At 45.9% G+C, this 71,206-nt stretch overlaps 2 protein-coding genes and 1 pseudogene across 2 annotated transcripts in view; 1 reads left to right on the plus strand and 2 right to left on the minus strand.

Moving 5' to 3' along the window:
- Nucleotides 1–17,280: 17,280 nt before the first annotated feature.
- On the plus strand, nt 17,281–37,353 carry FBXO7 (F-box protein 7). The gene is made up of 9 exons (XM_020982452.2): nt 17,281–17,402; nt 21,133–21,415; nt 25,066–25,293; nt 26,858–26,999; nt 28,420–28,503; nt 31,609–31,704; nt 33,321–33,497; nt 35,887–35,924; nt 36,583–37,353. Exons 1-9 carry the CDS (start codon nt 17,281–17,283, stop codon nt 36,946–36,948), a joined length of 1,536 nt encoding a protein of 511 aa, XP_020838111.1. The 3' UTR covers nt 36,949–37,353.
- Nucleotides 37,354–45,662: 8,309 nt separating this feature from the next.
- On the minus strand, nt 45,663–51,086 carry LOC110205611 (synapsin-3-like; annotated as a pseudogene).
- A 7,308-nt stretch (nt 51,087–58,394) lies between these two features.
- Nucleotides 58,395–71,206, minus strand: part of SYN3 (synapsin III) — a 376,352-nt gene continuing 363,540 nt past the window's right edge. Inside the window, 3 exon segments of the mRNA XM_078150457.1 lie at nt 58,395–58,439; nt 60,227–60,329; nt 64,026–64,100. Of these exon segments, the coding sequence (XP_078006583.1) occupies nt 58,395–58,439; nt 60,227–60,329; nt 64,026–64,100 (223 nt within the window).

Raw genomic sequence — 71,206 nt, forward strand, 5'->3', positions numbered from 1 at the left:
TCCCTAGTCCAGATGTGTATTATTTTACTGTCTCCTGGACCAATGTAACAGTCTTCCTGCCTCAGATCTTTCCCCACCCCCCATCTATCCTTCATGCAGCTGACCTTCCCAAAGCACATCTCCCCTTATAAGCCAGTTCCCTTTCCTGAGAAGCTTTGGTGACTCTCCATTTTCTTGGGGATAAAAACAGGAACATTTAAAGCCTTTGAAAATCTTTTTCCAGCCCATCTTTCCAGGCTGATCATCTGTCATTCTTTCTCCTATAAACATACTATATCCCTCCCAGTAGAATGGAACTTTCTTGAGGGCAGAGATTAGGTTATTTTTGTCTTTGTATCTCTAGTGCACTGGCACACAGTTGGTGCTTAATCAATGCTTATGGATTACATGATTAATCACCTAAAATATACATCTCAAACATCTTTTGGGCTCTGGACAGAATTAGCCTTGGAACATGAAACATGATGTCTAGGTCTTATCTGCAGGGGATGTGAACACAGATGCCACTATCTATTTATTTATTGATAAGGGATGGAACCTCTCTAGAATTTTTAATAAGGACTTCCTGTAACAACATTCCTCAGGGATGAGTTCTCTGGGCTTGTCAATTATTGTGTAACTACCCCACTGTAGTGTTTCTTTAATTCCACTCGAGATAGGTGAGTATTTGATTCCATTGGGCATCTTCATTATAATATTCTGAGTCAGCATGATAAGCACAGGGTGCTTGGTTTTGTCAATTCCACTCAGTCTAATCCAATAAGTATTTATTATGCACACACTATGTAACAGCATAGAAGGGGAAAATGGACAAAAAATGGGATTTATCCCAGACTACTTCCAAGAGATGGCTGTAGCTCCAAGGACAGAGGTATAATTAACGTCAAGCAACAAGCATTTATTAAATGGCTTATTTATTACATTAATCTGTTACAGAATAGACACTGGGTAAGGTGCCCTTTTTGTGCCTCAGTTTCCTTGCGTGTAAAATGGTAATTAATAAAGCACCCACCTCCCAACATTGTTGTGAGGATCAAATAAGACAATCTATTTGCAAGTCTTTTTTTTTTTGTCTAGGCAATGGGGTTAAATGACTTGCCCAAGGTCACACAGCTAGTAAGTGTCAAGTGTCTGAGGCTGGATTTGAACTCAGGTCCTCCTGCTTCCAGAGCCGGTGCTCTATCCACTGTACCACCCTATGTGCCCCCCTTTTTTTTGCAAGTCTTAAAGCACTATATAAATTCTACTTTTAATAAATTGATCAATTCACAAAGAATCATAGAATTGGAGATTTGGAAAGGATGTCAGCAGCCATCTAATTCAGCCCATGTATTAGAGGAATCCTCTCTAAGAAGAAATTGGGCAAACTTTTGACAATGTTTTAGATTCACTAGCAGGTTGAGAGGGAAATTTAGCAGCAAGGGAAGTTTTCACCCAAGGGAGGCAGGTTTGGTGGAGCGTTTGGTGATCAATCTTTGCTAATACAAGCTAGAAAGTAAGGTTAATGATTTCATGCACTAATCGTTGACAATGCATTAGTCCCAGTAAGCAGGTACGTCTTTAATTAACACATCAAAACAACAGCGTAAATACGATAATAATCGTTTATGAAATTTTAAAAGATGCTCCAAAGAAGCAGGGTAGGTAGGCCTCTATCACACTAGCCCTGAGAATAGTAAGATTTCCCTATGTGGAAGACAATTGCTTGCCATGATGTGTTGATGTGAAATGAGCAGCAGCTTGGAATTTGGAGACACATTTGAGTTCTGGCTCTGGCTCTAACTTGCTTCATGATCTTGGGCAAGTCATTCGGTATCACTGTGCCTCAGTTTCCTTACATTTAAAATGGGAATAATAATGATAACACTCTTATTTCATATCTTATCATGTTGCTATGATGAATTTCCTCCACAGCCCCAAAGCATTATTGAATAATGGGCTTAGACTATTTTCTTTGGGAGAATTTTTTGTTTTGGATATTCCTATCTCACTCAGACTAGAAGTACAACAGTTGCTTATGGGCACAATCCCAATACTGATCAACAAGGAAGTTTTAAGCTGCTTTGTTTCTCAGACCTGGAGCCTTTGTTAGAGCGTTTTCATCCGCTGCATCCTGGGCCATGGCCACTCATCTTGACTTGTGTCTTGCCGCTGGACTTTGATGACTCTGGGAGAGAGAACGAGACCCAGAACTTTGCGCAGTTCTGCCTCACTTACGTCCAATTCACCCGTGATGTCACTGGTCCTCTTTGAAAATGAAGGACAAACAGATGGAGCAATTTCAGCCAATGCCTTGCGTGGGAATTGCTTGAGAAGAGAGTTGGGCTGGAAGGAAGCATCTATTTCCCCTGCCTTGGCCGGAGGAAGACCTTTCAGGTTTTGAAAGAAGGGGGAAGACTTGAATTTCAGATGGTGGCAGGTCAAAGCATCCCAGAATGGCAGTGGCTGACGAGTCTGTATCAGCGGCAGAGAACAAACCAGATACACTGAGGTCTTTGGATTGTAAAAGGCGGTGATCCTCAGAGGCCAGCAAAGAGCTTTGTTTCTGGGGCACTTGATGAGGACTTCTGGAACGGAGAAAAGGACCCAGCGAACCAGGGGCTGTGTTACCTCTTTGCCACCTGTGCTCCCTGGGCCTGAGCCCACTTTCTTCTGAACTCTATATATACTCATAGGAGAGAATATTCTAGAGTTTTGGGGGAAATGTACTTTGGTCCTTGTGACACCTCAGGAAATATCCCTTTGTGAAAGCTAATTGATGCTCACTGATTATTTAGAAGCTGTTAGCAGGTTAAGTGATATTGGGAAGCACATCGGTAGGGTTCATGAGTGACAGTGCTAGAAAACCCTAAAACTCCTCATTGTTGGCCCTAGAGCCCTGAGGGGAGCAATGACCAGCCACTCTCTGGGGACTACTCTCTCCTCCTCCTCCTCCTGTTGCTGCTGTTAATGCTGTTGCTGTTATTACTACTGCTAAGACTACTACTCTCTACTAGTGAGAGTGAGGAATTGAGAGAGAACTCAGAATCGAAACTCCAAATTACACTCCAGCTCTCATCTGGTTATCACCTGTGCCTAAACGTCCCTGAAGCCCTATCAATGGGCTCCTTCCTTAACAGACTGCTGGGTGGCACAACGGATGGAGCACTGGTCCTGGAGGGAGGAAGACTCGATTTTTAAAATCCTGCCTCAGACACTGCCTAGCTCTGTGATCCTGGGGAAGTCACTTTACCTCTGCCTGCCTCAGTTTCTTCAATTGTATAATGGGGATAATCATAGCACCTACCTCCCAGGGTTGTCGTGAGGATCAAATGAGATGATATTTGTAAAAGCACTTAGCGCAGTGCCTGGCATATAGTAGGGGCTATATAAATGTATATTTCCTTCTTCTCCCCTTCCCTTTCTCACCTCTGGTTTTTAGAATCCTTACTTTCCTTTGAGATTAAATTCATGATACTTTCTACAGGAAATCTTTCCTGACCATTTAGATGCTAATGCTTTCATACAAAATGTCTTTATATTTATTTTATGTACACATTTATATATTATAGATACTTAAAGGTCTCCCCCATAGATGGTAAGCTCCTTGCGGGCAGAGACGATTTAACTCTCATCTTTGTATCTTCTGGTGCTAAGCACTGGTACGTACTAGGTGCTTAACAGATCTTTATTGATTGAGGTTCATTCTACCTTTGTCCAAGATGCTATGATGATCTTAAGGGGGGGTGGTCTGGGGTAAAGCCAGGCAAGTCTAGTCAACAAGCATTGATTAAGCCTTTGACTGTGTGCCAGGCACTATGCTAAGCACTGAGGATAAATATCCAAACAAAAAGAAAGACAGCCTCCTCCTTAAGGAATGTGTATTCTAATGGGGGAAGACAACACAAAAATGGAGCTAAAAAAGAGAGGCAAGAGGCACTTTCATGGGCAGGGAAACATGCCGAGAGGGGAGTGAAACATGCCTGACCTGGGCCTGTCACCAAAACGGAGGCCCTAGTAGGAACTCACCAACAGGAGGAGAGGGGCTAACATGGCAGGGGGATATTCCTAGGGAGAAGGACCCAGGTGCTGGGGAAGCTACTGGGGGAGGTATTTTGACACCAGATGGCCCCTTCTGGGCATCCCAGCTCCTCACTGCAGGGAGATGGAGGCCAGTCATCACTTCTACCACTTGCTGCCTTCATGAGTTGTATTCAGTGCCATGGATCATCCCCTCCAATGGAGTGTGAGCTCCAAAGTGTAGAGACTGAATTTCTTTTATATTTGTATCCCCAGCACTCAAAACAGTCCTTTGCCTATAATAAGGGCTTAACAAATGATCATTCACTCATTCACCCATCCATCCATTCATCTATCCATCCATCCACTTACTGACTTAATTTATTTACTTATTTATTCATTCATCCATTTCTTTCTTCCTATCTTCCTTCCTTTCTTTCATCCTTCCTTTTTTCCTTCCTTCCTGCCTTCCTTTCTTCCCATCTTCCTTCCTTCCTTCCTTCCTTCCTTCCTTCCTTCCTTCCTTCCTTCCTTCCTTCCTTCTTTCTTTCTTCCTTCCTTCCTTCTTTCTTTCTTTCTTTCTTTCTTTCTTTCTTTCTTTCTTTCTTTCTTTCTTTCTTTCTTTCTTTCTTTCTTTCTTTCTTTCTTTCTTTCTTTCTTTCTTTCTTTCTTTCTTTCTTTCTTTCTTTCTTTCTTTCTTTCTTTCTTTCCCCCATAGTGGCATAGGCTCATCCCATCCCATCCGAAAGCACAGGGCTGGGCAACTGCCCTGATTTGCTTTCTTAGGACCTGTTTTGCTGGGAATAAATAAAGGGAAGAATCTCTCAGAGCTCTTACCCATTGTGCCTATAATTCTGAACTTCCCTCACTATTTTCTCAGTTTCTCCTCAGCTTCTTCCAATTGGGTGGTGAGAAGAACATTGACTTAGTGCAGTGGGAGGTGGGGAGGTAGACACTGAACTTAATCATAGGAGCCGAGTTCAAATTCTGGTTCTGCTTAAGTGATGTTGGGTAAGTCACTTAACTTCCCTTTGCTTCAGTTTCCTTTTCTATAGAATGACAGTGCTGGATTATAGGACCATAAGGTCAAAATCTATGATGAGCAAGTGGTTATTCAATCTCTCATTGAAAGGGTTGGCTTTAGAGTCAAACGTGCAAGGTTCAAATTCTGTCTTTTCTAGTTATGAAGTACGTAAGTGAGGGCAAGTGAGGAGGGGTTCCCTCCCTGGTTCTTTGTGAACACCTATGTAAAATAAGAAGGCTTGATTAGATGTCCTCTGAAGTCCTGGCTCTGATCTCTCACCAACAGCCTAGACTCTACTGACCACTGGGGAAGACTCGCTTCATGTGAGACTCCAAAGAAACAGCAGGATCACCTTCCCCTCTCTGTCCCTGCTCCAGGACAGACCACACTCCCTTTGGAGCTGCCTAACTCCAGAAACAAATGCTTCTTCCACCAGGAAGCACTTCTTTGTGCCCTATTTCCACCCACTTCATCCTCCCTCTTCCTTGTGAGGGAGGGACTCACAAAATCTCCATTTGGAAAAAGTCTAGCCTGTCTTCGGTCACCTCAAGGGTTGCCACAAATTTATGAAGGCATTATTAACACAAATTAATTGGAATGGGTGGCAGCCTCATGCAATGTGTAGGCACTATCAAAGGGAAGGAGGTGCATTCCTTCTATTGAGAGGAAGGAAGGGCACTTCCTTGGTAGACTTGGTAAAACCTCAGGTGTTTGATGCTTAAGACATTCACAGAAATTTTCACCTAGATTTAGACTAGTTTGTTCACAATGGCAACTCTTGATTTTGAAGGTGAAAAAATCACTGAGGTGATCCTTAGACATGAAAATGTAGAAATGAAAACTGGCTTCCATGTACATACATATCATATCTTCATATAATTTCCATCTTATTTTCATCCTTGGTTTGAATCTTGCAGGCAGATCTCTCCACCCAGGGAAGATGAGACATGCTAAGAGAGAAAGTGAAGACTGGATGATGAATATTTATGAGTATACACCCTATCCTGCCCGCTGCTGAGTTGGGCATCATCCTACCCGTGCAAGATTGGTGTAGTTGCAAAGGCTGAATTTCTCTTGGTCCCCTCAGTATTAAACCTCATGGTCCCTACCATCTAGGGGCCAGGCTAACACTTTCTGTATAGATACACCCTTTTCAGAATCCCTAGGACAGACAAGGCCAAGGACTCACACTAACCTGTTCTGCCATATAGAACAGGTTTGTACATGTCCTCTTGTACTATTCTTGTAAGGGTGAGTGTGTCCTTGTAACTGATATATTTGCTCAGGCCTGAAATTATATTACCTAAGTAGGAGGCTGTCCTTGTTCCCTGAAACCTCAAATTTTGCTAACACACTGCTACCTACTTATTATACAGCCATGGACAATTTATTTCTATGAATCTTTGTTTCCTCATTTATAAATGGAGGGGGTTGGAATAAGTGATTTCCAAGATCCTTAGAGTGATTTAGAGTAGGCCATAGAATTTCTGAGTTTTGAGGGAACTCAGAGATCATCTAATCCAGGAGTGGGAAACCTATGGCCCACTTGAGGCCACGTGTGGCCTTCTAGGTCCTTGGGTGCAGCCTTTTGACTGAGTCCAAGTTTTACAGAACAAAGCCTTTTATTAAGTGGATTTGTTCTGTGAAGTTTGGATTCATTTAAAGGGATGCACTTGAGGACCTAGAGGCCCACATGTGGCCTCAAGGCTGCAGTTTCCCCACCACTGGTAATCCAATCTAAACCTGAACAGAAATCTGATTATAACATCTTTGACAAATGGTCATCCAATCTTCATTTAAATAATAATAGCTAATATTTATAAAGCACCTTAAGATTTTCAAAGCTACGTATGTATTATATCTCTTGTTTGATTCTCACAATGACCCTGTGAGGTAGGTGCTATTATTACCCCCATTTTGCAAATGAGGAAACTGAGGCAGGCAGAGGTAAAGTGACTTGCCCAGGGTCATGTAAGTAGTATCTGAAGTAGGATTTGAACTTGGCTCCTCCTGACTCCATTGTACCACCTATCTTCCTGAGACCTCCATTAATAGGCAACTCACTACATTCTAAGACACACTGTTCTAACTATGTTTAACTCTAACCATGGGGAAACTTTTCCTTAAATGGAGCTGAAATCTACCACTTTGCAACTCATTACTCTGGTTGTACCCTCAGGAAGACAGCTATTACATGATGAAAGGATAGTGAAATGAAGATTCTTCAACCTAGAGAAGAGAAAGCTAAGGGGAATAAAATGAGGAAATGGATCAACTTCAACATGGAGGAAAGGAACAAACATTTATTAACCATCCTCCTCACAACAACTCTGGGAAGTAGCTGCTGTTATGCACAGAGAGGTGAAGTGACTTATTCAGGGTCACACGGTAAGTATCACAGTCAGATCTGAACTTAGGGTTTTTTGACTCTAGGCCCACTAAGCCACCCATTTGCCTTTCTAGGCGGTAACACCAAAGAAAAGGAAGAATTTCTTGAAGTCACCCATCTCTATGCCTAGGAACACTTGATCTGGATAAGATAAATCTAATTAGTCTCTTCATTGTGTATGTGTTTAGGGAGGGAAAGGGGGAAGAAGGAGAAGATTGAGGGAGATTTTCAATGTCCTAAAGTGTGACATTTAGAACTGAACACAGTATTCTAGATGTGGCCTAGGAAATCCTTTAGATCAGGGGCTCCTAACCTGGGACCTGTGGATAGATCTCAGGTGGCAAATGAAGCTGGCTGGGAAAACAATGCCATCTTTCTCTTCACTCATCTTGGGTTTCCTTTGCAATCTTATGGATTTTGTTTTACGTATTTAAAGACATTGTTTTGAGAAGGGTTCTATAAGTTTCAGCAGATTGACAAAAAGGGGAGCCATGTCATATAAAAATGGCAAAAAACCCCAACTGAAAGTGCTCTGGCTTGTGCTGTGATTACAGTGAGCCAGGGATCACCGAAAGCCACATCCATTCCAAAAATCCACCTAAGGAAAATAAAAGTGATGAAGAATGATTTATCATACAGACTGTGCACAGTATGATGGGCAGTCCATTGAATTAGTCCTTAGGTTCATTCATCTTACACTGCAGAGAGTTGATGAACCAGGCCCAGAAGTGAACAGGCTGAAGAGAAGCGGGTGAGCTACAACGGGGAAATTACATAATACTTTCAAATATCATAAGAGCTATATGGCAAAGAGGGATTAGATTTGTTCACTTGGGCCCCAGAACTAGAAACATGGGTAGAAATTACAAAACAAATTTTGGTTTAATGTCAGGAAAAAACCCAACTTCTTAATTAATCAATCAACAAACATTTGTAAGTTTCTACTGTGTGACAGGTACTGTTCCAGTTGCCATAGGCATCCGATTGTGCTGTTTGTCCTTCATTCTCGAAGAGGACCAATGATATCAGGAGGGTGATGACTTGCAAGTGAATTGGATTTAAGTGAGGGAGGTCTGTGCAAAGTCATCAGCCTCAATCTCTCCTCCAGAATCGTCTGTGTCTAGTGGCAAGACATACGTCAGAACAACTGGCAACGACCCAGCATGCAGTGGGAAACCCTGGCCTTTTTAAGCTAAGGTCTTACCCAGGTCTCAATGTAAAGAATGAAACAATCCCTACTCTCAAGGAGCTTATATTCCTACCAACGAGAGCTGTCCCAAAGTGGAATGGAATTCCTAGGGAGGTAGAGGGCTCTCTCTCACTGTTGGTTTTCAAGCAAAGAATATGTGATCACCACATATCAGGGAATTCTTGTCCCAGGTGGTCTATAAGATCCCTTTCAATTCTAGGATTCTGAGTTGGAACTTGTCAGTATGAAGACCAAGGTGTCGCCTTCATGGACAACTCTATCCCATGATGGCCTTTCTCTCCTTAGAATCCCTGTAGTATTTGCTCTTATATTCTTGGAGTTTTCTTTGGATTTCTTCTTAAAAATGAATTTATTAATTAATCTTTATTATGAATTTATCAATCATAAAGGCACATGAACATTTCAGTACAGAAGTAAGAACAGAAACATTTTAATATCTAAACAGGGAACAAAAAAAGAGGCTGGCATATGACCCAGTCAACTTCTGTTAGGAATTTTCCTGGAAATGACATTTTTTTTTATTCCTTTAGACTTATGAGTATTCCTGGAAAGAATCATTAATTTATGATATTAATTTAGAATTCAGCCCTTCAAGAGACTTCAGAAGGCTCCTGACCAACTTCTGAAGCCCCCATTTTAGCTTGTGGTATCCTTTGTAGGGTATTTCAAGTTCATGTTGGGCTGAACGGCCTTCGAGGCTCTCAAAGACTTTTTTGTCTCAACACCAGCAAGATAATGTCACAAACAGTGACTCTCAGTCCTCTGAGAAATGCTCTGAAGCTCTAAGAAAAGAGCCAGGCCTACGACTCATCCAGCCTTCGGGGTGAAGAGTAAGGCTCTTATGTGGTACACAAATCAGGCGGTTCTGAAACTGGGATGAGTGGAGCAGTGATAACACGGGTGCGTGTGAAGGTTTCTGTTTTATTTCTTGAAATAAACTGGACCTGACTGGGCTGGTCCCCCTAGTGCCAAAGTGGAATGACACGAGATACTTGTAATCCCTCTATGACAGTTAACAAGAGGGCTACTTACAGGGAAGGATGTTCAGAGCAAGGAGAAGGGATGTTTACCCAGGATAAAGTGTGGACACCCTTAAGCTGGGCTTCACAGTCTTGCTGCTACTCTATGGACCAAATGAAGGATCTGGGAGAGTCTCCCAGTCCCCCTTGTCCTGCCCCTTCTGTACCCCACTTACCATTAGCTTTAACCAGTCAATGCTCAAGGACAGTTTCAATATCATTGGAGGAAAAATTGCTCCTTTCTGTTCTTCAAAAATGGTGACTTCATTTGTGTTGGGTGATCTCTTCACCCACAATGCCCTCTGTGATCCTGTAGATGGCCCTGAAGAATGACTGTGGTCAGAAAACTCATCACTCAGCAAATCAACCTGATGATTATACGATTCTAGATCCAGAGTGAAAAGGGACCACAGAGACCAAGTTCAACCTCATCATTTTACAGATGAGAAAACTGAGGCAGGTCATAGGACTATAGATCAACTGGATGGGTGCTCAGAGGCCATTACACCTCTCATTTTATAGATAAGGAATCTAAGGCCCAGAAGGATGAAGTGACTCTCCTAGGGTGACAACTATCAGAGAGAAGATTTGAACTCATGGCCGCTGACTGCAGAGCCGGTGTTCTAGGTCAGTACTTGGACAACAGACGTATAATTCATCACTGGGTTTGTACTCAGAATCTTTTCATTTGCTAGAAGTTGCCATTGCTTCTGTCCCAATGGTAGATCCTTCAAGGCCCCAGGGTTCATGTCCATGTCATAATGCAACATTAGGGGAAGACTGTAATTATGGATAATACATGGGATTATATGATAAGTGAATGGAGAGGCAGAATGGAATAATAGATAGACTGCTGGCCCTGGAGTCAAGGAAGACCTGAGTTCAAATCTGACCTGAGACACTTACCAGCCATGCAACCCTGGGTAAGTCATTTCTCTGTGCCTTGGTTTTCTCATCTGTAAAATGAGGGGGTTTGATGAGATGCCCTTTAAAGTAAGCTCCAAACAGAGCTGTATGAGAAATTCAGAAAGGAAGAGATCAATAAAGATTGGAGGAATCACTGGAGACTTTTATAGCTGCAGTGATGCAGCGTCTAAGCTTGACTTGGAAGAAAAGAAGGATTTCAACAGGCCTAGATGTGCAGGATGAGAAGCAGTGTGCACCTGGACAAGATTGGGAATGGGAGGTTCTGTGCTAAGCACTTTATACACATTACCTCATTTGGTCTTCACAACTGTGGGAGGGAGGCGCTGTTATTATCCCCAATTTACAATGGGGGAAACTGAGGCAGACAGGTTAAATGACTGTTCCAGGGACACATAGCCAGAAAGTGTCAGAGGCTGGATTTGAACTCAGGTCTTGCTGATCCTAGTCCTAGCACTATAATCCCACATTAGCCATGTCCAAAGAGGTATGACTCTTTCTGCACCTGGTGTCCATCACCTCCATCAGGAGATAAGTGGCACATTTCATCATCTCTCCCCTAGAATCAAGGTTTGGCAATGGAATTGATCAAATCATTCAGAGTTGTTTATTTTACAATGTCGTTGTTTTTGTGTAAAATGGCCTCCTGGTTCTGCTCACTTCACTTGGCATCAGGTTATATAAGTCTTCCTTAGTTTCTCTGAAACCATCCCCTGCTTCATTTCTTAGAGCACAGGAGTATTTCCTCTCATTCACATGCTACCTTTTGTTCTCCAAATAATGAGGGTCCTGTTAGGTTCTGGTTCTTTGCCCCTAAAACGAGGGCTGCTATAAGTGGCCAATCTCTCACTTTCCTCTTTGGAATCTCTTCCTTCTTAATTTTCCTCCTGGATGACTTTTCCCCTCTTGCTTAGGATCCTTGACTCAATTTCATAAGCAAAACAGGAGAGAGGGTCTTCTGTAAGCCCTTTCCTGTTTTCCTAAAACAGGCAGATCATCTTGCATTTAACATACACGTAATTGCTAAATGCCCCCAGCAAGAAGACAAATTTGACATTGTCTTATAGGGACATGGACTTAGGAATGAAAAGGGCCCTAGAGATCGTCAAATCCCATCCCATCCCTTCATTTCATTTTATTTTATTATTAACAGTTGTCAAACTGTTACATACAGCATTTTTTCCTTTTTAAATATATGTTAAATCCAATCTATTACTTTCAGAGCTGATTTGCTCATCTAAACGCCTTATTTTACAGATGGGGAAACCGAGGCCCAGAGAAGGGAAGCAGTTTACCCAAGGTGATGCAGACAGCATTAAGTTGGAGTGACTAAGCTGACATTAGAACCCAGGCCCTCCAACTCTAAATCCATCATTGTACCATTTTGGAATAGTTTTATTCTTCATTTCTATATTTCCTGGCTCTCAAATGAAGTCATAATCCTCAGAAACCAGCTCTGATTTCCCCTTATAACTTCCTATTAGCTGCACTTTGGAATACAGTCTGACTTAGAGCCAGGAAGACCTGGGTTCAAATCCGGAATGAGTCAGAAAGCTCTGACTTCAAATTTGACCTCAGACATTCATAGTCTGTGTGATCTTGGGCAAGTCATTTCACTTCTGTCTGCCTCAGTTTCCTTATTGGTAAAATGGGGATAATCATAGCACCTACCTCCCAGTGTTGCTGTGAGGATCAAATGAGATCTTTGTAAAGCACTTTGCAGACCTTCAAACATTATGCACAGGCTAGCTATTATTATTTCTCCTTTTTCCCCACTTAATGGTATTTTATTTTTTCCAATTACACGTAGTTTTCAACATTCACTTCCATAAGGTCTTGAGTTTCAAATTTTTTTCTCCCTCTGTCCCTCTCCTGTCCCCTCCTCAAGACAGCATGCAATCTGATATAGGATATACATGTACAATTATATTAAGCATGTTTCCACATTAGACATGTTGTGAAAGGAGAATCAGAATGAAAGAGAAAAACTCTTATTTTTTCTAAGTGGCACAGTAGATAGAAGATAGAATGAGACAGTATTCTGAAAGCACCATGGAAATGATGGCTAGTATTCCCTCTTGGTACAGAGGACAGTCTGAGCAAATTCAGTAACCTAGACAGGAAGGAATTTGTGCCCAAGAAATGCTCTTCCCTTCAACTGCATCCTTTTAAAAGTGTGCAAGGAGGCTGCAGGGATTTCTTACCGGGCTTTGAAGTATGGGTGGTATGGGAAGGATGGAATTTATCTTTCATCCTACCTTAAATCAAGTTAGTGTCTAATGTGCACGGGTTAATGAGTATCCTGTTCTCCAATGGGATCTCCTCACTCTTCTTTAAGTCAGCCTACTCTGTAGCTGGAGGAAAAGAAGCCTTTGATGCAAACTTAATGGAACACTGTTCCTGCTGGAAACAGAGTGAAGACATTGGTTATACTAGCCCACAGAAACATAATGTGCCTGAATCCTACCTAAGAGTAAGCTCTAAAGGTTGGGGATCTTTTTGTTGTCCCCAACTGATAAAAGGTCAAAGGATATGAACAGACAGTTCCCAAAGGAAATCAAAACACATGAAAAAAATGCTCTAATCACTATTGATTAGAGAAATGAAAATTAAAATAATTCTAGGGTACTACCTCATACCCATCAGATTAGCTAAGATGACAGAAGAGGAAAATGATAGATGCTAGACGGGGCCCTAATGCACTGCTGATAGAGTTGTGAACTGATCCAACCATTCTGAGGAATGATTTGGAACTATGCCCAAAGGGCTAGAAAACTGTGCATACCATTTGACCCAGCAATACCACTACTAGGTCTGTATCCCAAAGAGATCAAAGAAAAAGGAAAAGGTCCTGTATGTATAATTTTTTTTTTAATCAGCTCTTTTTGTGGTGGCAAAGAATTGGAAACTTAGGGGATGTTGATCAGTTGGGGAATGACTGAATAAGTTGTATTATGAGAAATGATGAAGGGGATGGCTTCAGAAAAACCTGGGAAGCCTTATATGAATTGATGCAAAGAGAAGTGAGCAGAACCAGGAGAACACTTTACACAGTAATAGCAATAATGTAAACCTAATCAAGTGTGAATGATTTAGTAATTCAGATCAGTGCAATGATCTGCCTCCGCTCCAAAGGACTCAGGTGTAAAACGCTGTCCACTTCCAGAGAGAGAACTGATGAACTCAGGGTACAGATTGAAGCCTATTTTTTCTTTCTTTCCTTTTTTTGGGACACGGCTAATGTGGAAATATGTTTTACATGACTTCATGTGTATAACAGGCATTGTATTTCTTGTCTTCTCAAAGGACATGGGGCAGGGTTGAGGGAGAGAAAGAATTTGGAACTGGGAATACACATTTTTAAAAACTTATCTATCACAATGCTTATCTGGTTGATCTGAGTGGAAGAACCTGATTTGGTTCTCTGGGATTTACTCTTTGAACTGATATCAAAGGTTAAGTCCTAAGACAGAGATAAGCAGCGGGGAAAACACTGGATCTGAACTGGGAAGGCCTGTATTTGAATCCTGACTCTGCCCCTTATTAGCTGTGTAACCTTCATCATCACTCAATCTCTCTGGGCCTTTGTTTCCTTATGTGTAAAATGGGGGAGGGGGGCATAATGGTAGATACTTGCTAAGGTAGCTTCCAGCTCTAGAAAGGTACCCAGAGTAACTCTGGAACGTTTTGGAATATTAATAACATTCACTCATATGTATATGGTGCTTTACAAATTCATTTCATTCGATATTCACAACAATCCTGTGGAGTAAGTCGAGGCTGAAGAAATGCAGGCTCTGAGAAGTCAGTTGACTTACCCAAGGTCACACAAACAAGTTGAAGTGGAAACACTTCAACACCAGTTGTTAGATTCCGAGTCTCGCCTGGCATGTCACCATTCCACCTCACTAGGCTTTGGGAGAAAGAAGCAAAAAGGGGGGACTTTGAAGTGAAGCCGATCATCAGTTATTGTGTGTGTAGTTAATTTTTCAACTAAATGATAAATTTATGTGTGATTTTAACTTCCAAATTTAGTTCCTCCTTAACCGCAAAATGGGGATTAAATAATAGTACCTACTTGCTAGGTTGTTGGCAGGCTCAAATGACATAATATTTGTAAAACTGCTTAGCACAGTGCCTGACCCATAGTAGGTGTGATATAAATAATAGCAATTATTACTATGATCTTTATTATTATCAATAATTTATTAATGCAATAATAAGTATATAACATAATAGAAATCTATATAGTATAGAAATATAAAACATAATACAATAATATTGCAATAATGTAATTGATAATATTAATGTAATATATTGTTATCATAGCTTTAAATTACACTCTCCTTGTTAGCTGCAAATTACACTCCTTATCCTGTGCATTTGTTTTTTAAGTGGAATCAAGGACAGCACTAGAAAAGCGGACAATGCAGGTATTGCCACCTATAGGTAGAAATTTTATTACAATGGTTTTTACTCTAATGTGGATACAGGACAACATAAAACGCAGGGAAATCTTATTACAATAACTAAATCTCTATTCTTAACTTTGCTACCCTAATTTTTAAATAAAATTCTTTTTATTTCCTGAATTTAGCAAATACCAAAAAAGAACACTTTTGTATACGAAGATTTGAGAAAAGATTATATGTGAAAACTTTCTTTTGTATGTAATCATTTCAGTATGTTACTTTCAAAGCTGTCCTACTTACCTATGTTTCCTTCTGAACTTCCTTCTACTCTCTTCTGCACATCTAAAAATGCTGCAATGACATTTGTTGGGGGAATCCTATCACTAGCTCTCCCTTTCTCCTTCAGCCCTTCCCCCAAATAAACACAATCCTTATAATAAATAAGCATAATTAAACAAAACAAATCCCCACATTTTCCAAGTCTGAAAATGTGTTTCATTCTGCACCTTGAGTCCATCGCCCTTTTATCAGGAGATAGCTAATATGCTTCATCCTAAGTCCCCTGGACACAATCAATGTTGTTAAATCTTTCAAAACTAAGACAACAGAGTTACTATTTTATAAATTGTTCTCCTGGTTCTACTCACTTCACTCTTCATCATTTCTAAGATGTGTTTACAGGTTTCTCTAAAACCATATTTTTCATCATTTATTATAGCACAATAATATTCCACTACATTCATATATTCTAATTTGTTTAGCCATTTCCCTATTGATGGGCATACCCTTAATTTCCAGTTTTTGCCACCATGAAAAAGACTGCTATGAATATTTCTGTACATATGGACCCTTTCCCTCTTTCTCTGAAATATAGTCCTAGTATTGGTTCTGATGGGTCAGAAGATATGAGTAGTTTAGGGACATAGTTTCAAATTGCTTTCCAGAGGGGCTGGACCAATTACAGCTGGGAGACTCCCTGTATATTCTAAGAAAAGTAAGCAGTGTGAAATGTAGATTTATGGTTTCATATGGAATTTTTGGGGGGTCGTCCTGCTATGAGTACAGAAGTGCTCTTTTTTGGTCTATAGGTTTAGAATAAAAACATTACAAAAAAAATTCTTGTTGATTGATTTAAGACAGTTATCATCTGCCATTGATTTAAGACAGTTATCATATGCCCCCTAAGTCTTCTCTCCTCTAAGCTAAATACGATAATCTCCAAACCCAGCTCCCACACCATTTTATAGGGCTCCCTTCAATACCACCTTCTTCAAGATGCCTTTCCTGAGCCCCCTCCCTGATTACAACTGTCCAAAGTAGAAATGGGTTCTCTTGTGAAGTCATAGATTTGGCACTGGATGGGACCTTGTAAATTTAATAATTTTAATCCAATGTCTTCATTAACAAACCAGGAAACTGAAACTTAGAGGTGAATAATAACATGTAACATGTATATAGCTTAAGGGTTGCAAAGCATTTTATAAATATGATCTCACTTGCTCCCCGAAACAACCCTGGGAGGGAGGTGCCAATAGCACCCCTTTTTTACAGGTTAAAGAAACTGAAGCAGAAAGAGGTTAAATGACTTGTTCAGGGCCATACAAGCCGATATGTGAGGCTGGGTTTGAACTCGGGTCTTCTGAGCCACCTAGATGCCTTAGGGGGCGTCAGAGGTGGGATTTGAACCTGAGTTCTCTATGCAACGAACAATTATTAAGCGCCTCCTATAAGCCAAGCACTGTGCTAAGTCCTGGGGATACAAAAAGAGGCGAAGACAGCCCTTGCCCTCTGACTCCAAAGTCAGCGATGGCGTTCCCCTCAGGACCAGGCTGTACGCCCACATGGCGGGGACGCTAGCGGGGATTCGAGCTTGGATACAGGATGGCCGGGACTCTGGGCTCAGAGCATCCCTGTGGACCAGCAGCGAGCGGCTCGCGCCTGCGCACTGCGCTCCAAAGGGGGAAGGTGGGGTTGCGGGTGGAGGTGGCGCTCCATCCCCTCCCGCCCGCTCTCGGGGGCGCGCACGCAGCCCAGCGGCGTCGCTCGGCCGCCCGCCCGCGCGCTCTCGGGGGCGCGGCCGCTACGGCCCCGCCACTCCCCTCGGCGCCCGGGGTCGGTGGCCCGACAGCAGGGGGCGCCCTCATGGGAGGGGGCGGGGGCAGGGCGGAGCTCCCGTGCCCCGGACCGAGGCGGGCGGCGGACGAAGCGGCTGAAGAGGAGGCGGCGGCGGCGGTGGTGTCCCGGTCCCTGTCTCTGTCCCGGCCCCGCGGCGGTCCGAGGAGTGAGAAGGGGCCCCCCGCGCCATGAAGCTGCGGGTCCGCGTCCGGAAGCGGACGGCTGCGCTGGAGCTGCCGGGCGCGGAGCCGACGCTCGGGGAGCTGCGCGCGCACCTGCGCCAGGCCTTGCTCCCCGCCTGGGGCTACAGGTGCTGCCGCGGCCACCGCCGGGGAGGGGAGGGGAGCGGAGAGGGAGGAAGGGGCGCATGCGCGGGGCCGCTCGCGGCCGGAGCGGGCGTGAGAGAGGAAGGGGCGCATGCGCGGGGATGTTTGTGGCTGGGGGCGCGGGGCAGGAGAGTCAGCCAGGCCCGGGTTGGGGGGGGGAAACTGGACGGGGTCGGGGGCACCCGGGCTTGGGTGTGTGCACCCCCGACTGTCTTGTGTGCGTGTGCGAGCGCGTGCAGCTTGGCATCCGGGACCTAATCATACACTGAGCGTGTGCCAGGGATTTGCACTCCTGGACTTGTGCACACTTAAGTGTGTAGGTACAGCTTTGCATCTGGGCGCTTGGACGCTTCTGAGTGCGCCCACGTGGGTGTGCAGGTCTGTGCACGCCTGGGCACGTAGGCGCTCCAATTTTCATGGGGATGTTTGTGCATGCTGCGGTGTTTGCTGGTGACTTTGTGCCCAAGTGTGCACAGGTTCAACTTTGCGTATAAGTGAGCGTGTGCCAGTGACCTTGTGCCCAAGTGGGTGTGCCTGCAGCTTTGCACTCGAGTGTTTGTGCACATCCGGGCGTGTAGGGACTCAATTTTGTGTGTGGGTTCGCTGTGCTTTGTGCCTGGGCCTTTTGCACACCTGCATGCATGTATGCGACCTGTGTTGCACACCACAGTGTATCTGTGCTTGTGCTTTGCCCTGTCCAGTGAAGCTGGGATTCTGTCACTTCTCTTTCGTGAGGCCATAAATAGCCCGAGGCATAATGGTATCGACGTGTATAACTGCAGAGAAAACCTGAGCTTGAGGTGTGCAGGATATGTTGCCGATAGAAATTCATCTAATTCTTGCTGGTATTGTGCAGGAGAAACTCCGAGCTCGAAGGAAGCCTAGAAATCGGTGTTTCAGAGTCTTCTAATTTCCTGGTTCAGAGGCTGGTTCTCTAAGGGACCTGGGTGCAGAAATGACTTGGAAGCCACTGGGATCTTGTTTGCAGCAGGGTTCCAGTTTTGAGGTAGAGGGGTACAGGTGAGGTTGGTAATTGTTGTGGAGAAGCAGAGCATGGGTCAGTATCCCTTCTCTTTAAATTTGAACTAAGAGAAAAGTGGTGCCCAGTTCTGTTAACTTTAAGAAAGAAAGTGGTGCCTAGTTTCTTACAAACTAAAAATCTTTTTGTTAACTTTAGAAATGTTCCCCTTATTTGAGAGCGCAATTTACATCAAATAATTTATAAGGAGCTTAGTGAAATGAGACTTCAGTGATGAACTTTTTGCAGTTTTAATTTGTCAGATCCCGGTAATATTTCAAAAGTGAAACAAATTAGGGAAATGCTCTGGTACATTTTTCGCTCCCCTAACCTGTTAAGTTCAAGTGACAGATCTTGGTATTTTGAAAAGGAGCATAAACTGACGGTTCACCGCTCCTTGATGTGTTTTTGGTTATTGCTGTCAGTGCCCCCAGATGTTTTCATATTTAGACTCTCTTGTTAAGAAGAAATTGGGCAGAGCCATTGTGAAAGTGCTATATTGGGTTTCACAGCCAAAGCTTGTAAACAAACCAGTTAGTTTCACTTTTCTGTTCTTTTTTCATCATTGTAAATCATTGAGGGAAAAGAAACCGAAAGAAAAGATGCTTTCACATTTTTCCCTCTTAATAATTGAATGGAATACACAAAAAAGGCTATTTCATACGTTCTGTTTTTCTTTTCTAAAGCATCTGAAATGTGGGAGGCAGACTAGGTCCCTTCCAGCGAGTGCCAGGGCCTCTGGTCCTGCTGATAGTGATGGGGCGCAGGGTGGTGCAGTTGGAATGATGCAGCCTTTGGAGGCGGAGGCCCTGGGTTCATTTTCCAGCTCTGTCTCTTCCTACCTGGGCCCCACTTTCCTCATTTGTAGAATGAGGATATGGTGCTAGCTAGCCCCTGAGGCCCCTTCCAGCTCCAAAGCGAGGATCCTGTGGTTGTGTGTGGTTCTGCAGGCTCATGGAGCTATGTTGGAACAAGCCTGAATAGCTAGATTTCCATCTCTTTTAAAAATTAGATTTTTTTAATCTTTCTCTTTTTTTTATGACCTAGGTTTCCCCTTGTATGTCTCCCCTGATTTCTTCCCAGACAGCCATCTTTTAAAACAAAAAGAGGAAGAAGAGAAAAAGAATCAGTAAAATCAGTCTAGACATCAAAAACAAAAACAAAAACTTGATTGTGTTCCACACCCTTAAAAACCTTCACCCCAATCCCTGCAAAGGCTATCTCTCCTTAAAAGCCTTTACGATGTATTAGCATTTTCCCATCATCATGTCCCTTCTCCAGCTTAAATACTTATTCTTGTTTTTAGGAAACACAATTTTAATAATCATCCCCAAAGACCTTCAGCAACAAAAAGCCTGCAGCCCTCCTTCCCTGACTTATCCTCCTCCAACAGTTAGTGCTTTCCCCTTCTTTAACTTATCTTGCATTTATCCACGTATGGGTTGTATCTCCCCCCACCCCCACTGCAAAATGTGAGCTCTTTGAGGGCAGAAAGTAAGTGTTTGTTGAACTGAAAACTGATCCTTGTTTTACCTGTAAGGGGCAGGGCTGGGGGGCTGGGGGGCTGGGGGAGGGGTGGGATTTCTGTCTGGCAAAGAGTCGTTTCCTGCTGTGACCACTCATCATTGCTGTAGTTGGTACTGTTCTACACTGATCTTTTCCAGTGAGCAAAAAAAGACAGTTCATCCAAAGGCGTCCATTGGACCATTGGTTCTTTTGGAGATGTTTTTCCTGTTTCTGCCCAAGTTGGCACCGTCATTATTTGAGCAGCTGGCAGGTTTTCTGCATTTTGTTTACGGAAGCATTTTGCAGATAGAAGCATAGTCACTTGTTTTCTGACAGCCAGAAGTAATTTCCAACCATTTAATTCCATTCTAAAATTTCTGTATCACTGGCCATACAATTTAGTGCCCTCTAACTGCTGAAATAAAAGGAATGTAAATAGGAAACTCAAAAGTAATTTTCTTAAGCACTTTGGGGAATGAAGCCCTATGAAGAAGGACAATAATTTCCCCAGAATCTGACAAATTACTTTTTAAGTCACCAGTTAACCCTCATAGAAGTTGGTTGCCTCATCATAAATATGCTCAGTAGAGTGTCTAATAATTTCTGAAAGTTAATCTTCCCACCAGTGTTGGTGTTATCTTCCCAGGGTCTGGTCAAGTGTGATGGGATTCTCAGTCTCTGACAGAGCCTGCATCTGGGCCCAGAGAGGGTTGCTGGCCGTCTTGTCTTCTCCTGTATTTTTAAAGATGACTCACCATCAGCAGGACCCATGGTTGGAGTTATTTGTCTAACAGGGATGATGAATTCACAACATTTGCTCTTTTACACTAAGCCCCCTTTGTGATTAATGGTATACACCTGTGAAATAATGTCTGGCCAGGTTAGAGACACAGTCGTTCTTGGGGACAGAGGAAACTAAGCTGGTACGTGAAGGCGTTGAACCCATAGCCCCAGCTTCTCTAACATCGTGATTTCACTGATTAAGTGAATTTTCTGAAAGTTGTCCATGACAGAATCAGCGGCACCGTATAGCTGTAGCGCCACAGTCCTGAGTGATAAGAGCAAGGCTTTGGGAAGCACCTAATCCCTGGGTTTGCCTTCTGTGACCATACCACAAATTAGCTGTGATTGTGAACGCGTGATTTAAGCTCAGAGCATTAACTGTCTCCTTGTCCATTTTGTTTCGGCAGTTCTGACATCCAGTTTGCAGTAACACTGAACGGCAGGGATACCCTCGCTGAAGATGAAGAGACCTTGGCCTCCTATGGGATTGTTTCTGGGGACTTGATCTGTTTGATTCTTGAGGAAGCCGCTGTGGAATCTCCCGTAGCTCCAGCTTCAGATTCAGCACATTCTTATTTCCAGAGTGATCCCAATCAGCCGTCTTTGGCCCCCAGCCACAGCCAGTCCAGCCGACGAGGTGAAGAAGAGCTGCAGGACCCGGGCCCTGCTGTCCAGAGGGCAGACAGCACGGTAAGGCCCGGCAGGAAACCGCGAAGAGGGCACTATCCCTCAGTCAGACTTCCTCGAGGTCAGACCTTGAAGGGAGATTCTTCCAGGCTGGTGACCTAGATCGTCTTGGCACTCCTGTTTCCCCAAGGATCACCTCTCGGTCCTCTGCGCCTCCCCTCTGTTTTCGTTTGTTAAGAGCAGTCAGCTTCCTTTGCTGCTTCAAGGGTTTGACCTCTGCTATCTGCCCATCAAGCTCGGAGCACTCATTCAAGCCCTAGTTCTAAGTATCTCCAATTTCCTAGGGGAAGTTTATACTTGGGTACCTCCTGTTCTGGGAATGGTACCACTGTTCTTCGAGGCTCTAACCTTAGCTTCGTGCTTTGCCTCTGCCTTCCCTCCTGGGGGTGGGGGCAGTGGCCAGCGCATCTAGTCCGCCGTCAAAGCTTGTCACGTTTTCTTTCGAAATGTCAACGAGATTTGGCCCTCCTTCCCCTCCCGACCTTTGTTGCCTCCTGCCTTCTGGTCCAGGGGTTCTGACCGTTTTTGTGTTGATCAAGCCCTTAGACCTTTGCTCAGACCAGAGGTTTTAATCAGGTGAAAGAAATGCTCCAGCGAAGTCCCTGTCCCCATCTGTCTTGTGCTCCTTCACAGAGCCTCAGCCTCTATCTCTGTCACTGCGGGTTCTGGCCCTCGTGCCTGCTCTGCAGCCCCTTCTTATTTCTCCTTGTGGAGTCCTTAGCTTCCTTCAAAGCTCAGCCCTGGTGACACCTCCAGGAAGCCTTCCTGGCTGTCCTTGCCTTGCAGAGCCTGTTCCGGCGCCCCCCTTCCCCTCCCCAGATGGCCTTGTTTTACTCTGAATTTATTTTTCACACATTTCTGGATAAAGCTGCTTCCCCAGAGATAAGGTGAGCTCTTTAAGGGGCAGGTACTATTTTTTTCCTTGGTATCCCCCATGTCTGGTACACAGTAGGTGCTTAATAAAAGCGTGTTGGTTGATGTGCAGGATGTCTTCTTGCTCTTACAGCTCGGGGCGGGGCAGAGAAACTGAGATCAAGTGGATACTCAGTCAGGCCCCTGGGAAGTTGATCCCCAGACGCCCTGCCGGACCCCCACTTTTCCCTTGTGTGTGAGGGATGACAAACTGGTGCCGCCCTCTAGCAACAAAGAAGCCTGGGGGTTGGGTGCCCCAGTGCAGGGTACTTTGCCCTTTCTGCGGTGAGAGCCCTTCTCCCAGCCTCGGCCCCAGCGCCAGCAGAGCTGCCATGTGCTATTGCGGGAACTCCCCCCTCGGCCTTTGAATCCCTTGCCCTCTTTTCTTTCACTGCTCATTCCTTGCCAGATCCACTTCTAGAGGTTCTGTTCCATCTCTTTCCACCCAGCCCTTGTTTCTTCCCTGCCCTCTGGCCTGACGTCACTCGCTGCTTGGCAGGTGGCTCCATCTGCACGTCAGATTTAACATGCTCAGTTCCTCCTCCCTTCCCACCTGCCTTTTCTTCTCACCTTTCCTGTTTCTGTGGAAAGTACCACCATCATTCTAGTCCTGCAGCTTTGCAGCCTCAGAATTATCCTGGACTCTTTCTTCTCCCTCCTCCCCTTCCCCATTTTCCTTCTCTCGTTAGTTCGTCCCCCATATGGCCTTTGCATCTGCCCCCTTCTCCTTATCTACATGGCCACTGTCCTGATTTGGGCCCTTATCACCTGTGGTCCTGGATGATTGTAATTGCCTCCTCAGTGATGCCCCTGCTTCATAGGTCATCAACCCTCCTCTGTTTTTGCCTCCCTCTCCTAGGGAACCAACTTATCTTTTATATAGTTGCCCTTGTGTTCTTCTCCTTCTCAAACATCTTCATTCACTCCCTGTGGACTTTAGGATGGATTTCATAGCATTCCAACCTGGCCCCAGGCTCCCTTTTCAGACTTAATTTTATTTCTCTCTTTCACACCCTCTCCAGTCTAGCCAAAGTTGTCTACTTGTCGATTCCCCAGATTGGCGGTCTGCCTCCCGCTGGAATGCTCCCCCTCCTCTCCTCCTCTTCAGATTTTAGCTACTTCCATGACTGGGCAGGGCCCCTTCTTGTATGAAGCTTTTTTTGATACCCCAAGTTGCTTTTTCCATCCTCATACCTCCTGGTATTTACTGAACTTTGTAGCTATTCTCTTTCCCCGGGAGAAGGTAAGCTCTTTGGGCCAGGCTTGTTTCAGTTTTGCCGTCCTGCCCTGCACAGAGTCAGAACCAAAGCTCTCTGTTCTGCCTGTGTTATGATCCTGGACTTGAACTCCTCAAAGGGTTGCCGAGTTCTGCCACTCAAGCCTTCTTTCTCTTCTTTCCTCCTTTTCTGTGTTCTCTAGACAATTTACAGAAAGATCAGCAGAGGAGGGTCAGGTCATCAAGAGGGTCTCCTCAAGGGTTGGTCCCAGTAGTGCCCTCTGAGGCCAAGCAGACAGCGCTCATCCTTCCCCCACAAGACATCTTCACATGTTGGAATACCACTTTCCTCTTGTCATGCCCAGGGCTGATCTGCAGTTACTTGGCCCAATTCTCTTCAGGGCTGCTGGTCACCTCCTCTTTTTGGGTGTGGCTGCCTCTTCTAAAATGCAAAGCTGAGAATTGGCACAGCTGAGGGTCTTGCAGGAAGATCTCCTGTGTTCTCAAGGCTCTTCTTGTAGGGCAGCCTACCAGTCCCTCCCATTAGTTGGCTCCTAATTGAACCTGTAGTCTACTAAAACCCAGAGGCCTTTTTCACTCCCATCCTGCGGTTATACTTTTTTGGAATGTAGACAGCATCACATTTATTTTTTTTTAAATTCTGTCTTGTTAGCTGTAGCCTAACATCTCAACCCATCAAGTTGGATCCTAATTTTGTCATCACACAACGTGTCGTCTCCCCTGGTCAATATCATATCTTCTGCTAATTTGAGAAGCGTTTCAGTGATGCCTTCATCCAAATAGTGGATGAAAATGTTAGAAACAAACGTGTGTTTTGATGTAAAGAATGCACAGTGGTTATCAGTCAGAGGCCTCTGTGTGACCTCTTCTCTGTTGCCCCCATGAACCTTTTCATGCTGTTGACCTCTCCAGACCTTGACCCCCTTCACTGCAGAGGCTGCGCTCTGATCTTTTGGACAGGGTTGAGGATGGAGAGGGACACCAGATTACAAGGGATTTGACGTGAATGGGAGGGAAACCAGGCTGTGCCTTCTTCTAGGAGTTTGGTTGTGAAAAGGGAGAGATACAGGATGATAGTGTGAAGGGTGGAAGAGTCATGTGAGAATCTTTTAAGAATGGTGAGAATGGGGTGGGCTCCTGGGATCCGTGGGGCACGTGCAGGGTTGGCCTTGGTGAGGGAAGGGGCCGTTGTGTTCTCTTTGGCCCCATGAGGTAGAGCCAGGAACACTGGGTGGCACTTAGGGGAGGGGTCAGTCAGTTAGGAAGCATTGATTGGGAGAGCATGTCAAAGGACCGGGTATCTCCTTGAGTCTCTGAGAGTCTTTGAAAGTGCTCTCAGACCTGCCCAGGGCTGAGGACTGGCCAGTGTGACTGTCCGAATTGTGGTGAATGAACCCTCCTCCCAGCATCTTCCCCTTCAGATCTCTGTGCTGGGGCTGGCAGCCAAGTGTGGGAGTGAGGATGGGGCGACATTTAGGGTGGCTCACGTTCTTTTCTCTTTCAGCCAGGATCTAGTCTAGATTTTGATTCTGGGTTAATTCAAGAGGATGTGGATATGGAAGAGGGTACAGGGTCCTATCCCACGGAGCCAATGCTGTGCAGTGAAGCCGTGGATGGGCAGGTGCCCCATTCCTTGGAGACACTGTACCACGCGGCTGAATGCAGTAGTGCCAATGATGCCTTGATTGTTCTGGTTCACCTTTTGATGCTGGAGTCCGGCTACACCCCCTTGGTAAGTCCTGCAGGAGAGCCCTAGGCCTGGGGTTTGGGTTGGCTGTGCCCCTGGTCCCCAGCTCATGGTGTGATGGGCTTGGGGCAAATTACTGCCCCACTCTGGGCCTCACTTGACTCCTCTCCAAAGTGATAGGATTTTGTGAGGTCATGGATCTTCTGTTTTGCCTCTGACTCTCTCTGATCTGTGAAATGAACAGTAAACTGAGAAGTCAGACTGTCTCCTAACAAGCATTTTAGGACACTGGTGTATTGTGGAAGTGTTAGCAAGGGCTTGCGGTCGCTGCCCAGGCTAGCTTTTTCCTCCTCCCTGAGCAGGGTTTGGTTAGGAGGCTCAGGGTGAATGTGGTGGAAGGATTGCAGATGGGCTGTGTGTGTGTGTGTGTGTGTATATGTTCACCGAGGGGACTGGGAAAGTGGTGAAGAGGAACTTCTCTTTCAGGGAAGACTCTGGAGACAGTGGCAGGAAGGGGCAGGAAGCCCCACTCCCCATCCACCCTCCAGCTCGTTAAGTGTAGAGAAGGGTCAGCAGAGCTGCCATCATCTTCCTCCCTGCCAGGACTTGGGGGGCCTTTACCTAGCAGAGCAAGGAAGGCTGGAGGCTTCGCACCTCCTCTCTGTGCTCAGACTTTGGAGACCCAGGAGTCATTGTGTCTTCTTTTGTCCATGTGCTTCCTTCCTCTTTGTTCTTCCTCTGCTGTCTCCTTCCCACCTCTTCCTCGTATGTGGCTGTATCTTCTGGCCCTACTTGATGCTGGCTGGGGGGTAGTGATGTGAGAAGCAAGAGGGCCACGGCTGCATGGTAAGTTGAGGGAGTCACCTTGCATCGCAGTCGAGCCGCAGCAGCCGCAGTCACATCCATCAGTCTGCTGCCCAGAATACTGGCGTCCGGGGGAGTCCTGCTGCCAGCTCAGAGTGGCAGGTCCCCGGTGAAAGCTGTGCTAGCATGGATAGGTGCAGCTCTTCTGTTTTCTCTGTGGTGGCTGTACAGAGACCTGTCGAGTGCAGGGGAAGCGTTGAACTTGGAGTGAGTGAGTGTGGGGTCCGACGTGGCCCCTCTGCTTCCTTCTCCCACAGGGAGGCCGCCTCACTTCCTTGGGCCTCTTTGAAAACTCGTTTTTCAAAGGGCCCTTCTGGCTCTCGGTCCTCTGGCACTGTGTGGAGTTGTTTAAAAGCAAAGGCTTCATGTCAGAGTGTAAATTGAAGAGCCACACTTCTTGTTTTTTCTTATGTCTGACATCATCTTTTTCATACTGTTCCCCCTGCCCCACTCCCAGAATCTTGTGTTTCGCGTGCTATTTCTCTCACCCACAACAAGACGACCAAGTGTCACTGGAACGGAGGAGAAGGTTTTGTTGTATCTATTCACGAGCATTTGAAGCAAATTTTATTTAAAGTCTTGGATTTTTTTCCCCCTCATTTTTTACAGTGCGGACAGTCTGATCTGGGATGGGAGGAAATGGGGACCACGATGGTTATTTCTGGAGTCTCTAAGCTTCTTGAAGTGTTCCTTGGTTTGTTGGTAACCTCCCTTCTTTGTTATGATCTCTTCCTTTTGGGCCTAGGGGACTGAAGCAAAAGCCGTGTCCATGCCTGAGAAGTGGCGATCGGGAGGTGTCTATAAGTTGCAGTATACGCATCCTCTCTGTGAAGACGGCACCGCTGCCCTCACGTGTGTGCCGCTGGGGAGTCTTGTCGTCATAAACGGTAATTCGACAGGCCTCGGTGCCGGCGCCTAAGAAATACCACCCTGGCATTTTATGGTGCAGCCCAGCAAATACCCGAGGCCCTTCACCACCCACTAGTGGCCTGCGGACAGTACCTGGAGAGCCACTGTTCCTTTGGAGAGCTTTCTCTAGCCTTGCTTTTGGCATTGGGGGGATTCTCTATTTTGCCAACCAGTTTGGAGGCCAGAATTGGAATGGCTGTGCTGTGAACAATGGCATTGTTCTTACTCAGCCCAAAGATTCGGGGTATCCCTGATTCTCAGAGTCCAGTGGGAGCTCAGAGGCCATCTAGTCCTGGACCTGACTCAGAATTCTTAGGTTCTGTCGTTTGGTGATAGAAGGCCCTTAACTCCTTCTTACCCTTAGGAAGGGGGAGGGGTGCCTTAGGAGGTAATTGTAGGGATGGAAGTTAAACCAGGACATTCCATCTGCATCGTTACGAGCAGTCATCTGAATTTTGGGCCTGATTGCATTAGCGGCATCTCACAGTTGCAGGGAACAGGCATTCTGACAACCTGGCCGGTAAGTCTGGGCTCCTGCCCATGCTACTTTTGAGGGGGCCTTCTGGGTCATGGAGGGCCAGTGACGTGCCTCTCGGGAAGGCTGCAAGCCCTCTGTCCTCAGTGTCAGGCCGATGTTTTTGACCGCTTGGAGGCCATTTGCTATTTGGAAGGCAGGAATTGGCTTCATGTGGAAGAAAAGATGCGTTTTGCTATTTGGGCATCTACAGCTTGTGCCCTTGTCCTTATCAGCCCCTTGCAGACTTTCACAGGAGGCAGACAGTTCAGGCCTGATTCCGAATTCTGAAAAGCAGGCATGTGTGCTCAGTTCTTCCTTCCTTGCACACAGGCACAGGAGCACATCACTGGGCCTTTCATGGCTGTGATGAAACGTCCCTTTGTGTGTGTGTGTGACTGGAAGGGGGCCTCGGGCAGGGGCAGGGCTGCTGATCACTCGCCCGCAGGGTGGGAAGCACTGTGGTATTCATCTCAGGAGCAGGCTCTGGGACTCACTGCCAGAGGTTAAGTCAAAAACAAACCGAGTTATTAGTGACCTTGTTAGAAACAATGACTTCATTGTACTGAGCTGCCTCCCTCCCCTTAGCCTTGCTGCATTTGTTTCAATTGCTAACAAGCTGCTGTTGGCTAGACTTCCTAGGCATACATAGAAAGACTCTTGCTGTATTTGATCATGCTGTTTTACAGAGACTTCATGAGAGGGCAGATTTAAACTTGGTAGCTCCTTGGTTAAGGAACAGGTTAATGGTTTGCAACAATTCACTGTGTATAATTTGTGCCATTTAAGAAGAGTGTAGTGTGAACAAAGAAATGAAAGACATAACCAAAACAGAAAGCAGACAGGAGCCTAGTATAATCTCACTTTTTTTTTAAATTTTGCAGCTACGTTGAAAATCAACAATGAAATTAGGAGTGTGAAAAGATTACAGCTGCTGCCGGAGTCTTTTATTTGCCCCCATGAACAAGGTAATTCAGCTTTATGAGTCATTTGAAAACTGAAGATCTTGGGATGAAGCTTTGTGCCATTGGGATTAGCCCAGAAAGTGATTGTACGTGGTGTTTGGGAAAAGAAAGAATAAAACATATTTCTAAATTAGTGAAAAAATAAATTAGATTTAGAAAAAGATTGAAGGAAAATATCATTGGATTTCTAAAAGCATGAAAAGGGTTTGATGAGGGGATCTCCACTCCCTCTTCTTGTCCTTGTTCACTCCCTTCTCACCCCAAGTGGCCTTGATGAAGTGCATTCATGATAAAGAAATCTTTACCTGTGGTCATGCATTTTTTTTTCGATTTTAAAAAGACCTATTTTGCCTGGTTTCTGTGAATAAAACTTTTCAAATTAAAAAAAAAAGGTTATTAGAAATGTTATTTCCCTGTCTCTTAAGAGCACTGAATTATTTAATATTTGGAACATCGCTGTAAAATGGTTAGGGCTTAATCATTTTTGAGAAGCAGTGTCATGTTTTTGTACTCTTTCTACTAGAATGTTCAGTGAAAAAAGCAACCATTTATCAAGTATTAACTGTATGCCAGGCACTGTGCTGGGCACTGTGGATACAAAGACAAAAATGAAACAGCCCTGCCCTCAGGGAGCTTATACTCAATCAGAGGAGAACAACACATCCACACTTAGGCCTAAACAAGATACATACAAAGTCAGTACTCAGTGATTGTAGAGGGGAAGGCATGAGCAGTTGGGAGGACCAGGAAGAGCTGACAGAAGGTGGCCCTTGTGCCAAGTCTTGAAGCATACATGTGATGCTGAGAGGTAGAAGTGCTGGGGGACGGCAGTAGAGGTACGGGTGCCAGCTGGGGTGAAGACATGGGGATGGCAGATGGAGCGTGTGTCGGAGGGGCACCCAGTAGGCCAGTGTGTGTGGGTGGGAAGACTGCCTGAGAAACCCACAGAGATACGGAAGGGTCAGGTTGGGAAGAGTTTTGAATGCCAGAAGGAGTTTATGTTGATTCTAGAGGCAGGGGAGTCATTGGAGTTTATTGAATAGGTAGGCATATAGTCATCCTTTCCCCATGGCAGTTTTGCTATGTTGCAGGTTGGCATAAGAAATTAAGTGGGCATTTTTGGGGAGTTTTGTGGAAGCTACAGATGACCTGCAAGGACCAGCAGATGACACAGAAAAGTTTAGAAACTCAGACATACATAAAATACATGTATAGTATTGTATGATATCAACCCCAAATTTACAATAAGGTACTGTAAGTGCTCTGTGAAAGAAAAAGAACAAATGCAGACTTCTTCTCTGGTACAGAGGGAGGGCCAGAAACGTTTACGTGGATTTTCCAGCTTGTGGGGGTGTTGTGCCCCTCAGCCCCACAGTGTGGAAAGATAACCGTGTAGTGTAAGACTTACGTTCCCTGAAAAGAACAACATACAGCTTTACCATTGTGAGAAGCCGAAGAGGAGACAGTGAAAGAACACATCCTCAGGGCTTTTTGTGTCCACATAAACCTGTTGCTGCCAAGGATACCAGTTTTGCCAGGGTTTGCATTGGTATGCTTGGCAGAGCCTGACCAGTGCTCCTGCTGAGGAGGGCATGAATGTGAGCCCAGTCGGGCTCACTTAGCCTTAACCCTACTCCGTCGGGGGCGCTGGCTGGGTGTGGGGTCTCAGCTTCACCTGGAGGTGGATATTTGACAGGGTGGCGTTGCTCATGACCGTTCAGAACGTGTCCAGCGGCGTTTGGAGGTGCTTTGGGGCTGGGTGGGCCATTAAACATATGAGCTAATTTCAGCGTTTCTTATGGAATTTTAACGATGGGGCTGAATTTATAAAGCCACAAATATGCTTCCAGTTGGTTGGATTTGGATCAGGACATTTCTGTAAGTATTGGCTTAGGCTAAATCGAAGGGCAGGGGCTCTGTAGAAAACAGCATTGTCCTATGTGAAAGTCTTGTGAGACTCTTAACGTATCCCCTGAAATGCTGGTGGTGTGCATGATGTGGGTAGGGCTTCTGTGAGAGAATTTTGAAATCTGTAATATTTTCCCTTCCAAATTATTGCAGGTGGAAATTATGTACGTATCAAAAAATGGCAGATTTCAGTATGAAACTTTTCTTTTCCCTGGGGGGATTTCTATGCCTCTTGGCCTCTAGACCAGCATTTGTGAGTCATTTCGGTATATTTCAAGCCTAAACTGGGACCGAACTGAACATTGTTGCATTGTTGCAGAACCTTCGCCAATCGGACACCTTATTGACTACTTTTAAATAGGGACAAGGGTATCGATAGCGAACAGAGGGAAGGTGAATAATGGGATATTCATTCATAGTCTGTTTCAGCTGAAAACCATTTAATTCTGAAAAGTGATTTTTAAAAATCTGTCTATATATAGGCTGTTTTCTTTTTGTCAACAGATGTTTTATAATGGATTTTTAAAAATAATTTATTTTTAGTTTTCAACATTCACTTCCATAAGATTTTGAGTTTTAAATTTTCTCCCTCTTCCCTCCTTATAATGGATTTTTACTGCAATGCAAACTCATTAGTTATTGATGGCAGTCTCATAAGTCTTTAATTGGCATAGTCCTTCCCATGTGAATGGTGCTGTTATTTATGGCCAATTTGAAATCTCCAGCTACATCTTGAAGTGTGAGACTGTATTTTCCTCCACAGCCTATGTTAGAAAATCGTGAATTCACACTTGGATGAGAGACCACCACTCCTAGGTTCTTTATATTGCACTTCTGCATTGGATTTAATGTCATGAATGTTTTTGGTAATGCCAGGAGCCTGGGCTGTGTGTGTTTCCTGATTCTTACCCATGATGTGCCTACAAGAAATCTTGCTTGGCACTATGCAGTGGGTGGATCGCTGCCTCCGCCACCATGGGGCTGCATTCTTCACTTTTCAGACCTGGAGGCTGTGTCCTCCCAATCACAGAGGCTTGATTCTACTCCCTTTGCTCTCAGGAATTACTTCAGATGTTGGTTTTAATGAGAAATTTGGTTTGTAAAAAAGAGCCAACTTGTCAAGCCATTGAATTAACTGGCTGCCTCTCAGAGTATGTTGGCTTGCTTGGCTTTACACTCCTCTGTCTTTTGTCTCAGCAGAGGAAAATGTGGCCAGCAAATACAGAGACCTCCCGAAGCTGTCCCGCCTTTTTAAAGACCAGCTGGTCTATCCTCTTCTGGCTTTTGCCCGACAAGGTGAGTGAGAGCAAAATGCTGGGGCCTCCGCTGGTGACATTGCTTCACTCACTGGGCCCGGACTGGGCTGCCCCTTGTTAAATTGAATGAGTGTAAGTCTTGCCTCTGCTGTCGATTAGCTGGGTCACCTTGGGCGAGTCATTGACCTTCCCTGGGCCTCAGGCTCCTCATCTTCCCCCACAGGGCCCTGCCAGATCTGGGTCCTTGGAGGCGACTGTGCAAAGCTGTGAGGTGCCAGCAGAGACCGAAGTGTGTCTTTCCTCCATGGAGTTTGCTGTCTAGAATGATAGGATATGTGTGCAGTGTCTTTAGTGCAGTCAGGCCAAATCGCTGAATATTTATCAAGCATCTGTTCTGTGCCAGACCCTGGGCTGAGCACTGAAGGTGCAGAGAAAGGTGAAAACTGGCCCTGCTCTCCAGGGCCCCCAATCTGTGGGGGAGATATCATGCAAGGGACTAGGTATGAGTGAGCTGTGGACAAAGTGTGCTGGAGACCGTCTTCCTGGAGGCTTTATGGGGGGTCGAATTGGAGAGGCTTGGGGCCCAGAGAGAGGTTCACTTGTTTCCCCATGGACCTGCAGTTTTGGGTGTGTTGGCAGCAGCCCTGGGGGCCAGCCCTCTGTCTCTCATCTGGAGGAAACTGTCTGCTTATGCTTTCATGCCGAATGCCTTCTTTGTTCACACATTCACCTTTACATGAGTGTGTAAAGAGTTTCAACACTCTGGCTTTGCTTTTGTTGATTTCTGTTTCATTGTATCAGCAGTTCTGAATTATAGGCTCTCCAAATTGTAGACAACGACCTTTTTTTTTTTTTTTAAAAACCAATATATGCAACATGTTCAGATATCAGTTGAACAAAAAACCCCCCCCAACAAAACCAACTGGAAAATTTCTTGAGTTTACAACAAACGGGTTTTACTGGCCTTGGTCTGAGAAATAAATCTATAGGGGAAAAGCCTCGATGATCCATTTCAGAGCCCAGTATGATGGAGGTTTCCATCCTCTGCATCCTTCCCGTTTTTCATTAGAAAGGCCCAGAGGCTCATGGGAGGGAGCACCAGATCTCGACCTCTGTCTGCAAAACTGGTCAAAGGCCAAGTCATCTTATCCGTTATGACCCAATTTTAAGACACTTTAAGGAAAACAACTAAGTATACTTTAAAAAATTCAGTTAAGACTTCAACTGGGAGAATGAATTCTCTGTTACTAATAAAAATCTCATGAAAATGACCTCTGGCGTCCCTTTAAGAATTTGAAATTCCCCAGGAGCTAATCCTGTTAAGGCCGTCCCCATTAATGAAGGCCTGTCTCGGTGCAGCTAGGCTACAAATCGAGTCTGTTTGGAGACTGAGGCACATCAAGCCCTAGTGTTGAGAACTCCCTGAGGAATTCTCCTGTGGCCGCTCAGGAACGTTGTAGTGGCTTCTTACCTTCTTTGCATTTGTTGAGCATATGTCCGACCAGCCCTTCTGGGCAGAAATGTGCGGGGACACCACGTGTGCCGTGGGCCACGAAGGGGCACAAATGCCCCGCTTCTAGAGGGCGGGCGGGGGGGGGGTCATTGGGAGGCCTCAGGGCCACAGCACCGGTAACTTATTTTTCTTCTCTTCTCTAGCTTTAAACTTGCCCGATGTGTTTGGTTTAGTCGTCCTTCCGTTGGAATTAAAACTTCGGATTTTCCGGCTCTTAGATGTCCGTTCAGTCCTGTCTCTGTCTGCAGTTTGTCGGGACCTTTTCATTGCTTCGAATGACCAGCTTCTGTGGAGATTTATGTACTTACGGGATTTTCGAGGTGATTTTCAGAGCGTTCTAATTAATGACAAAAGAGACCTAGTTTTCCTCATCTCCGTTTGAAGTCTTAATTGAGCAGGATTTGCCAAGGAGCTTTTCGTAGTATACTTTAGCTGTTTTCCTCAAAGTGTTTTAAAGTTAATTGATTGTAACCAATAGTATGAATTAGGCCAGAAAGAGTCTGGCCTTTGTGCTGCTTTGCAAACGTGCTGAGAGCTCCCACTTCACATCTAATTCCCATATTCCCCTAAACACATATGGCTCATTATTTAAAGGAATGTTGCAGCCAGCTTCCCTAAGAAGGAAGTAATAGAACCCACTTTCCAGACCAGGAAATCCCCACCGTGCAAATAATCTTTGCTAAGAAATGATAGCCCTGATCCTGCCATGAAAGCTGTCCTGTAAAAACTTGGAGCATTTAAAGCTGAGGAGAAGCCATGGGAGGCCCGGGAAGCTTATGGGACCAAGCCCTGTGGAAAAAAGCAGCCCAGCAGAACTGGCTTATCTGGGCTTTCCCCACATCCTCTTCTCCCTCCCCTTGTTCCTTACTGCAGTCTGAAATGCTTCCAATTAGACATTTATTTGGCTAGGAAACACTTATTTTAAGTGATGATCACACTTTAGTATGAATTAGTTTGCCAGACAGCTTTTCTTCTGCCATTTTGCTGAGCCTCCCTTGCCCCAAAGGAACAGGGATTTTGAAAGAGCCCAACATTTGGAGTTAGAGACTCTGTTTTCTGTGCCCATGGGCAAGTGACTGCTCTCTCTGCCCCCTCGTTAGCTCCACTGTAGCATGGAAGAGGTCAGAGGAGATGGTCTCGCTCCCTTTCTACTCTAAAGCCAGTGATCCTGCACTTGAGAGAGGGGCAGGGAGAGAGGTGGGAGGGACCAAGGAGAAGGTGGGGGGGTTCTACACTGAGTTCCCAGAGAGGGTCCATATGGCCTAAGTCTTAGCCTTTCTGTCAGAGTAGGCCTGGGCATGCAGCCTTGCTGCACTCAGAGGCTCTTTGCCCTCACGTTGGCCACATGAGACTGAATCTGGGGTGGGGATGGAGGCATGGGATGGAGGAGAAGGGGTATACTATGCCCCATGAACCCAGTCTGCTTCAGAGAGTCCTGCCTTTATGGGCCCACTTTGAACTTTGGCTTGGGGCAAATTAGTTTTCAGGCGTGGGAAGCTTGAGATGCATTGGAGGGTAATGGTTAGGGGCCAGACTTGGGGCCCTGAGGTTGAGGGTTTTGTAACCTTGACCTATGCTGGGTGTGTGACTGCAGGTGGGTAAGTTACAGAGGAGTGGTCAGTTGCCTCAGTGGAAGGTGTTCCCATGCTTGGAATTCCTGGCCCTGGTGACATGACAGGTCAGGACCCCTCAGACTCCCCCAAGTGGATGAGTTGGAGGGAGAAGAGAAAGGTGGTGTGAGGCCATCATGTGGTCCTGGGTGGCAGCTCCAGGTTTCTAGCATTGGTGTGTTCTCAGCCTTCCTGCCAGTTAACCTCTTCAAGTCTTTGTCTTCAGGCCCCTTGAGCTCACTCCCCCCACCAGCTGCCTTCTGAGGGTTCCGAGCAGCCTTTAGCAAACCCTGGGGAGAAGAATGACTTCAGGGGTGCTCCCCGAATGGGGCAGAGGCCCTGCTCCCCTCAGGCTCTGCAGGACACTGTTGGGCCATTTCTGAGACTGTGCCCTTCCCTAATGAATAGCCTGAGGAACAAGGGAGCAGGAGAGCTAGCTGTTCCAGGAAGGAGGTGGGAGGATTCCCATGTTTGTTTCATGACACTGACATTATCCCCAGAGCCTCTTTGGCAAGGTTGTGAGACCTCTGGGGCTCCTCCATCCCCAAGCCGAGAAAATGCCCCAACAGCTGCTCCTTTTTAGAGCACAAGGCTTAGTTTAAGAGGTGCCAGTCCCAAGGGGTGGTCAGCGAACCCCAGAGCTAAGAAGAACTTGCGGAGGAAAGGGGAGGTCACAGAGAAATGATCTGGGGCTGGTCCGTGTAACCACTCCCAGCCCTGCCCACTTCAGGGAGCCCTGTGGAGTGATCAGGCCTAGAGTCATGAAGAGGAGACCCACTTGGGTTCAGTCTGCTCTGTTTAAGAAAATGAGGGGGGGAGCAGCTAGGGGGCACTGTGGACAGAGCTCCGGCCTTGGAGTCAGGAGGACCTGAGTTCATATCTGGCCTCAGACACTTAACGCTTACTAGTTGTATGACCCTTGGCAAGTCACTTAACCCCAATTGCCTCACCAAAAAAAAAAAAGGATGTAGGTTTTGGTGTGTAAAATGAGGGGGTGGTCCTTCATAAATTTTACTTATATGAAACATCCCCTCTCCTAATCATGTTGGACAAATGAGGTAACATGGTAATTAACTTAGAAATTTGTCTCTCTTTGTAGATTGTGCCGTCAGACCTCGAGACACTGACTGGAAAGAGGTAGGTGCCTCTAAATACCCTTTGATGGCTGTTGTCCAGAGTGGGGAAGAAGGGTTAGCAGAAGGGGGTCAGCCCATGATGAGATGATCACAAATGAAAGTGTTGGAGGGGATGGGCCCATTGTCGAGAGGAGCAGCTTCTGGGCTGCCTGTAGGGCCTCACCTAAGCTGAAGCAGTGGAGACGGGATCAGGCCTAGGATTCGCGTGCATTTGCTGTGTACGTACATGTACACATGTGGGCATGTAGATGCATGTATATGCTGTGTGTGTGTGTGCATGTGTGTGCATGTGTTGTATGTGCACATATACCTGCATAGTGTATATAGGTGTGTGTTTGTGCCCACGTTTGTGGGTGTGTGTGTGTATGTACACATATGGACTTTCTACCTTCACAAAGAGCCTAACGGTGTCTGGGCTACACGCCTTAACTGTAGGCCTCGTGGGCTCCTTTCTGCAGGAAGTCACATTCTTCAGAAATGGTTGTGAATTTGATCACACTGTATTTAGATCCACACTTAGGGCTCTTGGACTTGTGCAAGAAGGAAGAGAAAGGGGATTTCTCTTGGGAAAGAGTAGTGTAGGTGAATCTGTAATTTGAAAACTAGTAGAAGGAAAAACAGTCCCCCCACACTTACTCTACTTCAATGTTTTTCTTCAGCTCTACAGGAAGCAAAAACAGAGGAAAGATGCCCTGAGATGGAGGCACCCCATGTTCCTGCCCCCTCCGCCCCACCCCATGCCATTCCACCCCAGTCCCTTCTACCCCAGCCCCTTCCCGCCCAGCCCCATGTATCCCCCAGGGATTATTGGTGGTGAGTTTGATGAGAGACCAGTGCTTCCCTATGCTGGGGACCCAATCAATTCACTCATCCCTGGCCCTGGGGAAACGCCCGGCCAGTTCTCCCCATTCAGACCCCATTTCGATCCAGTGGGCCCGTTTCCTGGGCCCAATCCTGTCCTGCCAGGGCGAGGGGGCCCCCAGCGACCGGTTTCCCTTCAGGCCCAGCCGCGGTCGGCCAACTGACATTCGCCTCTCGTTCATATGATGGTTTTTAAGCCCAGTTGAGCTTGCTTTAGGTTGTTTTGTTTTTCCCTTAAAACCACAATGTCATCTCCATGGGGCTGCATATCCCTAGTGTCTTCTCGTGTTTGTGCACTCCCAGGCCCTTTGACTAGGCCTGCTTCAAGTTTCCTGTGGGGAGTGTGCTTGGATTACCAGGCTGCTGAAGGCATCCCTCAGAAAGGGGTATACCTGAATCAGAAGAGGAGGCGGCCGGGGCTCCCCATTCTCTCTTCCCATCTCAGAAGGGTGTTGAAGCTACAACGTGCTGCATCAGATAGACAGCTTAACACGCAAAGTAACACGTCTGCTCTGACTTTTCTTACAGAAAGATGTATAATAAACACTTAGGAGACCTTCCCAATCCGACCTGGGCCTTGTTAACTAGAAACTCTTCTCCATGTTGTTGAACTCTAGAGGATTCCTGCAAGGTGCAGGGGTCTTTCCTCTCAGGGCTTTCTCAGTTAGGGGATGCATGAGATGAATGGGGGATGAATGCTTTGTTCTTGAAAACCAGGATGTCTTTGAACATCTTAATTGGTAATCTACTGATTTAAAAGAGTGATTACATGAAAAGCGTTGTGGTTTTAAGACCACAGATACTCCAGATTCGAGATTTTTATTTTTCTTACAACAGAAAAGACCAAACCCAACCAGGTCATCATGGAAACAACGTGGCCTGCATTGAAAATCTGAATCAGAGCCTGAGGGGGGAAAGACTGTAGGGTCTAGAAGAAGGGTCTCAGGAATATTGCAGATATGGCTTCCTCCTCCTTTTGTTCCTTTTGAGGCAATGGCTTAGGAAAGTGGTAAGGGGACAATTAGTATCCTGAATGTAAGGGAATACCGTTCTCTTTCTGTTATAAATTGAGACCTTTTAAAAATGACTGAATAAACTAGATCGATAGCATTTTTCCATGGGCTATGTCACAAGAGTAGCTTAAGTGATTGGCTCTATATGTCACAGGTATATTTCCACTGTAATTTGATTAAACAAGCATACATTTAATGCAGTTTAGCTTAATTGGGTTCTGCTTTGTGGTTCACCCCTGAAGTTTTTGTGGAAGGAGAAAGGTAAAGAAATGTTCAGACCTGTATTTTATTTACCAATGCACTTTTTAGAGCTGGTGATGCAAACCATTCTCAAACTGTAATGGCCCTTTTTGAAGAAAACAACATGGAGACATTTGTAAGCAACAGAGGTCCTATGTGTGAAAGGGATGATAGTACAGTAGGTTTTGCAGTATGGTCCTTGAGGCGATGGTGATGCTGGCGGCCATCAGTTACAGGTCCCGTGCTTCCAGCCCCGTTGGCCGCTCGCTGACAGACGTGTCTGGTGTCTCCTAAGTTTGCGATTATGTGCACTTTGCCACGTTCCCTTTACACGAATCAGATTGCAAAGTTCCTTGAACTGCTGGGGGTGCAACAAACATTCAATAATTCCTCAGCTGTAGTGTTTTCATGGCTGAGTGTCTAATGCCCTTTTGATAGATGATGAAGCAGGGAAGGCAGGTCAGGTATGTGTGGTTAACAGCCCCACGGGGCACACCCCTCACAGGATCACGGGATCTCTGAGGCCGCCTCGTCCAACCTACCTGTGCAGGAATCCTCCTGTACTCGACAAGTGGTCATCGACCCTCTGCTTAAGATCTCTGGTGATTAAGAGCCCACTAATTCCCAAGGCCTTTGCCCTTTTAGCCAGTTCTCGTCATTAGGAAATCTGTCTCTAATTTCTACTCATTGTTGCTGGTTCTTCCCTTCGGGGACTTAGCAGGACCAGTGTAAGCCTCCTTCTGTACAACAGTCCTTGGAATGGTTATCAAGGTCAGCTCTCACATCTCTCAGAGTCCTCTCCAGGCTAAACATTCCTCATTCTTTCAGCTGGTTTCCAGGCCCCTCACTGTCCTGGTGGCCCTTCCTTTACCTGTTTCAGTTTGTCACTGTCCTTCCTCCAACATGGTACCCAGAGTGTGACATAAAACTCTAGATATGGGACCTAAAGGATCTTTGCTTCTAGTCCCTCTAATTTTCGATTTCAATTGAAATAGAGGTTCAGTTTACAATTCCTGCAAGTGAATCTCATGAAGTCGAAAAGGTATTGGATTGTGGGGATGCCAAGTACTTACCCAAGTCCACACTGTAGAAGGTGAGACCAGATGATGATGACCTTCAAGGACTTTCCCAGCTCTAAGATTTTGCAGCCTCTTACACAGAATGTGAAGGCAGTACAAGCACATTTTTTTCCCCTGGCACTTTGACTTTGCCAAACCTGGGTCCTGAGATAAGCATTGGCTTTCTAGCTCTGAATGAATCTTGGGAAGTTGAATGTGGTGGGGGTGGTGTGCCAGATAGGCCTAGTAAGAAAAGAAGCAGTCTAAAAACCAGGCAAGGACATGCCCACCTCTCTTTGGGCATGGCTCATTTTACAAACTACAGCAGGGGTCCAGTTTGAGTTAGGCACTCTAGGGTTCCTTATTATTTGGAGACAAAGTTTGGAGTTTTTACTGTTATTCAACATGTCTGCCAGGCAAGCATAGCTCCATAGACTAAAGGCTCACCTGGGCAGCTTACACAGTTAACCTGTGTCTTCCCAGTAGGAACATAGGATGTAAGTGTGTCTTCTATTCCGTATTAAAACAGTTAAAATCAGAAGATTAGACTGAGGATGACAAGGGAATATTCCTTGTTCCCCCGGCGTCTCCTTATTCACTGAGTGTGAAAACAAATGCACAGAGTATACCAGCTGGTTCTAAAAATAAGTCGATTTAAGGAAGTTTAGAAGGTGGCTGCAGACCCTAATGCATGGTGTTCTGACCTTTCATAGATGAAGATAGTAGTTGCACTCTTAGGAAGATTTGCTGTTCTTTGAACAGATAGATTATGCGTGGAGGCGAGCTGCTAGGGTCAAGGTGAGGGCTATTTCATTACTGCCTTTCAGGACCCTGACCAAAAATTCTTCCCAGCTGGTTCCTCCGACATGTCAGGCTCTTCCCCTGGACCCTTCCCCCACTTCCAGTGCAGAGTTGTCTGAAAACAAGACCTGTGTGTGTCCATGCTGTCATCTGCTTCTGCTCCTCACTGGTTCTGCCCTGGGAGGGCACAAGGGGTCCTTTGTGCCCTTTATGCATTGTGCCTTTTGTCAGCACTGATCAGCCTGGATTTTCTCCCATCCTGCTCCTCACCCATATCCAAAAGGCTGGCCCTTGTATTAGTCAGGATCTGAATATTAGAGAGCAGCACTTAATGCTAGCAGTGACTCCTTTGTGGGTTGTATCAGCCTTGTACAAAGCTTGCTAGCCCCAACCTGAACTCCCTCTAGAAGGCTCAGAAGGAAAGCCTGAGATGTGAAATGCCCTGGAGGTCTTTATCAAGGCGCTAGGTAAACCTACGGCAATGTTAGTCCCCAGCAGAAGTCCCCCCTTGCTCACTGAGGTAAATGACTAATTGCACAGCTAGCTTAAACAGCTGGGATTGAGTTTTTAAATGATTGCCTCTTCTGTTCTCCCATCTCCCAATCCCTCAAATCACTGGAAACCAGAAGCTTGCCTTCCCCAGTAAACCCAAGCTTCTTCCTAGACTGGAAGAAAGAGCACCATCTTCTCTTTAGGGAGATTACGCTCTTGGCGATGGGATTTTTCTCAAGCAAGATTTCAGGGACACTGTCTGCCTTGTTGTTCTAGCAGGATTAGTGTCATCTCAGAATCTGTGCAGGGTTTGGACAACAGGAACTCATATAGTTATGGGACCTCCTGACTAGGCTTTGGGTCCTGCCCCTTTTTTTGCCGCAGACCTTGGCAGACACGTCTTGTCTGCTTACTGGAACCCCTGACTGACTCAGGTATGTTTCTAGTGAAATGCTTCCCACCTGTCAGTGGCCAACAGCCATGTCTAAAGGCATCTAAAATACCAGTCGTGGTTGCCAGCTGGTGCAGGCTTCTGTGGCCTGCTTCCAATGGAATGTGGCTGCCGTGGCCTGCTTTTCCCGTTCCCCACTTGTTTCTCCAGTTTAGAATCGTTCTCTTTGAAATGGAATATCTAGCATTGATTTTCTTTGGCGTTAGAGCCTCCGTCTCACTTCAGTACTTTTCCTAGGTGGTTTCGCTCCGTCATTGATGCTTATAGGAAATCTCTTTTCTTCCTAATACTTTGTCATTTAATTTGGTTCACTGGTAAGGCAGTTGGCAGATGGGTTATAAAATAACTATCCTAGCTTGCCTGTTGGAACCACTTGAGGGCCCTCAATGGGCTGAAAATGCCCCTTTTATTTGAAGTGTGACAGAATTTTATTTCTCTGGAAAACTAGTTTCTGGGAAAGATGTGAAAGGGATAGGTGGGTGGAAGGAGCCAGATGTCAGATTTTCCTGTTCAATCTTTTTAACCTTCATATGATATTAAACTGTGGTGTCACACAATATTTCAAGAGGTTTAGGTTCTGAATGTGAAGAGGCATTTAGCGTTCTGGCATCTATTGGGGTATTCTGTTAATGGGGGGGGAGTCCCTTTTCTTGAAAAGTAGCATGTCTCTGTCAGGATCTCTGCTTCCTTCAGTGTTCAGTTAGGGAGCATTTTAACTAGGAAGTTAACACAGGGATTTGTTGAACTAAGGAGTGGAATCTCTGAAGGTAAGTGACCCAGGTAAATGGGTTTTCTGCCTTAGTGTACTGAGCCAGCATGATATCATACTGGTCCCAAGGTAGCCTTGGGTTTTGAAGGGAAAAGAACATTTCCCAACTACAGGGGAAGTCCTACAACAATTATTCCTTCTTTTCTAGATCACGTGGGTTTCAGTACTGACTCAGCCTCTGAATTTCTTGTTAAATATGAAACCTTGCCACAGTGAACATTTTTGTCTTTGGTTGTGCTCTTAAAAAGAAAAAAATTAACACACACACACACACACACACACACACACACACACACTAACAGAACCTGAAAGTAGATACTTTGTCATCCAAATATACAGTCCTTTTCTTCTGCTTTCAAAGTGATACTGATTAAAATTAGCTTAGAAAAAAGGGGGAAATGGTGAGAAGTGACACATATAGACTAACATGCCAGTAAACTTCCCTTTGAAAATCCAGTTTTCAAAGTGGGTTTAAGATTTCTCAAGGGAAAAATTCTTCCCATTTCTGAGATCATTACAAAGCAGTTAAAGGTAGCATGCATGGGAATGGGCCCTTAGGGAGAGCTGTGCTGCATTAGTGATGGGCCAAGGTATGGTCTATAGATAGTTATTGCGTGGCTTTTAAGAGCCCCAGGAGTGTTTTGTGATGCCTGCAGGAAGCTTCTTAAGTGAGTTCTTATTTACCCAGAGCTCATCTTGGCTCATCCAGCATTCTTCGGGATCACTACTTTATGCTTTGGGTCATCTGAGCTAGTGTGAAATTTTGTAATGGTGTGACTGCCTGCGTACCATGTCCTGTACTGATCTTAATTAATATGAGGCATCTCGGGCTGCCCGGAGACTTCCTGTGTTTTCTGTGTCCAAATTGACCAGAATGAATGAGGGAAGGACCATTGGTGCTGCCCACCTGGACTTCGAAGGGATAGCTAAATCTCTCAGGTGTAGTGTTACCTACCCCAAGAGAGGCAGACGGAAAAAAATCAGGTGTCACATTCTTATATATTACTGGAGGCAACACACTTCCACTTGATTGCCAGTGGCGTGGTGGTTTCTGAAGCCAGCTGTCCTCCAGACGGCGATGGGACAGGGATCTGCGGTGTGCCTGAACATCCCGCCCAGTAGCGCCTCGCTTCCCAGAGAGCTTCCTTCAATTGCATCGTAGTCTCCTTTACCTCCCTGTCTTTACTGTGAGAATGACAGGTTCTCCTGGGAAAGAACATCGTTTGGAAAAGCGTGGGCACAGCAGGTACAGTACAGCCTGTTCAGTTCCTCATGGGTTGAGGGATGGAGCATTCACGTCCGTGGGGTGATTTAAAATCTTGGTTTTCTAGTCACTACAATACGATTTCATCTTTCTTCCAAACTCCCCCCACCCCCAAAATGGCTAACCATCTTGATTTGAGCATCACTTCTTGACCTTGTCCTCCTCGAAGGAGCAGTGGGGTGCTGGATTGGGAAGGAGGATAGGAGGTGGGGACAAGGCAAAGGGTCCTTCATCAGTAATTAAATAGATGATCTCCTCCTGGGTAATGAAATTTAATTAAGCCAATGCATGGGGGCAGGGATGCTAAAATCTAGTCAGGCCCTTTCACAGAGGGCATTGTTCCACCAAGAGGAGTCCTGGGAGGAATGTGGAGTGGGAAATGGATGCCCAAGTCACCCAGCTCTGCAGGTGGGCATGGTGGGCAGGGTGGGTCAACTGCTTGCATAACTGGAGCTGAAAATAAGGGGTATGGTAGGGCAAGAGTGTCATTTGATGGGACCTTCAGAAGTCCTGGCAGGGACAGCCTGCCCTAAACCCTTGTATCTGCACCAAAAGGACAGAATGAATAAAGGGAAGGGAAGTGATTCTCCCAGAGGCAACTCAAAAAATAAAAGTATTAGGGCGATTCTTCACCTCCCTTACCCTAGACAATAGCCCCTTATATGGATGTGGGTTTTTTTTGGGTTCAGCTGGTGCCAACCAAAGCCAAAGTGTCCTGGGAGTGTCCTCAGTTACTAGTTTAAGACTCAGGTGCCAATGAGACTAGTGCTATGCCAGGACCATTGCCAATAACTGCAGACATGGGAAGTAATTCTAGCCAAAGGACAAGGAAAGGACCTCCTGAATCAGCCAGGTTTCTCATTTTTCGAAACTGAATTGAAGGTGGCGAAGGAGGCCAAAGTACCAGCTGTGCCTCCAAGGAAGCTCCAGGAAAACCATACTGAGTCAAGAATCTGTCCTTCCATGCCAACTACCTGGTCCCCAGCCACACCACACCTTTGGCAAGGAGGCCAGAGTGTGGCACGGCTGTTTGAAGGCTGACTTGAGTTGGGAGTGGTTGTTCCAGGCCAACAGTACAGTTGCCAGAGTAGGCAGGGAAAATCGCCTCTGGTCTGGTCTCCACCTCATTGGTTTGGCTTTGAAAGACAAGATGGTGGGGCTGGGAGAACAGGAAGGGGGTCCTTCCTACCTGGCTCTCCTGGAGATGGATTTCGGGTGACTGCCGAGCCTCCAACTTCCTGAGAGCTGCAGGGGAGATGTCTCTAGGTTTTGAAGCCTCTCCAGAGGCCGCCTCTCCCACCTCACCTGTACTCGGGGTCATTGATTAAGAGCAAGAAGGGGCCATGTGAGGACACTGATGCTCTCCCCTCCCCTGCAGGCCTTGTTTTACAGAGAAGGCAAATGACTCCTCTCGAGTGATAGTGGAAGAAGAGTCAGCATTCAAATCCAAGGCCTCTTGTCCCAAAGCCCCTACTTTACACTGGCCCCTACTGCCTCTTAGAAGGGAGTGAGGACTTAGGAGCTGAGAGGGGCAAGCAGCCTACCTTCCTCTGATGCATCCTTTTTTGCTTGTCTGCTCACCAGGACTCTTGGGGTATCCAGAGCACTGGCCCTAGGTGCTCTGTGGATGGAGCCCTCCTGGGGTGTGTATGTGTGCGTGACATTGGGCCCACCCCTTGAAGCGGACCCAGGGCCTCTGGTGGGAGATCTGAGAAGGCAAGGGTGGGCCATCCTAATGCAAGCACAGAAGTTCTTAAATACATTTTCTTTAAGGGGCCTTCCTCTTACCCTGAAAGGAGACTGGGCTGCCCAGACATGCAAATCTAGAAACGTAATGATATTGTTTGGGTCATGCATTCTTCTCATAGGCTCGCAGATTTAGAGTAGGAAGGGACCTTGGAAATCATCAAGTCCAGTCCCTTCCTTCATTTTACAGCTCAGGACACCGAGGCCCGGAGAGGAGGCAGTGTGGTTCAGGGGACCTGGCTTCACATCCCAGCTCTGCTGCTCAGTACTGTGCAACTTGAGGGCCTTCCTCCTCTGGGCCTCATCTTCCCCATCTATAAAAATGGGGTGGGGAATTTGGCGATTGGAAGGGCCCTTTCCCAGCTCTAAATCTGGGAAAAAGGCTTGTGGTGAGCCTCAGGGTAGAATCCAGGCTATGAATTCTGGGCCTCTGATTCCCAGTTCATTCTACTGCACCTCCCTCCCTCTCTCCTCTGGGATGCCACCAGGCAAATGCAATAAAGCCTGTGCATGCATGCATGGCTTGGAGAGGACTGTGGAGTGTTTGTAAGCCTGTCAACAGTAGGTAAATTAATGCATGGGAGCCTTTTAAAATTTTTTGTTTTGCAGTGGGTTGTCAGAATCCTCATTGCCTGGTGTAGTGTTGAGGTATGGCCACAGTGTCAGACTCATGGTTGGGGGTGAACATGCCTGAGGTTTGTTCCCAAAGGCAGGCCCAACACAAACCAGGAGGGGAAGTCTGGTCACGAAAACAGAGATTCTGGCTTGGGTGCTTTTTGTAGGAGAGCAGGCATCCCTTTGGAGCACTAATCCTGTTTCAGATAATTCTCCAACTTGCCAATCCCTACTGCCCAGTTGGACAATTTAGGACAACCATGAAAAGTGAAATTAGAACACAGTACAGAGAATCATTTTCTGGCTTAGAGAGAGGCACCCCCAAGGGACTCCGTTCATCAGACAGGCTGATGGGAATGGGAATGAGTGATGGGTGTGTGTGCTATATTTAACCCCACTCTTTGATTCCCTTCCCCCATCAGGGTGGGGTTAATCAGAAAACAGACGGGCAGAAGATTTCCTCAGGTGGTGGGTGGTCTCCGCTTTGGCGTCATCTTCACCGGGGTTCCTCACTGGGATGAGTCAGAGGTGCTGGGGCTGTTAGATTGCTGATAGATCAAAGGTTCGCCAGGTGCCTGTCCTGGTGTGGATGGAGCTACAAGGCAGCCTCTAGCAGCACTCCGATTCAATAATTCGACAATCAAAACGTTAATTGCCTCGTATGTGCTAGGCAGTGAGGGTCATACACAGATAACTGAGACAGATTCTGCTCTCAGAGACCTTATGGTCTCTCCAGTAGGGGAACTCAGACGTTCATGTTAATAGAGTATTAACTGGAATTCAATTCTAGCACAAGAAGCTGGAGCAGAGTGAGGACTGAGGAAGGCTCATTTCCTCAAGTGCTGAGAGCCTGGGGCAGTAGTGGTGGCTTTAAAGGTGATGGAGGGAGAGAGAAGTAGGAGATGAAAGAACACTTCAGTTTTCTGAAGGTGACCATTCCACACCTTTCTGGGTCTCTTCAACACCGACCTGACTCCTATCTCCTGAATAAGACTTTCCCTGCTTGTTCCAACTTTTTCTTAATTCCTGAAGCACTTCCTGTCTTGTAACACAGTCAAGGCAGGCAGCTGGTTTGGGGGGCAGGAGGTTAAGGTAGCAGCTGTTGTCATTAGGTGCTAGGATTTCCTAAAGGGCAGAATGTGGCTTTCAACCTATTTAGATGGTCAGCCTAGTCCTAAAGAATGCTCTCTTGGCTGCCGTATTCCCATATCATTTATCCAGGCCCGCTGTAGGCACCCCCCCCCCCACAAAGGCACCTACATGAGATGGGGGTGGGGAGGCACTGACTGCTTGGAATCTCCCACAAGTCCTTGCTGAGAAGGTCCTCATCTCTGCACCTAGGGCTGGGGCTGTGAGGTGGAGAAAGTGCCCTTTTTGGTGGCCTCGCTTGGGGAGATGCTGCCGGCTGCTCTGGATGGCTGGGGGAACCGGGAGACTGCTGTTGCTACTGGGGCTTCTGGCCTTGTGGTCAGAGCCTCTGCTAGGGAGGACCTCTGGATCATGGAGACTGAGAAGGCTGGGCTTGTCGAGGGCCTCTTAGAAGAGCAAAAACCCCCAACAATAACAAATGCCTTCCATACCTACGTGGGCAGTGAGGTGGTACAGTGGATTACAGCGCCAGACCTAAAGTCAGGAATACTTCATGAATTCAAATCTGGCCTCAGACACATCCTAGCTGTGTGACCCTGGGCAAGTCACTTCACCCTGTTTGCCTCAGTTTCCTTATCTGTAAAATGAGCTGAAGAAGGAAATGGCAAACCATTCCAAGTATCTCTGCCAAGAAAACCCCAAATGGGGTCACAGAGAGCCAGACACAACAACAAATGATACAAATCTATTTAATTGTGAGTGTATATAATTTCAGAAGGCAACCCTTCTCAGAATCATGTTTTTGAATAATTGAAGGCAATAAAGCAAGATGCAATTTTTTTCCCATCTGAGTTCACAGACTCCTCTCTGAAATCAATCCACAGACTGTCTTCTCCACCCCTCGGGTTAAGGACCCCTGCTCTAACCAGATACTAATCTACCTGAGGGCAGTAATCTGAAATGTAGAAATAGTTCCGAGGCCGGAAACAGATGTGTGTCAAAAGCTAACTTTGCCAGCCCAACCTTCCGAAAGGATGGTAACCACCTCAATCCCAGTTACCACTTTGCAAATGACCCCCTCTCTGTGTTTTTGTATCAGAACTCATAGGCAGATAGGTTGATTATTAAAAGGATGATTTTTGGGGGCACCTAGGTGGCACAGTGGTTAGAGCATCAGTCCTGGAGTCAGGACCTGAGTTCAAATCTGGCCTCTGACACATAACACTCACTAGCTGTGTGACTCAGGGCAAGTCACTTAACCCCAATTGCCTCACCAAAAATAAATAAGTAAATAAACGGGTGATTTTCTTTTGTGGCTAAGGGCAGCCAGGCTTTATATTTGAGAATCACATCTAGGTGTGTGCACATGTCCTCACATATGTGTTTACAGGCCTACACACATTTATCAGAAAGCTGAACTGTACCTTGAGGGGATGGACAAGGTTGGGGATGTTGTCTGAACTGAGGCCCAGCTGCATCTGTCCTTGGGATTTTATGAATTTCAGCTGTATCTGCTGAAATGGGGTGAAGAGGGCAAGGAGAGCTGAGACTCCAGTTACCGAAGCAGGATGATAGAATCGTAGTAGCACAGGGGAGGGGCTAGAAGAGACCTCAGAAGACACAGAGCCCAAGCCTTCATTTTACAGAGGAGGAGACTGAGGCCCAGTGACTTCAGAGGATGACAGACCTACAGATGGAAGGGACGTTGATAACCCAACCATCTGGTCCATCTTGCCCATTTAACGGAGGAAGATAAGGCTGAGAAAAATTAATTGACTAGCCCACTGTCATCCAGGTAGTAAGGGTCACAGATGGGATTTGAACCTGTATTTATAGTAAGCAAATGAGGTGATGGCCTGGGGACTCCTATTGTAAAGTTATGGAGATGAGGATGAATCTGGAGGTTGCCCAGGTTTCTGGGGGGAATCCCGTGGTCTGTGAGAGTCCCTGTTGGGGCTAGGACAAGAATGATTGCCTATAGAGATGAGAAGCTGGGGGATGGAGAAGGGCCCCAAACATAGACACAAAAGTCTCCATTGACTAATGTCTGTATGAGAGTGCGTGCACATACACACACACAGAGACACACACACACGTTCACATTCAGTACAGAGGGGTGAAGAGTCCCTGACAGGGCAGCGGGGTGGGGGCTGGATGGGGGACAAGGTCCACTTGTTTGCTTCTTATGTTAATGGATCACCGACCACTGTGGCCCGGAGTACAATGAGGACACTATTTTACTGCGGATGGAGGATGGGAATGGGGCACGCTTGTTCTAATGGGTCCTGCAGAGACTCTCAAACTGAAACACAGGAGAAGGGCTGCTCTGCCTTCTCCCCTTTTCTACAGCCTCTCCCCACTCCCACCCTCTTCAGGGAGTGACATCTTGGCAGTGAGTAGAAGGGGTTTCAGGGGTGTGGTAGGCCAGGGAAGGAGGCATTCCAACAACATTGAGGCTGGACTCAACCCTTGCTTCTGGCCTGCCCCGTTGCTCAGTCCTGGCCACTAGAGGGAAACCCCGCCATCTCCCCAGGGAATTTCCCCCTCCCTGGCCTTTACCCGGGGTTTTAGGAGCAAAGGAGCTGCTGCCCCTGGCCCCAGGAGCTGGCTCCTTTTGGAGACCACCAGATCTGCCATCAGCTGTTTGTCCTCTTCCCCTGATTGGAGGCGCGGAGCTGTCCATTCCCTGTAAGAAGAGAGAAGGGCTGGGAATGGAAGGTGATGGGGGCCCCCACTAGGTGGGTCCCAGAGAGCCTAGTGGTGGCCTCCAAGCCCATACCCTGGGTGGACACTAGATGGCAGGCTTCTCCATAGCAAACCCCTACCTGTTACAGGGATGGGTGGAAATCAACAATTAGAAATTGTAGTCCAGCTGCAGAGAGCTGGGAGCTAACAAACAGCTGGAGGGCATCCTGCCTTAGGCTGCTGTCAGCCCAGCCCTCCCCAACTCTGAGGAGGAGCCTGGTGATGTCCGATGGAAACCTCTGAGATTTCAATAAGCCTAGGTCCCCTGGACAACCTGGGCTATTTACAGATCATGGCAATGACGACGAACGCTAATAATCATTAATGTCCTACCTCCACCAACATTAATAATAAAAGGCAGCATGATGGCATGAATAGATGGAGGGGTTTCGGTATTAGAGAGACCTGGTTCAAGAGCTGTTCTCTCCTATGATTGCTGTGTGACCCTGGGCAAACCACTTGACCTCTTGGTCCCTCCTGGCAACTCGCTAAGACTACTGGTTACAGATGAATTGATGATCTCCATTAGTGGATAGAGTTTCCACGGCAGGAGTTCTACACACACACACACACACACACACACACACACACACACAACACACACTCTCTCTCTCTCTCTCTATATGTATATATAAAATTATATATATATAATTATATATGTGTGTGTGTATATGTATATGTATATGTGTGTATATATATATGTATATATATATGTATATATATATATACATATATATATATATATATATATATATATATATATATATATATATCCATGCTATATATCCCAGCCTATAATAAAAGGTCCATAATAACAGAAAATGATAAACTCTAATAGTAATAGTAGGGAGTGGGCTGGACCTGTAATTTCATTGATATAGGGAGCTCCATTGAGGGAGGCAGATAGAGTGCTGACCTGGAATAAATTCAAATCCTGCTTCATGACCTGGAGCAAACACTTAATATTCCTGTGGCTCAGTTTCCTCATTTGCAAATGACTCAGTATCCCTTAAGGGCCTTTTTTTTTTTTTTTGGCTAGGCAATGGGGTTAAGTGACTTGCCCATGGTCACACAGCTAGTAAGTGTTAAGTGTCTGAGGTCAGATTTGAACTCAGGACCGCCTGATTCCAGGGCTGGTGCTCTATCCACCACACTGCCTAGCTGCCCCCAAAGTCCTTTCTGAAGCACTAAATCTATGAAATTCTTTTGGCCGATACAAATCAGCAGCTTCTCTGCAATTAAAGCTTAGAGAGCTACCGAGATCACTGAGAGGTTAAGTATTAATAGATAGTTAGCTTTATATAGTGCCTACAACATATCAGGCATTATGCTTTGCAAATATCACATTTGATCTTCACAACAACCTTGGCAGTTAGGTCTTTTTAATTATCCCTTTATTACAGTTGGAGAAACTGAGGCAACAGATTAAGCAACTTGTCCAAGGGCACACAGCTAGCAAGTGTCAGAGGCTGGATTTGAACTCAAGTCTTCCTGTTTCCAGGCCTAGTGCTCTATCCATTGCGCCACCCAGCTGCCGAGGATCACACAGCCAGGGTATATCAGAAAGAGGATTCGAACCCAGCTGTTTCTGGTCCTGAGGCCAGATCTCAATCCACTATACAATGCTGCCTTTCATTATAGCAGGCCAGTAACTTGTCCTAGGACCATTCCTATCTGACCTCTATTAAGAAAAGAATGAGATGAATAATAATATTTATACGTTGATCTAAAGTTTACAGAGCATGTTTGACATCGATTATCTCGTTTGTCTGGTCGTAATTCAAAGGCGCTCTAGCCACGAGGTAAGCAGTCTACACGACACCAGAGAAACGTATGGGGTTTCAAACTCTATCCTGGTTGAAAAATGAGGCTTAAACCACAGAGTCTCTGGGTTAGAAGGGACTTCAGAAGTCATCCAATCAACCTGTGCCCAAGCCAGAATCCCATCTAGAGGTCTGTGACAGGCATCTTCTAGCTTCTACCTGAGGACCTCCAGTGGTGGGGAGCACCTTACCTCATGCCTTCACGTATTCTCCTTTGGGACAACACTCATAGTTGGGTGATACAGTTGAGGGATGGTACATTTAGCAAGGTTCAGAGTTGATTGACCCATAGAGAGGGATTAAAATAGATTGGGTCAACGAGGAGGGAGGAATCTGCTGGAGTGACACGTCAGCCTGTCACCCCGAGTTGCTCTACATTTCCACCGATAACATGGAGGATGGCATGTTTATCAGCTCTGAGAATAATCCAAGGATGGGAGGGAGAGCTAACACATTGGAGGCAGGGTCAGGAGCCAGAAAGATCTCAACAGGCTAAAATAACAACATCAATAATAACTGACTTTATATAGCACTTAACTGTGTTCCAGCCACTATGCTAAGTGCTTTACAATTATCTTATTTAGTTTGCATTGGATATGATGAATTTTGGCAGTTAGCTCTGGTTGAACCCTTTACTTACCTTCAAAATCTCAAATGTCCAAGCTCAGAATAAGGAAGATGTAGCTAGATAAGAGTGGAAGACGATCTGGGGGTTTTGATAGATCTCGGTTGAGTCTGAGTGAACAAACAGTGTAACGTGGAAGAGCTAATGTGGCTTAGGTTGCATTAATAGAACTTTGTGCTCAGAACTAGGAGGTGATTTACCATAGTAGTGAAACTACAGCTGGGATACTGTATTCGGCCCTGGACACATTTACAAACTTGGCTCTTTATCCGTTCTTGAAGAGAACCATGACATCAGGGAAATGATGCCATGACATGCAATTGGATTTAAATGAGAGGGGGCCGTGCAAAGTCACCAGCTTCACTTTCTCCTCGGGAGCCATCTGGGTCCAATGGCCGGCTATAGATCAGGACAACTCGACAAGGCCCAGGATGCAGTGGGGGACCTTCACCTTTTCAAACTAAGGGCTTTAGCAGGTCTCAGTTTGACTGAGGCAGCACCCTTTCAGTGATTAAGGCTTAAAAAAAATGGGGCAAAGAATGGACTCTTTAAAAAAAAATAGATCTGGGAGGGGAAGACCCTCAGAGTTTCCGACCAAAACAAAACAATTATTACTTATATTCATTCTGAGCCAATCAGGGCCCAAGCAATGAGAATGAAAGAGAGAGAGAGGGAGAGAGAAAGAGAGAGAGAGGGAGAGAAGGAGAGAAGAGAGAGAGAGAGAGAGAGAGAGAGAGAGAGAGAGAGAGAGAGAGAAAGAGAGAGAGAGAGAGAGAGAGAAGGAAAGAAAAGAAAGAGAGAGAGAGAAGGAAAGAAAAGAAAGAGAGAGAGAGAGAGAGAGAGAGAGAGAGAGAGAGAGAGAGAGAGAGAGGGAGGGAGGGAGGGAGGGAAGGAAGGAAGGAAGGAAGGAAGGAAGGAAGGAAGGAAAGAAAAAAGAAAGAAAGAAAGAAAGAAAGAAAGAAAGAAAGAAAGAAAGAAAGAAAGAAAGAAAGAAAGAAAGAAAGAAAAAAAGAAGGAAAGAAAGAAAACTGAGTTGCCCAAGTGGAAGTTTGGTCCCTAGTGACTAGCTCCTTCTCTGCTCACAGAGGCTGCTGTTTGTCCCTTGTTCTCAAAGAGGACCATGACATCAGGGAGGTGATGCCATGACATGCAATGGTGAGGACAGCTAGAGGCATATGTGGAATCGTTAAGGAAACTGGGAAGATATAGGGGAAGAGCCCACCTCACAGGGGAAGGAGAGAGTCACAGAAGCATAGAATCATAGAATTTTAGAGCTGAGAGGGTTCTTATGGGAATAGTCTTTCAATATCTGCAATAGCTTTAGAAATCAGCCTCCCTGTAACTTCTGCTCTGCCCTGAGGATGTTTGCTGTGATTATTGTTAGGAAACTTTCTGTTAGATCTGCCTCTCTAGAGGGTTGGCCTAGAGGATTTCTGAGGTCCCATGCAAACAGTCAATCCACAAACATTTTTTTTAGGCAACCAGGGGTTAAGCAGTCTACCAGGATCACTCAGTGGTAAATGTCTGAGACTGGATTTGAATTCAGGTCCTCCTGATTCTAGGCCCGTGCTCTATCCACTATACCACCTAGCTGCCCTGGGGCTCCTCCTTTCTTACTGTCTCCCCTCTGTGTGGAAAACTCAGGTCTCTTTTGTCCAGTGCCCAAGAAGGCCTGGACAGTCTCAGACTTTTCCTCTCATCAACACCCATCAACTTGGATCCCAAGATTTGCTAGATGTCATTTTGAGAGTTAATGAATAAATTAAAAGGCTGAGGAGAATACCAAGACAAAAAAAAATCCCACCAAGTAGTCCCTGTTCTTAAGAGTTTTGTTAATATATCACACAGAAATTCCTAGCCCTTTCAAGCTGGAAAGTGCCTTGTCAATCTTTTAGATGAACCTCCTTTCTTTAATAATAAAGAAACTGAGGTCCCAAGAGAGCCAGTGACTTGATCAAGGTCATATAGCTTGTTTAAGCGGTGGAGCTGAGGCAGAAAACTGCCCTCCTACCTCTTAGCACAGTGCTCTTCCACATCACTCCACCAGTTGAAATGGCTGGGGCTCCTTAATGATTTTTTCTAGCACTTGAAGGTTTAAAAATTACTTTCCTTACAATAAATTTATGAAACAGAAGATGGTGCAGCCTAGTAGGAAGCACCCTCACTCGGCAATCAGAGGGCAGGGTTTCATAGGTTTACATCTGGAAGGGGATCTTCCACACAGCTAATAAATATCAGAGGCAGAATTTGAATACAGGGCTTACTGACTCCCAAGTCCAGCACTCTATCCACTATAACACTTGCTAGCTGTGTGGGCTTGGGCAACTCAATTCACACATCTCAGCCTCGGTTTCCTTCTCTGTAAAATGAGGGGATTGCATAATGGTCTCTAGGGTTCATTCCAACTGTAGATTTAGGATCCTAAGTAGGCAGGGCAAACATTATTTTCTTGCTTTGTCTGTCTGTCTGTCTCTGTGTCTGTCTGTCTCTGTTTCTCTGTCTCTGTCTCCAATAGCTGAGGAAACTGGTGATCAGAGACTAGAAATGATTTAATGACTTGCTAGGATCACCCAGCCAGTGAATGTCAGAGCTAGGATTGAAACTCCACGTTCTTTTCATGATACCATACTCTTTAACAAGATCCCAGAGAGAGCTGGAAATCTTAGGCATCATGGATGCATGATGGGGAGACATATTTGGGAGGCAGATGGGGCTGTCAACGTGGAAGGGGGTCTCCATTCACTAGGCTGCTTCAGGGGAAGCCACGTTGGAGGATATTTTAAGGGTGGCATGCAGAAGTCAGTCCTTTTCCCAGCCCCTAACCATCCCCTAATTCTATTCTGGTTTCTTGTCCCTAGAGAGTATTGGGGGAGTACCTGGGCCAGCCAGCTGGGGCTTCCATGTCCAAAGGAAGTTGAAATATTGGGCTTCTCTAGGGGAATATTTTTCCATCACAGAATGTCATTCCGTAGCTGAGATCAGCTAGGAGGAGTTCATTGGCCTTTCCTCAATGAGGACTGTCACAAAACATTCTGGAGAAAATTTTCCATTCGAACCAAGGAGGAGGAGGAGGAGGAGGAGGAAGGAGGTGGAAGAGGAGAAGAGCATTTGGGGGTTTTCCTTTCCTCCTGTTCTTATTATAGAAAAGAAGCTTTTGTATTTCTGACCAAAAAAAAAATTCCCAACAAGAAAAGTATGGGGGGGCACTCCAAATAAGAAATTATCACTTTTGAAAGTACTCCCCCAAAGTATTTGTAAGACTTCTAAGAAATATGAAAAATTTCTACTTTTTCCTCTTGTACATGAGGCCCCCCAGGACAGAACTTTGACAGAGTGGGGTATATCCAGAGTAGAGCAACTAGGGTGATGACAGGACTGGAAACCAGGCCCTACAAGGCTCTGTGAAAAAAACTAGGGGTGTTTAGCTCACAGAAGAAGAGTCTAGTTAGGATTGTTGTAGGCAAAGGCAGCTAGGGGGTGAAGTGGACAGAGCATTGGGTCTGGAGTTCAGAAAGACCGGAGTTCAAATCTGGCTGCAGAAACTTATTAGCTATGTCCTGAGCAAGTCATTTTTGCCTCAGTTTCCTCATCTGTAAAATGGAGATAATAGCACCTACCTGCCAGAGTTGTTGTAAAAATCAAATGAGATAATAATTATAAAGCGCTTAGCACGAGGCCTGGCACGTAGTAGGTGTTATATAAATGTTAGCTGTTATTGTCATTATTTTTATTATGGTGAGACCACAAATGAGAGCTGTATTTCAGGTATCTGAAGGGCTGTTATGTAAAGGAAGGTTTTGATTTAGGATTTTAGGATAGAAGGGACCTTAGAGGTCCAATCCTCTCATTTAATAGGTAAGGAATCCGCAATCCAGAGAGGATCATGGGACCAGCTATCTAAAGCGGAATGAGATTTTAGAAGTCATCAAGTTTAATCCCATCCTTTCACAGATGAGGAAATAGGTCTAGAGAGAGAGAGAAAATGACTTGCTTGTGGTCTCACAGATAGAAAGTGCCAGAGCCGGCATTTGAACCCAAGACCTGTGGATTGGAGGCAGCCCAGTACAATGTGAGTGCTAGCTCTGGGCTCAGAAGCCCTGGACTAGAATCCCAGTTCTGCTACTGTGTCACCTGTGTGACTTTGGGCAGGGCATGTATCCTTTCTGTGCCTCAGTTTCTCATCTATAAAATAAGGGGGTTGGTCTAGATGACCTGAAGGGTCCCTTCCACTCCCTAAATTTATGATCCTGACTATAGGTTTGGGCGTTCTCGCTAACATCCCCTTCCCCAACCAAAGGGTCACGTGCCTTGATGGACACACAGTTAGCCTGTGTCAGAGACAGGGCTTTACTTTGAGGTAACTCCTCTCTCTCTTAAAAAAAAATAATTGCCTTGATTTTTGTTTTTTTAAAAATCACCGACATTTCCCAATACATCCCACACCCATAACCCTGTCAGGAAACCATTTCTTAGAATGAAGAATAAAAAGGAGGGGGGGAGGTCTAGGCAAATTAATTGATAAATAAGCCTGATCTCCCCCAACCCATGAGAAAACAAAAAGAGGAGGGAGGTGCATTCTCTTATCTCCTATTTGGGTCCTAGCTTGGTCATTGTCATTTTAATTTAGAGGCATCAGATGATGGAGTGCTGGACCTAGAGTTAGGATAGACCTGAGTTGAAATCCAGCCACAGATGCTTAGTAGGTGTGTGACCCTGGGCAAGTCACTTAACCTCAGTCTGCCTCATCTTTCCTCATCTGTAAAATGGGGATAATAATAGTACCTACCTCCAGGAGAAGTAGTGAGGATCAAATGAGATACTTGTAAAGTGCTTAGGAGAATGCTTGGCATGTAGTAGGCACTTAATACACATTGATTGGTTGATTGAGAAGGCCACCAAAGATAAGCTTCCTTGGATTCTTAATCTGGGCTACCCCAGCCAAGGGCACCTCTCAGCCCCCTAGAAAAGGTTATCCATTAAGTTCCCTTAAGATTTCTTTCTCTTAACCATTAATTCGACAGACATGTTAGGTACCTACTGTATAGACAGCACTGATCAAATAAAGTTCTCATGGAGCCAGGGTCAGACAGTTCAATGATATCTCATTTACCATGGGCTGGTCTAATGGGCATGCCTGAGTACAGCTAGCCTGCAATGACCCTGCCCTGCCTAGGAGGCAAGATGAAGTCACCTCGCCCCTCCAGCTGGTGGGGATGGATGAATTCCCCAGAGGGAGGGAATGCATTTGCCGTGGAACCATCTGAACTCTTTGGCAATTCAATTCAACTTAGCAAGCATTTTTAAAATGCTTACTCTCTGTTAGGTGGGGCAGCTACATGACATAGTAGATAGAGTGCCAGGCCTAGAGGCAGGAAGACCTGAGTTCAAATCTGGCTTCAGGTACTTACTAGCTATGTGACCCTGGGCAAGTCACTTTACCCTGTTTGCCTTAGCTTCCTTATCCTTAGCCTGAGAAGGAAATGGCACTTGTTCATCTTTACAATGCTGTTGTAACATAGATTGTTCTCCTGGTTCTGTTCACTTCACTTCGCATCATCAGTTGATACAAGTCTTTTCTTTTCCTGGAACTGTTTCATTTCTTAGCTCGCAATAGTGCTTATTTATAATTGTAACTCTCTACTACCTCTGCTCCCCTGTCATGGGAAGGAGCAGGTAAGAAGTCGTGGTTCTCATGTTTCATATTGGTCCCATCCACAAAGCTTCAGAAGGTGATTCCACCATCGCCAGTATCTCTGCCCAGAAAACCCCAGATGTGATTGCAAAGAGCCAGACATGACTGAACAAAACCTGTTAGGCACTGGGCCAGGAAACTGCACTGTAGTGGAAAGAGCCTGTGACCCGAAATCAAAGACCCTCAGTTCTCATCCTGCTGCTTCTCCTGATCTACAATATAACCTTAGGCAAGTTTGCCCACTTCTTTGTGCCTCAGTTTCCTTCTCTGTCAACTGAGGGGCTTGGAGAAGCTGATCAATAGAGATAGGGACAGGAAGTATGATTTCACTGGGATAGAGATCTCCCAGAGGAGGAAAACCCCCTTCACTAATGCAAGTTGGTCTCAGAGTCACCTAGATCACTGAAATGTTAACATAGACAGAATGAGACTCGAATCCGGCTCTTCCTGGCTGTGAGAGGGACTCTCTATCTACTGATAATAAGATCTGTTTTTCAAAAAAACTCCTGCTCTAAGCTCTATGGTCCTTAGCAAGCCGGAGTGGCCTTGGCCTGAGAAGAGTAACCCTGCCTCTTCCGAGGCTGTCCCGCCCATGGACAATGGGCCCCAGCCTGAATCAGTCTCAGGGCCGGGCCGTGTCACATGGCCCCCCGAGGAGCAGGGACACATGGCTAGAATGGAATCTGCAGGCTCTGCAGCTGGGGCTCATGTGATTCTCATCATCTCTAAACCTGAGTGGGTGGGAGGGCTCTCCCCCACATACTTGTGCTGTGTGTCAGTTCAGCAGAGCAGGCTGGAAGGGGGCGGGAGGGGCCAGAGGTGGGGGCCAGTGGTGGTGGGAACTGGGTGGGGCCATGAAGGACATGGAAGGGCAGGGGAAGAGCACGGACACAGCAGCTATTCATTCTTCTCATTCCAGATGAGACAGTGGCCTCTGTCCCTAAGGACAGTTGGTGATCTCTCTTACATTAACCTCACCTTCACCCTCCTTGGTTCTTCCAAGGTCTTTTCCCCAAAGGCTGGATTTTCTGTTTCCTGATATTTGACCCTGGGAAAAGTTTTTTCGAGCCTCAGTGATGAAAAGGCAAGTTTCCCTTCATCTTGGTTAATCTCCAAGTGGAGGTCTCCAACAAAGAGGGGTCCCCTGCTGCTCAGACAGCATATGTACCTCAGAGCATGAATGCTGCTCAAGGGGTCATGGCAAAGCTTGGGAGGCCCAGATTGAGGGGAGCCTAAGAAGAGAGGCAGAGAAATGAGATGGTGGAGATAACACTGGCTTGGGAGTGACAGGACATGTGGATGGAGCCAAGCTCTGTACCATGGCAAAGGTAGAGGTCCACCCAGAATTCCCTACACCGATGAAATCAGAGGTCTGATTTGTTTTGAAAACATGGGTGATTAACCTGCTGTTACAAACAGCAGAGACCCAGAGTGACTTGCCCATGAACCAAGATTCTGTCTAAGCCACACTGTCTTCTCCTTACCTCCTTGTTTTGGAGGGCATGTTTGATTGTGAACCATCTCTAAGTTTAGTGTTACTGCTGTGGGTGTCCTCTGAAGGTCTCCCCCAGGTTGGAACAGCCCTGAGCTGGTTTCCCAAGCCTCAGCCATGGGCATAGCTACCATGAAGGACTCCCGGGGGGTTGACTCCGTCCTGTGGCTGGACCTGGTTACCCCAATCCCAGTCCTGCTTTGCACTTTGAGAACAACTGAACCGAGGTAATTCATTTGAATGAGGCTCATCCTGAGCTGACCAAGGTCTTTTCCGTGGCCAGCTTCAGGAAGGAGTATCCTGGACTCCCAGCAGAGGGCACTCACACTGCTGGCATGCTGGGTTGGCTCACTGTCTCTGGGCATAACTCTTTTAGAGGTGTTCTGCCTAGGAAAACACAACGTCACTTGCTCTGCGGGCATACAATCAATATTGGTTGATGGAGATGATAGCAATTTGGCCAAGTAGAGAGTATCAGTGTGCCTTAACCTGGGAATGTATGCTGTAGGATTTAGAGATGCCATTTGGTCCAACACCTACATTTTACAGATGGGGAAACTGAGGTCCAGAGTGATTTTTGTAACTTGTCACACAGGTAGCAGTTAGCAGATCCAGGATTCAAGCCCAGAACCCAGATCTGCCCCCTAGTCCAATGTTAACATAGACTTGTACCAACTAAACCATAACCTGCAACAAAAGATATACCATTTGTTAATGGTTAAAGCAACTGGATTTCTTCTGCAATGCCTCACAGTGGCACGGAGAGGAGTCTGTGTTCTCAAAGGCTAGGTCAGCTGAGGTTTGATGGCATTGTGGAATCACAAAACCTCAGATTTGGAAGATACTACATAAGTTGGGCAGTCTAACTGGTGCCTGAAAAAAAAAGCAACTTTTCCCTTCCCCTGCAAACTCTCTGACAGGTGTTGTCCAGCCTTGGCTTGAAGATGTCTGATGAGAGGAGACAACCAGCTGGAAAGAGTTTGAGCACTGCAGCTGTGATAGGCTATGTGGCTAGAGCTCCCCAAAGTCAGGGCTCTGCACACAGAAGGAACTTAATCATGGAGCCATGGAGAGCTTCAGCATCATCTGTTCCAGGGATTTTTAACCTGATGGTCTGTGAACTTAAAAAATTTGTTTTTGGTAACTTTCAATGTAACTGATTTCCTTCATAATCCTATGTATTTTATCTCATGCATTTAAAATCATGATTCCAAGAAGGTGTCCATAGACATCACCAGGCTGCCAAAGAAGTCCATGACCTCAAAAAAGGTTAAGAACCACTGGTCTAGTCTAGTTAAGAACCAGTGAGGTCCAGATCAATGACTTGGCCAAGGTCATAGACCTTGTAAGTGACAGAGCCCGTATTTGGACCCAGATCTTCTGACTCCAAATCTTGGATGATTTCACACTGCCCCTTGCTCATTGTGGAAAGAATGGTTGAAAAGGCAAATTGAGGCAAGCACCCACCATTTTACCCAGTTGCATGTACCAAATGAACACTTGTCCATAAGTTAACGTCACCCTCACCTCAATGATGTAATCTCTGCCATATTTTCTGTGAACAGCTTTGACGTCACAGATGTCCAGGCCCCCAGATATCTCTGAACAGGAGTCCACCTACAGCTTATACCTACAGAGAGCACAGAAACGCTCAGGCAAGGCTATTCCTGGGCTTCTTCAGGAACCCGAGGAAGGGAAGAGACCATTCCCAGTGGGCTCACCAGATTTAGAATCGGCTCCATGGGCTATTTTCCCCTGGGAACATGATGCTTCCCCATTCTTAGAATCCAGAGGGTTCCACCATCTGCCCTTCCCTTGGGACCAGAACAGGCATCCCCTGGACAATGGGCCCATTCACCCTGCACTGCCATTTGGGGCTGAGAGGAGGAAAGGAGCAGGGGCTGTGGCCTTAAACGCTTTATTCTCCCTTCAGCCACTTGATTCTAGAGTCAAGTTTGCTCTGTGAGGAAAAGATCTCCAAGCTGTACTTTCACCCCTGAAACAAGGGGATGTTTGTATCAAGGGAAACCTCTGGCTACACGTTGGCCTTGGCTCCAGGCTGGAGGATTGGGGAGTCACAGGGTGCTTTGTGTGGATGCAGCACCCCTGCCCTCCCTTCCCCTCAAGTCCCATGGCGGGGGGGCTGTTACTCTGAACCCTTGGTATTGGAGTCCCCTTCCATCCCCCAGGCCTGGAAGTAGAGAATTATAGTTATTGCATCTAGAGCTCAGAGAGGATATTAGAAATCCTCCGTGCTTTGGGGATAATTTTAGTGGAAATCAGCCTTTTTGTGAAATGTCTTAAGATCACACACAGAACATTGGAGCTAGAAGGTTACTGGGTCCAACATTTCATTTTGGAGGGGAAGAAATGGAGGCATTGAGGCTGAGTGAGGATGGGGAAGGCTGGAAGTCATGAGAGTTGGAAGGGATGTTAGAAGTCATCTCCAATTCCTCTGATTTTCAAGGGGAGGAAACTGAGGCCTGGGTGGGTGGGAGGTCTTGCCTGAGGTCACACAGTTGATATCATGTCAGTGGTGGAACTTGAACTCAGGCCTTCCTGACTCCAAGGCTGGCTCTCTCTGCCCCTCACCAGTATATGTTCGTCATAAGGAATTGGAGATCATGATGGAGTAAGGCAGAGGGGAGCCTTGGACTGGGGTCTAGGTGTGGTGAGCCCCAGAATTGCCTGGATCTCTCTTCTACAAGTCACTCGTATAATCTTCCAACTCAAGTTTATTCATGTGGGACATGGATGGGTGGGAGTGGGGACTGGGCAGAAGGCAACCTTAAACCCACGCAGGCTCTGTAATCATGGGATCTGGGTACCTCTTTTTTTGTTTTTGTATTCCCAGTACTTAGAATAGCACCCAGCACACAGTAGGTGCTTAATAAATGTTTACTGATTAATAGTCCTTGTGGTTCTATAACATTAGCTTTTCATAACAACCTTATGAGGTAGGGGCTATTATCATCACCCTCATTTTACAGATGCACTGAGGCTTAGAAAGCTTTTAGGATTTGCCAAAGGTCACTCAGCTTCTGTGTCTGAGGCAGGACTTGAACCCAAGCCTCCCTGATTCAAGGTCTGCACTTCCATCATAATTCCTCTCCATGCTTACTAACTGCATGGCCTTGGGAAGTCATTACCCCTCTGCAGGCCTCAGTTTCTCTAATGGTAAAATGAGAGTCCCTCCCAGCTCTCAGGTCTACGCACCTAAGAGGGTCCTTCCCCATCCCGCCCCTCCACCCCAGACATCCAGGATGATCAGAGGCCCCTGGAAAAGCTTCTGAGTGAAGGGGCATCCAGGGAATTTGCTCTGCTTAATATTCTGAGGTCGTCTCCCCCTCTCAGGAATGAGTACCAGGTAGCAGTGTGTGCATGCAGGGTAGGAGTTCAGGGTGGGCTGTTTGGGGTGAATAGATCAGAAATCAGCCCATGGCAGGCTCCATCCCGCCTTCCCTGGGTAGCCGCTGAGCCCTCCATCTCACAGGGGAAGCTATGGATGAGGAGGCCATGGCTGAGATAGAGGCCTAGCTAGAACTGGACTTCAGAACACCAGGATTTCTTCTTTAGGCTGGTGGGCTTCCTAAGTCATCCCAACCTAACAAAACCTATCAACCTACAAACCCTGGCCCTGCAAAGGGGTGAGAATGGGATCCTAGCCTCCAATCTGAGGTCATTGAGGCCAAGGCTTTCTGTTACTGCCTGTGAGCTTGGGATCTGGTCTGAGGTCCCCACGTGAGTGACAGACAGGAGATAGACCCCAATTCTCCCACTACATAGTCACCACTCTATCCTTTGCAGTCTCACCACTGCTCATAGGGGCAGAGACCTAGAGTGGAAGGGACACCACCAGCCATCCAGGCTCATTTTACAGATGAGCAAACTGAGACCCAGAGCTTGGTGAAATGACTTGCCCAAGGTCACACAGTTAAAAATCATAATCATAGACTTAAAGCCAAAAGTAGAGGCCATGTAGTTCAACTCTCTTGTTTTACATAGGAGGAAACTGAGGCCCAGGTTTAAGGGACCTGCTGAAGGTCACACAGAAAGTAAATGACGAAAATGAGTCCTGAACCTGGACCTTCTGAATCCAAAGCCCCTTTCCCTTACACCACAAGCTGCCTTCAGGGAGTAGGGGCAGGTATTTCCTCTGTGCAGCTGAAGGATGTGAGAGGCTTCTGGCTCCTTCCGTCCTTGAGTTAGTCCGTCTGATGACCAGGCCCTGTCAGGCCTGGCAAGGCCTCTTTCCTTTCCTTTCCCGCCCCTACAGGGAAACTCAGGGTGAACACATCATTGAAGAAGGGAGGCAGGAGAGCCCTGGAGAGAGGAGTGGAGAGGGGATGCTCAGCTCGTGGGCCACATAACCCCGGTAGAATTAAGTAAATTCTACTTCTCTGAGTCAGCCCTTTCCCACGCCAGATCTCTGTGAAGGATACCAGGAGGAAGGCACCTCTCATCCTGGGGGATTAGGCAGCAAGTCGAGACCCCGCCCAGGACATCTCCACCCAGGCAGGTTGTTGGGCAGCTGGCAGGGTCAGATTTAATTTTCAACAGCTGAAAGGGATGATGACCGGGCCAAGAAGGCTGAAGGTCTGCTGGGATCATCCCCGAGAGGGGAAAGAAAAATATTGCTGTTGCTCGGTCATTTCCAACTCTCTGTGACTCCCATTTGGGGTTTTCTTGGCAAAGACACTGGAGCAGTTAGCCATTTCCTTCTCCAGTTCATTGACAGATGAGGAAACTGAGGCAAACAGGGTAATGTGACTTGCCCAGGGTCACACACCTAGTAAGTGTCTGAGGCTGGATTTGAACTCAAGAAGAGTCTTCCTGAGTCCACACCCAGCACTCTACCCACTGTGCCACCTAGCTGCCCAGGAGTTCTTTATGCCATCTAAATCACAGGTCTGGTATGAGAAAAAGAATACTAAAATGAAAAACATCTTGGGGAAAGATGGGTGTAGGCTCACTCCATTTTAGGCAGGAGTTCTCTGCTCCTCCCCTTACCTTGATTCAGAAGCTCTCATTCAGGAGAGAAGTCCCATGTGAGACTACCCTAGCCATCTCCTAGTAGGGTTCCCTGAAGGTTACCTCCCTTTCCAAATGGAAGGGACTTTTGAGATTATTAAGTGCTCAGTAATGCGGTTACAATGTCCTCATTGTGATGTTACAGAATGAGTTGCGGTGTCCTCATTTCAGAAATGAAGAAACTGAGGCTCAGAGCGGTTAAGTGACTTGACCAGGATCACACAGTTAGTAAGTGTCTGAAGTGGGATTCCTGCCAATGTCTGGTCCCGATCACTGAAACATCTTCCTTACTCACTTCTCACTCGTGGCCACCTGCCCTAATATGGCGGAGCCTGTGTTGACCTTCCAGTTTCCTGAGACAGATGTCCTCCTGTGTTGCAGCAAGAAAGCGCATCCAGAGATAAGGACTTAGAAGCCCATAATGATCTGCTCCTGAGAAGAAGAAACAGGGGAGTCCCTAGGACAGGCTTCTTATCCTGGAGTCCATGGGTAGATTTCAGGGAACTTAGACGAGAAAAAATTAAGCCACTTTTCAACATAATTGGCTTCCTTTGGAAACCTACGTATTTTTGGTGCATTTAAAAACTTTATGCTGAGTTGGGATCTGTAAACTTCACTAGACTGCCTGCCAAAGGGGTTCAGGCCACTGAAGATGAGAACCCCCAGTCCTGGGACTAGGAATTCTGGAATCTTCTTAAAGATCCAGTGCTTTAGGGGAGACCACAAGAAGGAGAACTCACAATATTATAGATCCTGAGCCGGAAGGGACTTCAGAATTCCAGACACTAGCTTTCAGTTGAAGAAACTAAGGTAGAGAGAGGTTAAACAATTTTGTGTCAGCATTGAAATTTGAACTCGGATCCTCTAACTCCAAGCCCAGCCCTGTGCTATGCTGAGGTCTAAATGTTCTTACATGATTAAATCAATGGAAGATGGCATGCAATTGAGTTCATAAAATCCTTGGCAAGAGCTGCATGAGTGTAGCAAAAACTAGCACAAAAAATTGGGTCTGTTTTAGGATGAAAGCAAAGCATGCAGTTTGATGAGATTACAGGGATATCTGAGGAAGTGGGAGTGAGGAAAGAGGGGTGAGGAGGAGGAGAACATGAAGGACTTAGGGAAAAGTCAGTTCAAATCCTTGCTCAGCCACTCCATAGCTGTGTGACCTTGGGCCAGTCACTTAGCCTCCATCTGCCTCAGTTTCCTCATCTGTAAAGTGGAGATAATAATAGCACCTACTTCCCGTTTGTTGTGAGGAGCCAATGAGTCAACATAGGTAAAGTGCTTTGCAAACTTTAAAGCACTACGTAAATGTTAGATGTAATTATTATTATGATATCAAATAATATTTACACATAGGATCCATTTAATCTTCACAACAATACAGATGTAAGTATTGCAGGCATTATCCTGCCCATTTAAAAGATGAGGGAACTGAGGTTGCAAGAGAGGAAGCAATTTACTCATGGTCCCAGAGCTAGTAAGTCAGAGGCAAGACTCAAACCAGGGCTCTCATGACTCCCAGGTTCGAGGTGTAGAGTCCTGGCTCTTCCATGAACTTGTTGTTTGACCTTGGGCCAGTCACATGACCTCTCTCAACCTCAGTTCCTCCATCTGTCAAATGAGGGGTTTGTGTTAGCTGACCTCCCAGCTCTAATGAGCTATGATTCTGTGATCTTGTGAGCACTTAGGACAGGGTGGCAACCACTAAGAAAATTATTCTCCGTATGTGAGGAAGGTCATTTGACGGCCACAGATGATATATGATGCCCAAGGAAGGGCTGAGCAGAGCCCAGACCTGCAGTGGGAACAGTGACATCGTGTCCAAGGGCAGAGTGCCCACATGTGACTTAATAAATGGGTGACGAGCACGTTGTGAGGGTGGATCTACAAATACACGGGGAGCCTTGAGAGATACATTGGGACAGGGCCAGGAAAATACAGCAACGAGTTATGCCTGATTGGGACCTTCTGATATCTGATAAACTTAACAGCAGCTGAGTTCAGTGGTATCTCCATGATTCCATTGAGGTCATTTTCTAAAAAGCTACCATCAGGGCCAATGCCTCTTTAACAGCCCTTATCCTCTGTGGGATGAGAGCCAGTTGTCCACACCCTCCTTCTTGAAATTCTCTCCTGTCTTAGCTTCCCAGGCACCACTATCTCTTGGTACTCCTGCCTTTCTGACCACACCTTCTGTGTCTTCTTAATTGGCCCTTCTTTCTTATCCCACTCTTTAAATGTTGGCGCGTTCCCCAAGGTTCAGCCCTTAATCATCAATATCATCATCGTCATCATTGTCATCATCATCTTCTTCTTCTCCTCCTCCTCCTCCTCCTTCTTCTCCTTCTCTCTTTGTCTCTCTCTGTCTCTGTCTCTTACTCCTTCCTTCTCTTTTTCTACCATCCATTTCATCTGACCACTCTATGCTAATGACTCTATATTTTCAACTTGAGTTTCAACTCCTCTCTCAAGCTCTGGACCTACAGAGACAGCATTATAGTGAGTAGGCTTTGGAATTGGAGTCAGAAAGACTTGAGTTCGAAATGAACTAGCTGTATAGCTTTGGGCAAATGATTTAGCCTTTCTGTGCTTCATTTTTCTTATCTGCATATGAGGGGGTTGAGCTGGATGCCCTCTAAGGTCCGTCGTAGCTCTAAATCTAAGATCTTATAATCCTGTAGTTTCAAATTGGATGCTAGATAACTCCATCTGCGTATCTAAGTCAACATTCCCCAAATGAAATTCATCATATTTTCTTCCAAGGAAACTATTCCCTCTGTCTTATTTTCTCCTCAGGTAATAACACTACCATTCTCTCAGTCACCTAGATTTAAAACTTCATTGTCATCCTTGAAATGGTTCTCTCTGCCTTTGCCTCTGTCTCCATCTCTTTCTCTGCCTCTGTCTCTGTCTCTGTATCTCTCTCTCTTTTCCCTTCTCCCATACACAATGGATGTGAATCCAAGGATCATTAAATCTTGACTTGCCCTTGATTCTACCCCATCTTACATTCATCACCTCCTTCAAATCCTCATGCTCGTAACTGGTTTCTTTGCATCCATCCAGTCTCCCACTCATCCTTAACTCGCCTCCCCCGTATTGACCAGTTTAATCTTCACCAAACACAGTACTGACTGTGGTATTACTAATTTTTAAAGATCATTCAATTTACCTCTCAGATTAAGTCTGAGCTCTTTAGGTTAGCACTCAAGGCCCTCTACAATCTCATTCCAACTTACTTTTTGAGCTCTGTGCAGACTGGCATACTAAGACCTGTTAGGGGAACCTAGGAATCAAGACCACAGTGGCTTTTCTCTCTGGTCCTCCCCCACCCCAAGTTGAATGAATTATCTCCTGGGACCTCTTAGATGAGCAGTATTCCTTTCTTTTCTAGAAGGTTACCACAAGTGTCTCATGGAGGACAAGGAAATGGGGGTATTCTTGTAAGCCCATCTCTGCCATTTTCCTCCTACTCTTGACTCTTATGGGTCTTCTGAGAGACTCCTTCCTAATCCATCTAATGAGCCATTAGAAGTCAACCATCCCTTCTCAATGTGCTGAGTGGGTCCACATCCCACAGGTGGGCCATAGAAAGAAGTTTCCCTTTTTTGGTTCCTATATTCCCATCAACCTCTGGGTGCCCAGATCACAGAGGAAAATTTTCTTTCTGCAAAGGAAGGGACCCAGGCTCTCCACCTGGCTTTTGCTAACTTGCCAAAAGAGATTAGACTTACTTTGGTAGATCCCAGAGGACAGAACCATGGGCTGTGGGTGGAAGATGCAGAGACAGATTTGTGTTTGTGGTAAGGAAAAACTTCCACACAACTGGAACTGTTCAAAAGTGGTTTGGGTAACTTTTGAGAGAGTGAATCCCCTTTCAATGGGGATCTTTAAGAAAAGGCTGGATGACAAATTGTAAGAGACTGTTACCACTACTGTTAGAACCTGTGTGGCAGAGGACATAGGGCAGTATCTAATGCTATTTAAAGGTGGTCTTCTTCACTGAGAGTCACATTGTCCACACTGTCGATAGGAGCTGTCCAGCTACAGCTGGAAGAATGGGGCTGGTCTTGTGTGGTCAGACTTAAAAATCTGTACATGTCCACAGGATGGAAGGTGCCAAGTGATGTGAACTCAACCTGCCTTTCCAGCCTGGTTTCACCTGACTCCCCTTCACACTCATAACATTCTAGGCAAACTGTATTCCTAGCTGTACCTGGTATTGGAATCTTCACCCAGAACACCTGTACTCAGGCAGGTTGTTGGGCAGCTGGCAGGGTCAGGTCTGCTCTTCAACAGCTAAAACAAAGTGGTGGCAGGGTGAGAGGGGCCGGTGGTCTGCGGTGCCATCCCTAAAAACTGTGGGGGTTGGAGGAAAAGCCATTGATAGAAGGTCTGCTTCAGTCCCATCAATCCCTCCCAGCAAATCATTCCATAAGAGAGGCAGTGTGGTATGGTAGAATGACCCCACATTTTGTGTTCAAATAGGATCTGGGTTCAATCATAGGACTGTAAATTTAGAACTTGAAGGGAGTCAACTTAGAAGTCATTGAAGCCGACCCACTCATTTTACAGAAAACAAAAATGAGGCCCACAGTTTGTCAACTGCCCAAGATTGTACAGGTGGTAAATGTTTGATGTGAGATTTAGACCTAGTTCTTTCTGGATTTAGTATATTATAAATATAATTTATATATTTATGTAAATATAAATTATTATATATAAATTCATATAATAATCAAGAGTCATAGTTTTACATATAATGTTCTTTTTCTGTTCTGCTTTGGATATTGAAATTTCTCCTTTTTTGGCATTCAGTAAATTCAGAATAAAAAAAAGCAAGAAAGAAGCAGCCACAGTGTATTAAGAAATTTTAGTTTCTCTCACCTTTGCATGCAGAGCCATAACTAGCAATTTGTGTGCCTGGGGCAAGTGATATAAAATGTGCTCCCCAGTCAAATTTGGTTGAGTGGGGTTGGAGGAGTAGGGGAGAAATCTCAAGACTGGGTAGAGCAGCTGCTGCAGGTGCCCCGCGTGTTGGGGCACTGAGCATCCAGCTGGGGAAGTGCTTCCCTCTTGAAGAAGAAAGCATGTTATCGTGTAGCTTCCTCTAAAAGAATTTTTCTTGCTAACTAAATGCAAAGTCCAGTTGTTTCTGTGCAGATAAAGAATGACAAATGCTAGTGATTCTCTTTAAATTTTGAGCCACATTTGCTTCATCCTAGTGAAGGCTTTGGCTGTGGGAATATTTTCTGTACCTCCTTGGTGGCAAGGTTGGGGTGGGGATCTATGTCTGTATTTCCCACAGAGAATAGCAGTTGGGGGTCACCACTGCTCATGTCTACCTGGGGCTATAGAAGAAGTCAGTGAAGAGACCCCAATGTAGCAACTAGTAGCAGTATGGGAAATCCACCCAGAATGTGGGGGTGTCTATATACTTGGTGGTTGGGTGACCATACCCTGCGACATTCTCTGTTTAAGACAACAGCTTTGGCCAAAGGACTTGGCTCCAAATAACTACTTCTCTACATGTGCCCTGTGCTCTAAGACAATCCTATTGTCTGTTCTTTGAACCTGCCCTGTGTTTTTCCCACCTCCACACCTTTGCTCATGCTGTTTCCTCCCTCTAGATTGCTCTCCCTCTTATTTGCCTATTGAAACTCTGCCCATGTTCAAAAGTCTAGCTTAGGAAGCCTTCCAAGAGCATCCTGCTAGAAGTGATCTCATCCTTCTCAGAAATCCTACCATGCTCTGTTTGTACCTCGCTCATGGGATTTGTCATACTCTGCCACATATTCCAGGTATGTACATGCATGTCATATCCCCTTTGCTGGATTGGAAGAGGGCATGGACCCTGTCTCACTTCTCATTCTATTTCCTGCAATGCCTGGTATAATTATAGTCATAATTTAATAAATATTTGATAATTGAATGGATAGATGAACAAATGAATGAATGAATGAGTGATGAATAAATTAATGAAGCTACATTGAGAAATAACTCAAGACCACATACTGAGAGCATCCATGAATATAAATATAGGTGTATTATATACACATACATATATATGTATATATATGTGTGTGTGTGTGTGTGTGTGCATATGCATATACACACACACATATGTATGTATGGAGGGAGGAGAGAGAGAGAGAGAGAGAGAGAGAGAGAGAGAAAGCAGAAAAGGGGAAGCAAAGGGGGAAATTGAGACATTTCCAAATAAAGTTTGAATCAGCCTAGGACAGGAGGTGGGTCTGCATGACCTAAGTAACCCTCTGGAAGAAAGGCATTGTGGTCCGTGGTCAGATAGGGGAAAAGGGCCTCGTTGGACAACAGGAAGCCAATCAAAGGAATGGTCTGTGGAGGGAGAGGCTCTTCTGGCTTCTCATTCACACAAACACCTTCCCTCGGATGTGGGCCAGCCCTCAAATCCAGGAAACACCACCGCCAATGTCAGAGAGGAGCTGTCAGCCCAGCGGAAGGCCTTACATGATGGATGCAGCAATGATGTAATGTGTACGAGGTGGAAACTGGGGCACAGAGATGTCAATGTCAAAGGAGAACTGGCACAATGGGAAACCATTGTGGGATGAAATCATCATGGACCAAAGACACAGGAGAATCCTGAGACCCAGAGTTGGAAGGAGAGGACCTCCAGAGTCGAGAAGCTCCTCTGATGGAGAAGGAAACTGAGGCACAGAGGGGGGAGGCCACGCCAAGCTGGAATTTGAACCTGGGTCCCCTGACTCTGACCCCAGGCATGGGACATTCCTGGGAGGGAAGAGCATTTCTGTGCCTCTGTAATGGCTGTCCTTCATGCGTGGAATCCTATAGACTGGAAGTTTGTGGAGGGCAGGGACTGTCTCTTTTTTTATTAATTGTATCGCTAGCATTTAACAGAGTGCCTGGCATACCACAGGTGCTTAATAAATGTTTATTGGCTTGGATTATCACCTCTATTTCTCAGGACCTCTATTCTTCAAAGCTTCAAGGTCTTTGCATCTCTAGAGCCTGGTGTCACGGCAGGCATATAATAGGTGCTTAATAAATGTTTGCTGATTGATTGATCTATTAGGAGGAGGATGGTTTTCATGAAGGGGAAGTGTAGACTTACAGGATCATAGATTTGAAGCTAGAAAAGATTATCGAGACCATCTAATCCAGCTCCCTCATGTTACAGATATGTATAAGGAGGACCTGCATCCTGAAGTAGTCAGGTCCTTACCATGAACCATGTTGATATGGCCCCCGGACCCCAGGTCGCTATTATCTGATCCAACTATGCACCGAAGGACCCTGGCTCATACCATCCACCATGATGTGGCACCATTATGCTTTTCTGGCCTTTCAATTTGCCCTGCAGCTAACCTCTCCTCCACGTGTTTTCTCCTCTAATTAGAATATGACCTTTTTTTGTTTTAAATTTTATTAACTTATTTTGATTTATCAACAATCACTTCCATATGGTTTTGA

The sequence above is a fragment of the Phascolarctos cinereus genome, unplaced genomic scaffold (genome assembly GCF_003287225.1).
Source record: "Phascolarctos cinereus isolate Bilbo 61053 unplaced genomic scaffold, phaCin_HiC Scaffold_1;HRSCAF=81, whole genome shotgun sequence".
Classification (NCBI taxonomy): Eukaryota; Metazoa; Chordata; class Mammalia; order Diprotodontia; family Phascolarctidae; genus Phascolarctos; species Phascolarctos cinereus.

Excerpts from the sequence above, each read along its gene's own strand:
- FBXO7 (XM_020982452.2), top strand. The coding sequence starts at position 17,281 with ATGAAGCTGCGGGTCCGCGTCCGGAAGCGGACGGCTGCGCTGGAGCTG. Across the intron at positions 21,416-25,065 it reads TCCAGAGGGCAGACAGCACG|CCAGGATCTAGTCTAGATTT; the intron begins GTAAGGCCCGGC and ends TTTCTCTTTCAG. Across the intron at positions 31,705-33,320 it reads TCTGGCTTTTGCCCGACAAG|CTTTAAACTTGCCCGATGTG; the intron begins GTGAGTGAGAGC and ends TCTCTTCTCTAG.